Below are 68,944 nucleotides of genomic sequence, written 5' to 3'. Positions count from 1 at the left end.
TGCGACCGCTCCGGTGGCATTGCTACCCCCAGGGCCCCCGTCCCGCCTAACCCTGTAGCGTTTGACCACGGGATCTAGCCCTTTGACTTTGCACGGACGGGATTTGACCAGTGGACCTCTCCACCCGGTTGTGTTAGGTCAGCCCATAGGAACACTTTGGAGCAACATCCGGGCCAGGCCCACAGCAAGATCCCCTCCGTGTAGACCCGACGCGTCCGTTTTCCCCCTCCAGGTGCCGGCGGCGGCGCCGTCCGTGAGAGGGGGGGGCACACCCCGGAGACGCGTGCTGGGCGTTTGCAACCGCCTCAACACTTCGAGACTTGTGAGAGGCCGCCTACGCAAGATTTGACGGTATGCTAGCCCCTGGAGGCCGCCGGCCATAGTCGTAGACGTGCGAAGAGCAATCCGCGTAGAGGGAAGTGTTCAGATACTTCTCCATCACAAAAAATTATGAAAAATTACCATCAGTCCTATAGCACATGTGCCCACGTTGTGTAAAAAACTCATGATTTTATCGCGCTCCAAGTATTTAATAATATTCACGCTGCATCGTTACCGCAGAACGTCTACTACCGTGTCATTGCCGTCCGTGAGGGGGGCCACACCCCGGAGACGCGTGCCGCCTCTTCGGACATGCCACCACACCACCCCGCATGTATGAGGGCCCGATGCGACGCTCCGGTGGCATTGCTACCCCCCAGGGCCCCCGTCCCGCCTAACCCTGTAGCGTTTGACCACGGGATCTAGCCCTTTGACTTTGCACGGACGGGATTTGACCAGTGGACCTCTCCACCCGGTTGTGTTAGGTCAGCCCATAGGAACACTTTGGAGCAACATCCGGGCCAGGCCCACAGCAAGATCCCCTCCGTGTAGACCCGACGCGTCCGTTTTCCCCCTCCAGGTGCCGGCGGCGGCGCCGTCCGTGAGAGGGGGGGGGCACACCCCGGAGACGCGTGCTGGGCGTTTGCAACCGCCTCAACACTTCGAGACTTGTGAGAGGCCGCCTACGCAAGATTTGACGGTATGCTAGCCCCCGGAGGCCGCCGGCCACAGTCGTAGACGTGCGAAGAGCAATCCGCGTAGAGGGAAGTGTTCAGATACTTCTCCATCACAAAAAATTATGAAAAATTACCATCAGTCCTATAGCATATGTGCCCACGTTGTGTAAAAAACTCATGATTTTATCGCGCTCCAAGTATTTAATAATATTCACGCTGCATCGTTATCGCAGAACGTCTACTACCGTGTCATTGCCGTCCGTGAGGGGGGCCACACCCCGGAGACGCGTGCCGCCTCTTCGGACATGCCACCACACCACCCCGCATGTATGAGGGCCCGGTGCGACGCTCCGGTGGCATTGCTACCCCACAGGGCCCCCGTCCCGCCTAACCCTGTAGCGTTTGACCACGGGATCTAGCCCTTTGACTTTGCACGGACGGGATTTGACCAGTGGACCTCTCCACCCGGTTGTGTTAGGTCAGCCCATAGGAACACTTTGGAGCAACATCCGGGCCAGGCCCACAGCAAGATCCCCTCCGTGTAGACCCGACGCGTCCGTTTTCCCCCTCCAGGTGCCGGCGATGGCGCCGTCCGTGAGGGGGCCGAACCTCGGAGACGCGTGCCGCCTCTTCAGACATGCCACCACACCATCCTGCATGTATGAGGGCCCGGTGCGACGCTCGGGTGGCATTGCTACCCCCCATCCCCCCAGGGCCCGCGTCCCGCCTGACCCTGGAGCGGTTGACCACGAGATCTAACCCTTTGACTTTCCACAGACGAGCTTTGAACAGTGGACCTCTCCACCCAGTTGGGAGCAACATCCGGGCCAAACCGACAGCTACATCCCCTCCGTGTAGACCCGATGCGTCCGTTTTCCCCCTCCAGGTGCCGCCTCTTTGGACATGCCACAACACCACCCCGCATGTATGAGGGCCCGGTACGACGCTCCGGTGGCATTGCTACCCCCCCCCCCCAGGGCCCCCGTCCCGCCTAACCCTGGAGCGGTTGACCACGAGATCTAGCCTTTTGACTTCCCACGGACGGGCTTTGACCAGTGGACCTCTCCACCCGGTTGTGTTAGGTCGGCCCAGAGAGACACCCGGGAGCAACATCCGGGCCAAAACCACAGCTACATCCACTCCGTGTAGACCCGACGCGTTCGTTTCCCCCTTCCAGGTGCCGGCGGCGGCGCCGTCCATGAGGGGGGCACACCGCGGATGTGAGGGGGGTCACTCTCTGGAGACGGGTGTCGGGCGTTTGCAACTGCCACAAAACTTCTTTCGGCATAGCTGTTTTTGATTTTAATAAAATATAAGGATCTATATTTAAAAGAACATGACCGCACATTATTAACGTGCTCGAAAAAATACAAACTATATATATATATATTCATAATATATGAAAAAAATACAAACTACATATATATTCATATGTATGTTTATATTTAACATGTTACATGTTAGTTGATATAATAATACATAAAAAAGCATTAAAAAATATGTACCGAAAAAAATCTAACTATGCCGACGGCCTAGCCGTCGGCATAGATCCGACCAGCGTGCCGCGGATCACTGACGTGGCAGATATGCCGACGGCAGCCGTCGGCATAGGCTCTGCATGGTGCGGCCTGGATCAATGACGTGGCCTGCGGACCTATGCCGACGGCCCCCCGTCTAGGCCGTCGGCATAGCTCTGACGCCGTTAGCCAGGGGGTGGCCGGGCCACACATGTATGCAGACGGCCTATGTAAGCCGACGGGAGCTGTCGGCGTATATGTAGCTAGGCCGACGGCCATTCTATGCCGACGGGTGCCGTCGGCTTATCTCTGCGTAACCCGACGGCCTTTGTACGCCGACGGCCAGAACCAGGCTGTCGGCATATCTCCCAGGAAGCCGACGACCGCCGTCGGCATTGTTTTGGCCGTCGGGGTATAGCCCTGTTCCGGTAGTGAGGGGCGCGACGGCGACCACCAGCCTGGAGGCGATGGGAGGCCGTAGCGGCTCGGAACAGGCGGGCGGCTCGAGGTGAGGGTGGATCCGGTGAGGCACGGCGGCCCAAAGCAGAGGTGAACGAGGGCAGCGGCCCGCGCAACAATGGAGGCGAGGCCGCGGGCGGCGGAGGCGGGACGGCCGGCTTCCTCGTGTGACAGTAGCAGCAACGGCGGAGCTATGTTGAGGCCGAGGGGGGCCGTGGCCCCCCAGCTTTGGAGAAAACCCTGAAGAAATTTTTTTTTGAAGGGCCAAGATGAGATGAAAAATAGCCTTTTGCCGCATAACAAGGTATAATGGATAAAACATTACAAGGTATGTTTGTTGCTTAAACAGCCAGGCCTAACAACCCCATAACAGGTTGCTACCAAAGAGAAAGACATATCACAATCCACAGAGCACTCTAGTTATAAACTTAAAATCCAGAGATGAAGAACAAATAAGAACTACTCCCTCCGTTCCTAAATACTTGTCTTTTTAGAGATTTCAACAAGTGACTACATACGGAGCAAAATGAGTGAATCTACGCTCTAAAATATATCTATATACATCCGTATGTGGAGTCAGTTTGAAATCTCTAGAAAGACAAATATTTAGGAACGGAGGGAGTAGCATTCATTACTTCATTTCTTTAGAATCTTGTGTCCTGACAGACACGCCTTCCCCCGGGGTCTCCTGCTTCTGCTTCACCTGAGAAAATCGCCACCTACGCACAATGAAATCATGAATTAGTCTGACGATATAAATCCATGGGTTCAAGCAAGATTCAGAATAAGAAATGCACCTCATGGGGAACCTTGAACTTGGTTCCCGATCACCATGTTGCCTCCGGGGCAGCAAGCAATCTGAACATTTATGTTCGCGGTCGGCGACCCCGCCGCCGTTGCCGCCGTAGCCCAGAATGGAGCGCAACTGATTAAAAGCCCACATGAAGCAACAGGCCACGTCGTCTGCTAGGTGGTCACGGCGCGCAGCTAAATCTTTCTTGCCGCATTTTCTAGCGAGATAAGCCAAAGATCTCAATGGCACTAGACCAGCGAAAGCCAAGGCCATGACACCGACTAACGCCGCCATGATTACAACGGCGGAGCTATATACAAGGTTGAGGGGGTCGTGCCCCCCGCCCCCAACCAAAGTGCAAATTTTTTACTAGGTAGTAATCGCCCTGCCTTGCAGCTTTTAGATGGGCCATGCACATACACGTAGAAGGCCACAAGCCTCTATTATCACGCATGCGCACGAACCTGCTCAGGGCTCGGTTGCTTCGACTCTTTTTCCCTCAACCGCACTTGTCACTCGGGTACGGTTGCTCGCCTCCATCGCCTGCTGGCCTGATCCATCCATGAACCAAGCTGCCACATTGCCTCGATGTGGGCGCCGAGGAGAAGATCGCCTCTGATCTGCGTGCACTAAGGTCGTGAGCAGTGGCGGAGCTTGCAGCCCAAAGGTGGGCGGGCCGAATAGAAAAAATAGCCTATGGGCTACTGTTTTCAGGCCCGAACTAGATATATAGTGTATAAAATTCAATGGGCTGGGCGGGCCATGGCCCATTCAGCCTTGCTGAAGCTCCGCCAGTGACTCGTGAGGGAGGAACAAGGGCGCGCTTGAGACAGTCATTTTTGGCTCTTTGCCACTGGACAGTGGTCGCCGATGTCGACCGGCCGGCAAGCCACCCCTCGTCTCCGGCTACCCCCATACGAATTTGTGTATTTGATTTTGTAAGTGCCATCCACCCAGCTCAAATGATGTGCTTCACTCAACCAGCCGAAGGCGCCGCGACGGACAGCCTGGAGCCCTCGACTTCATCCGACCTTTGCTGAGGAGAAGGCGAGAAGGTTAGGAGGAGCTCTGCGTTCGGGCCGGTGGCGACGACTCCAGCGCCCGGGGGATCAAGGGCGCACCCAGTATCAGCCACTGGCCGGTGGTCGCGGGTCTCCGATGGCCGATGTTGTCGACTACTTGAACTCTGGCCGGACTGCCGCTTCGTTGTCGCCGGCTGCCACAACCTGCAGAATTTCTCTGAATTCTCTAACACCGAAAGCGTTGCCTGTACATCAACACTGTTGTACAGTATGAGTCAAAGTGTTTTTTTCTTTTGTTGTTCCGTCGTGTGATTTGATATAGTTGGGATTTTTTTGTGTTAGCACTACAATTTTCTCTCATAGTTAGTTAGTGGTTGATTGAATTGGACTATACAAATTATTAATTTGTTCTCTCAATAGCAGTTGCTCACTACAGATATTTTTCGTACTTTGGCCCCCCCAAACATTTTTGTCTAGCTCCGCCACTAACTAGCAGGCGGCTCGTTGGCAAAGCCACCACCGCATCTGTTCCCGAATCGTGGCCTTATCCACGTCCGGGTCGTTGGCATTTTTTTTTTCAACTGCTGGTCCACGTGCCTGAGGTTTCGGCCTTGATCTGTTGAGAAATTAGCAGCAAGCCTAGGGAGCCACGCCATGCAATAGCTATGGAATCTGATGCTCCGGTTTAGATTTGGACACGAACGACGGAGTAGGTTTCGGCGACTTGTACCTCGTATCGAATGTTTTCGGATGCTAGACTTCGACTCAAACAGCCGGCTGCTCGTCGATGAACGAAACACACAATCGTGAAGACTTGCCAAAATAGGAAAGAGCGGCCGCCGACGATGTAGATCCGATCGCCCCGGTTCTTCTTTATCCGGTTAATCGCGAGCTTCTCGAAACCTTGGGAAGATCCCTCCAAGAACTCAACACCATCGTGCGCAGGCCTCACGGTGGGCGTCAACTGTTATGAAATTAACACGTCGGATGTTCTTAGTGCCAGGACTTAGTCGCGAGGCCAAGGCATCTATGCGGTAGCTTGAGAGGGGTGACGAGAGACGCAACACGCAAGACAAGGATTTAGACAGCTTCGGGCCCCGGAAAACATCATTCGAAATAGCCCTACATGCTGTTTGAGGCTAGGTCTCATTATGCTCATGAGGGAGTCGTCGTAAGCTGGCTCTCCTCTTTCTGTCTAGCCCTAGATATTGTTTCTTGTTCTCTTTTTCTTTGGGGAGCCCTGCCCCTCCTTATATAAGTTAGAGGGGCGGGTTACATGTGGAGTCCAAATAGAATTAGGACTAGCCTACCTTCTACTACAAGCCGGATATAAGTCCGGGTCTTGATTCCCTGTAAGGGAGATATTCCTCACGCCTTTCCTCTTTAAGTCGGCCCACCATCACATGAACCGGCCTACTGGGCCTTGTCGCCCATCTGACCCGCCCGCCGGGTCTCCAATGAATCATAAACCGCCCGGTCCAAGCGGGTCGCCAGTGAGTCGCCAAGCTCCAGCCGGGTCACACTTCCGGCCGGGTCATACTGCGGGGTATATCCCCGACAGTTTGGGTTCAGGTTGATTTTATCAGCAGTCGCATCTTTCAACAGGCTATAATGTTTTGTTTGACAAAATTACAGGGACGAGCGCATCCTTATATTACTAAAATGGAATGGTGTGTAAAAGATCAGTCTTCTGTTGTTTCTGATTATGTTTTCCTTGCACATGATATATTTGTATAGTTCAACCAGCGTCTAATTAACTTAGTCCATACAATGATGGTGCATACAGAACCTAACTCAAGAATCTGCTGCTCCTACTTCTTACCACCTGGCACATTCCTTTATCGAAAAAAAGCCACCTGGCACATTCAGGCAACCCGATCAAGGTTCTGGCAAAATCCATATACGCCCGGGCCTTTGCCCTTTGCAGTCCATATCACCGAAGAGCAACGAGTATCTTCCTGGTGCCACCACCAATACGTTTTGTGAGTTATGTGACTTATGTCACCTCCAATCTCAGTGGATCTCTCGGCGTCTGTAAAATTTTACTCTTTCAACTTTCTTATGCATTCAACCAAAGTGGAGAGTCAATATCTAGCTTAGTTGCTTGCTTATTAGTATTCGCAACAGAATTCAGTTTTACAGGGTATGGACAAATCCATGAATTATGCTGGACCCGTTGGATATTCTTTTTATTTATTTTTCCTAAGTTGTTGACTGGATTTTAAATTTTGCCTAATTCATCATGTAGAAAAGACTGAAGTAAATCTCTACCGGTTGTGGCCGTCAATATTTCTCAACTACCTTTAGCGGCATTCTTAAATTTCATATGTGCTCACTAATGAGGTCACAACAATATGGTTATATAATAATATTCTTCTACTCAAAAGTCACATGCCAGAATTAGTAGCTTATTTCCGTTTATGTTTGTGCCTGCTTGCAAGAATACTTTTTAAAGCAATATTAAGGAGCTATAACATTGCTGAAAACTAATTTTATTTGCATGCTTTTCCGCAAAAAAAAATTATTTGCATGCTGTATTGGCAAATTTGAACTATTTATTGAATGCAAACTCTACTCATGTGTTACGCCGATCTTGAGCTTCCGAAATTTAATCACATCTCCAACAACCGATCTGACAAATATTCATGTTTATCAAATCATCATTAGTATTAGTGTATATAAGTACCGATGCTTGGCAATATGACTCATCTTCAAATACTGTTTGCAAAGCATTTGTCTTTTTTGATGCGTACTTAACCACATGCTAATTTCATGCCGACAACCTCCTAATATGCCAACTTTCTAATGACTGTCGAAACCAATCCGTTTAGCATTAGAAGCCTATAGCTACTACATGTCCCGCAGCAACGCGCGGGGTATCCTTCTAGTAATATAAAGCTGGGAAACCCTTTTTGGGTATAAGTAAAATGTAGTAGAGTCAATTGTTTATTAAATATACACTTGTGTATACTGAAAACAGTTGAGGCCCTGTTTGATTGCAAAGTATTTTCTAAGTATTTTAAGAATACTACAGTTTTCTTAGATACCACGGTTTTATTTACTATGACCTGTTTGACTAACACCAAAAACTGTGTTATTAAAACTAGAGTATTTACAAAACTGTAGTAATTTCTCTGCATAATAAAAAGAGCCCTGAACCTCTTTTTTTTAACAGAGCAAGCGAAAGAAACGAGTCGGCTGCTAGATATTCTCAACAAACTCATCTGGCTATCAAGCCGCCGCTCGATCCCTGTCATGCGTGTTCCCTAATGCGTATGAGATAACTAGGCTGGATACGTTGATCATAGAAAGGATCCGAAGCAATCCATAGCTGTCCTTTAGAGATCAGCCAAGTTCCGGAGAGGCGATCTCATCTCTCGTACTACTACTAATGACCACTAAAAGCAATTGCTAGCTACTACTCCCTCCGTTCCGAATTACTTGTCTTGGATTTGTCTAGATACGGATGTATCTAGACTCATTTTAGTGCTAGATACCTCTGTATCTAGACAAATCCAAGACAAGTAATTCAGAACGGAGGGAGTAGCTACGAACGGATGCACGACCAACAGCTAGCTAGTAAATTTTACAGCATTAGTGGTGTAACCAAACAGGTCCTCTGCATTGTGAATACTTCAAAAAACGTTGTTATATTAAAACCATGGTATTTTGTACATGCATGCTAAATTACTGTAGTTTTTGATATTTTGGTTTTTTTAGTACTTTGCTATCAAACAGAGCCTGACTCTGTACATTTTATCATGTCAAACTACTTTAAATCAGTTGACTCTGTATATTTTATCATACATCTAATTTTTTTTAAACAGTTGATCAAGGGAGTCTACCACTTTAAGTCAGTTGACTACGTACATTTTATCGCACATTTAAAATATTTCAAATTATTTTTTATGTAATACACAAGTGTATATTTAATAAACAGTTGACTCTACATTTTACTTGCATTAGTTCGGGTCACGTGCACGGCACATATTTAGTTGATAAGGACATTTTATTTTAAGTATAAATTAATTGTATGTCATTTTAGACGGTGCATTTGATCCCCCAATATCGCTTTTTATTTCACATTTCTCAGCCCCAATATATCCAGTGCGTATGCCCCAATATATTGGGCCCAGACCACCATGCGAGGACCAGCTTAAGTTAAGCACACCTACGCAAACACCTAGTTCTAAAAAAAGACCTACGCAAACACCTGCATCCCCCTTTTATCAAAAAAAGAAATCTTACAGAAGCCTTTTTTTTACAAACGGGGGCTTTTGTGTGATTAAATATAAAACAAAGGAGTTTTCTGCAAAAGAAACTCGCCACGTTGGCCTTTCCCTATCAAATACGGTTTAAACACAAATTAGCTCGATTTGTTGCGGCCTGCTCCAGACTTGATACTGATTTGCAAAAAAAGAGAAGAACGTAAAACGACACCAATTCGTTGCGCTAACCCTAGTTGTGGTACTTATATGCAATTAACTCAGGAGCAAGCCAACGAAACGGAAACAACGACGGACTCCCTTTAACAGTACAAATACAGATAATCTTTTTTTTTTGCGGAAAAAATACAGATAATCTATCTACCTGTGTTTTTCATGTACATATAAATAGCATTGTCCAATCTGCATGCTGGAACCATCTGATTATTGATCTACGATATCGTTTATCGCCGTTGTTGTGGCTGCCGGCAATGTTTCACTGCTTCCTCCCCACTTCCTTATCCTCTCTTCGGCCAACATTGCCTGCACCGTAAAAAGTCTCGAAATTTCTTAAAATAAAGATATGCTCAACTACGACCGAGTCATTATCTATAGAAAAGAAAACATTGAGATGGAGTGATATTAGTGTAGTACTGCACACCTGATTCTCCCACTTGGCTCGGAAGCAAATTGTGATCAGTATAGCAGTCTGCAGCAGCGTGCCAATTGACATGCCCACCCAAATCCCCTGCAGTGCAGAGATACATCGTTGTATATTCAGAGCAGGTTAGCATCAGATTGTCCGTTCTAATAATTAAATATGTGTCCATAAATATTTGAAGTTGATTTGGTTTTGCTCTTACCAATGCACCAAGTTTTAGCTTGAAGCCAAAGAGGACTCCCAGTGGGATGCCAAACAAGTAGTAGCACACAATGTTTATGAACGCCACAAGCGTCTGCCACCCTGCTCCTATCGCCACACCTGCAAAGCGACATGTTCCAATTGTCATTGGGATCACTAGGTTAATTTGGTAACCAATTGGGGTAATGGTACGTGCCTGAGAGCACAGGCTGGATGCTGTTGAGGAAGATGCATGCTGCAAGAAGGTAGCCAAGCTTTGCAGCTCCCCCCCCCCCCCCCACCCTGTTGTTGTCGCTGAAGAACCGTGGCAGCTCGGTCCTCCAGATGAGGAACACGGCCAGGAAGACCGCCCCGATGGCGGCGGACGTGGACACCGCTATGATCATGGAGAACTTAGCTGCCTTAGGCCTGTTCGCGCCCAGCTCGTTGGACACCCTAACGCTGCATCTCGAGAACTTTCACATTAGCAAAAATACGGATGAATTTTGTACGTCTATTTTTATACAGTTGCAGTCTTGTGAGGAGTACTATTTGTGTTGTTGCGTGCGTTATCTATATACCTCACTGCTGCATTGAAGCCTATTGCCACCATAAGGGTCCAGAGCTGGTAATTGATGCTGTAAAAAAATTTAGACACGTTGATGTAAAAAAACAGTCAGACATGGACTACTGTTTAATCTTCGTCAGACGAACGCTATTGTCTGTGCGCGCATAGTTAGGTTGCAGGTTCGTCAGTTAAAAACTGCTTACCAAACGGACATGACGTCAACCTGGAGTTGAGCATTCTTTAGGAGACCCACAAGGATGAGCACTGCACTGTAGTACCACAGCTCCAAGCTAGATAAGAACACATCGTGCATACACACAATTTAAATTAATCTGCTTGGTGATTGAATTATAATCGTATAGCAAGCTAAGAATTGAAAGATGTACCAACCAGAGCATGACGGCGGAGGCGAGGGACAACTTGACGAAGGCGGCGAGGTTATTGAAGGCGAGCATGGAGAACCCCTTCCATGCCTCCGGGAAGCAGCCGGAGACGAGGTAGGCGAACTGCGCAACAATGATGATCCACCAGGTGACATTCCCGATCATGGCGGCGCCGAAGAGGCCATGACCAAGGCGCGTGACGAAGACGTAGTTGAGCACGATGTGGAGGGCGAGCCCCGCGCCGGAGATGAAGGTCATGGCCCAGACCTTGCTCTGCGCCTGGAAGAACTTCTGCAGCGGGAAATTGGCGGCGTAGGCGAACAACTGCAGGACGACCAATTGTGTATACCGCCCGGCAACGACGGAGATGGCGGTGGGCTGGTGGAGCGCCAGCAGGATGGGCGGCGTGAAGACATAGGTCGGCGCGAGTGCCAGCGCGGTGGCGCCGCAGATGATCCAGGAGCGCTGGATGTAGACGCCAAGCATGTCCACCTGCCCCGCGCCCACCGCTTGCCCGCATAGCGTCTCCAGCGCGCTGCCCATGCCAACCTGCAAATGCAACCCCTAGCATCATCAGCTAGCGCATGGTTTGTAGTTGAAACATATGCATGCGCGGGAAAGAGTGAAACTCAAACGTGTCCATGACTCGTGGTGGGCTTTAGCCAGAAGCCCAGAACACACTGACATATCGTCACACCACACGGTGCACTATCGTCACATCCAGTGGCGGAGCTTGAGACACATCTTAGGAGGGGCAAATGGGCTGGGAGGGGGGGGGGCAACCAACATCAAGTTTAGGCTAGATTTCTATGAATCTATGGGCAGTTTACTCATGATAATATGAACAAATCTCCTGGGCAGGGGGGGGGGGGGCGATGGCCCAGGTTGATCTCCACTAAGCTCCGCCACTGGTCACATCACAAGTTTTCGTGTCAAAAATCCACTCTAGTCACTCCTCTTTTACTGTTGGAGGCGTGCGGTAAAGATTAATGTATTTCATTTCCACTTTATCTCTGTCGATAGTATTGATTCTCCCTTTCTCCCTCTCAGCCACCCCAACGGTCCACCATCATCGACAATTCGACATCTTCATCTTCGGTGGCTACCGCCATTGGATCAGCCTCCAATTGAGCGTCTTCTCAATTAACTACTCATTTACACGTCTTTTCATGATGTTGTTGCCACCCCATAGGGCCCCAACCCCTCATATTGAGGCTAGTCATAGTGGGGAGTAACTTAGAATAGTAACATGCACATGTTACTAGTCTATGTTATTATCTTCATAGTGGATAGTGACATAAGTGTGATAATATATACATCTTCATTTATTATTTTGTAGACTCATTTTGCATTGAGAAGCGCTATGTGATGGTAACATATTATGTTAGACTAGTCACAATGAGTAGTAACTTAGACTAGTAACATGCATATGTTACTAGTCTATATTACTACCTCTATAGTGGGGAGTAACATATGTGTGGTTTCATGCAACACTTCATTTATTAGGCTGTAGACTCATCTTGTCTTGGTATGTGTGATGTTACAGTAACTAGCTATATTACCACATGCCTCTCTTTTCTCATTAATTACTCGCCACATCATCTGTTTTGCCTAGAGATGTGTGATGTTACCACCTATGTTACTCCAACTGTGGGTAGTCTTACTCTATTTGCCTCTCTCCTTATTAATTACTTGACATATCATCTTCTTTGTTTATGTGGCATGTATGTTACTATCTATGTTACTCCCACTATGACTAGCCTAACATACAACCCTCACGCACTCCCTGCTCATGGGTAACCAACAAACATGTAGGCTATTTAAAACAAGTATTTGATAATAGTATATGTACTTATTTAAAATGATAAAATAGTATATATACTACCACATGATAGTAGGTAAGACGTGAGTGTAACAACACCAAATGGTAGGATGCAGCAAGTTTAAAATTGAAGTTATAGGTTTGTCCAAAGTCAATCTTTTTTAAGTTTGACCGACTCTACAAAAAAAAATGATACACCACTGTTCAAAAAATCAGTCGATTAAGTGATTTCTCGTCCGATTTTTCGTTAATCGGTGAGTGACCGATAAGATTATGCCATATAATTGAGAACCACATTTTGGAGCTTGGCCTCCATGGATGCCCTTTCTATTTTTATTTTACATTCATACTTTTTGGTTTCATAAATTTCTGATAAAAAATGTACAAGTATATAAGGATGTGATGTGTATGTGTGTAAAATCATTTCATGTGTTGAGAAGTCATAGATTTGTCTTTTTGCACAGCCCTCATTTCAATCTATTTCGTCCTAAAAATTTACAGACATATGTGTTATTCCTACATCTATGTCTGTATTATTTTTAGAATTTTTTGAAATGTAAAAATATGAAATTTATGGAATTTTGAACTTTTCAAAAACTGGCCTCCATGGAGGCCGAGCTCCAAAAGCAATTTTCACATATCGTCATCATTTATCATTTGGACTGATTATTGCTCTGACAAGCAATTTATCAGGAATATACCGATAAATCGGGACTATTTCTAGCACTATGTGTGCAAGAACTATGTTTATTTATATTTTGTGGAGCTTGTTATGTAATATGTATGGTTGTCCTGTTTTATTTGTCATGTACAACGATTCAAAGGCAAGGAATCAAGATAACACTTCTGTCCAATATTTATTTCTGTTGAACGTATCATATTGTAGTGTGGGAAACCTGAGATTTGTAACAAAAAAATTGGCCATTAATAGTCAACCGATAAAATCGATAAAGCGTCCGATTTTCGATTAATCTCTAATCCCCAGCCAACCGAGACGCAGCGATAACTGATATCCTCAACATTTAACGATCTACAATACCAAATACGCATACTACAAAAACTATTTCATAAATAATTTCTTGATATTAATTTATATTCTAGATGTGAATAAAAAAATTCTATAGACTTGGCATGACATAAACAAGTTTGACTTGTTGCGACAAAATTATTTTAAAACAGAGTTAGTAGGTACTACCTTCGTCCTGATTTATTATTTGTCCCCTTCGTATTTTGTGCTAAATTTTGACCCTAGATTTAACTAACAAAATGTTAATGCATGTGATAAAAAATAATATCATTGAAAACAATGTCCAAATATGAATTCAGCAATATAATTTTTTGTGACATGCATTAATTTTTTTAGTTAAATCTATTATCAAAGTTTAGCAGAAAAGTAAAGGGACCAATAAACCAGAACCGGGCTAGTAGCAAGTAGGAATGCGCGCTAAATGACGTTCAACAATATATAAGCATGTTAATTGGCGTGCCTGCCTACGTTCTTCGTGCGTACCATGACACCGTAGGCAAAGCCATGGCATCGTACCAAATATGAATTCAACAATATATAAACATGTTATATAATTGGCGTGCCTGCCTGCGTGTGCGTCGGTGCGTACCATGACACCATAGGCGAAGCCCTCGATGACGTTTATAGCGACGGTGACGGCGCCAAGCTCGACCTCCCCGATGTGGCCAACGAAGCCGATGGTGACGAAACCGATGGAGAACTGGAACACGGTGGTGAGGATTGCTGGGAGCGCGATGTGCCACAGCACCTTTGACTCCTGCCAGCTCGTGCTCCCCATCTGAACCATCTCCGCGCGGCCGGCGCCGACGGTATATATGAAGTAGCTAATCCAAATCTACCTGTCCAACTCTCTTGCAACTTACTCTACGTATGAACTCCCGGCCGATACATGCCAAGTGTGTTTGTGGCATGCGCGCTTGAATAGTGGAGGAGCATGTGAGAGAGTTCTACTCAGTTAGACAGCTAAAGCTAATGAAGCTAGCTAGCTCTAGCTTGCTGTTCCTCTATAGGCTTCTGATGCTACAAAGCGTGGTTGTAGCTAGCGAGCACACCTATATATGTAGTAGCACTCGTTGGCTGTTGATGCATCGTTGTCGAGTCTAGCTTGTTGGGTGAAGTTGGGCCTCGTACACAGCTCTCCTAGGCCAGGTCGTGCCCAGCGAAGGGTTACACAAGTTAGGTCACTGGATGCGGCAGGTCGATCGGGTAGGTAGGTGGGATTGAAACCCCTCAAAAGAAAATTTAGGTAGTAGGCGGGATTGAAAGCAAGACGGAAGTCGTCTCGCTTGGCGCCAACCAGTGTTGTGGATTTCCTCTGATTTCAGAGGTTTCAACATGTCCAGAGAATTTATCATTGATCGGCCGAAGCGAGCAGTTTTCATATTAGTTTACTTTTTCAATCGGTGGTGTGGTGATAGCTGGCAGCATATGCTTTTTTGCTTTCATGATATTCTTGTACATATTTCTATCTTTTATAACAACTAGTTGAATGCTCGTGTGATGCTACGGAGTAACAAAAAAACATAATGATTAAATATATGCTCTTATTCAGAACTAGAACGACAGTATCTTATTTCTATTCACCCCCTCCTTCCACCCACCTTTATTCTCACAACCATGTCTTAGCCCTCTTTCCAAATTCTTGTACTTGTACCGGTTATATAATTTTTTCTTGAGCCATGGGTGGCGACAGTCTGTTAGGTAACTCGAGCCATCTTACCTACGACTTATTAGTATGTGACTATGTGTCCACATACAATGCATGTCTCTGACAACACATATTAATTAAGGATTTAGACAAACTACCAGCCACAACAGTTATTTTTCTAATTCAACGTGTAACTTTCTTGGAAATTTGATGTGAACTGCACAATTCATTTTTCCTACTTGATACAAATAATTTGAATGCTCGCATCTCATGAATCAACATGCCTCACATAATGTGGTCACCAACCATATGTGGTCACCAACCCTATAATCTCTTATCTAAGTGCATGTGTTTCTCAATGTATGTGGTACCAAATATATAATCATTTGAAATTCATACCCATTACAATATATTACAATCAAAATTAGAAATATCCTTCTTGGAATACGATATATACTAAAAAGGTCCTTGCCGTTCTCTGAAACAAAACAAATAAACTTTGGTTCAGTCCTAAAACAGACAGCACTTATAAGAAATAAGCTTAGCATGCTTTGGAACTCGCTGTACTCTGCAGAACAATAGATCTCCATCAAGAAATGCTCGGCTGAGCTGGATGAGTTACTGCTTCGGGAAGAACTCATGTGGAGACAGAGATCTAGAGCCACTTACTTGAGGGAAGGAGACCGGAATACCAAGTGGTTCCAGAGGAAAGCCACCTAGAGGAACAAGAAAAACGACATAACCAAACTGAAAGACAGCTCTGGGGTGTGGAAGGAAGGCGAGAAAGAGATCAAGGAGATGGCAAGAGGTTTTTTCCGAGCATTGTATGAAAAAGAAGATGAGGTTTTCCCACATGAAATCTTGGACCATATTGAGAAGAAAATCACGGATGATGTTAACACGGAACTTACTAAACCGTTTTCTGCGAAGGAGGTTAGTGATGCTTTGTTCCAAATTGGCCCGCTCAAAGCCCCGGGTGCTGATGGATTCCCAGCTCGCTTCTTTCAGAGAAATTGGGAGGTGTTGAGGGACGACATTGTGAAAGGGGTTCTGGGTTTCTTTGACACTGGAGTTCTCCCGGATGGCCTGAATGATACGGTAATAGTTTTAATCCCGAAAAGCAAGGACCCTCAGACCCTCAAAGACTACCGGCCAATCAGCATGTGCAACGTCCTCTACAAAGTAATCTCCAAGTGCCTGGTTAATCGATTGCGGCCTCATTTAGATGGAATCATCTCTGAGACACAAAGTGCTTTCGTCCCGGGAAGATTGATCACGGACAATGCTGCCATTGCCTTTGAGTGTTTTCACAAGATCCAACACAGCAAGCATCCGCAGAACACTCATTGCGCGTACAAGCTTGACCTAGCTAAGGCCTATGATAGGGTGGATTGGGAGTTCCTAGAAGGCGTGATACCGAAAACGGGATTCAGTCAAAAGTGGGCAGGTTGGCTAATGCAATGCGTTAGGTCGGTCAGATACTCGGTGCGTTGCAATGGAGAGTTGCTTGAACCGTTTGTCACATCTCGAGGTTTGCATCAGGGAGATCCACTTAGCCCTTATCTCTTCCTGTTTATCGCGGATGGGTTGGTTAAGCTCATCAATCTGGAAATCTCACAAGGTAATTTGTCACCGCTTAAAATAGCAAGAAGCAGCCCCGGGATCTCTAACCTGCTCTTTGCAGACGACAGCTTACTCTTTTTTAAAGCGACGCCCGAGCAAGCCCTTACCGTGAAAAGAATCCTCTCATCCTTCCAGAGGGCCACCGGACAGTTGCTCAGCGAGAGTAAGTGTTCGATTCTTTTCAGCGAGGTGTGCCCCTTGAGTACAAGAGAGGACATAAAAGCAATTCTGGGGGTGGTATCCACGGCTTTTGAAGGGAAGTACCTAGGTCTTCCGACACCGGAGGGTAGAATGAAGGACGAGTGCTTCCAGCCCATCATGGACAGGCTCAAGAAGAGGTGTACAGATTGGTCGGAGAAAACCATGTCATATGCGGCCAAAGATGTCCAAGTGAAGTCAATTGTACAAGCACTGCCATGCTACACTACGGGAGTGTTTCTCCTCTCGATGGGTTTCTGTGAGAAGTACGAGAAGATGATCCGGGATTTCTGGTGGGGGGATGAAACGGGCCGCCGCAAAGTTCACTGGATGTCATGGGAGCGTATGACGAGGCCAAAGAGAGCGGGTGGTATTGGTTTTATAGACATGCACCTGTTCAATTTAGCCCTTCTTGCCAAACAAGGGTGGAGGCTGATTCAGAACCCGGAGAGTCTATGTGCCCGGGTGCTCAAGTCTAAATATTACCCAAACGGCAACCTGTTGAACACCGTCTTTGCGTCGGATGCGTCGCCTGTGTGGAGAGGTATTGAAGCAGGGCTGGAGTTGCTGAAAAAGGGCGTCATCTGGAGAGTGGGCAATGGAAGAGATATTCAGATCCAACGGGACCAGTGGTTACCAAGGAAAGAGGGTCTGATGACCGCGGCATTCATAAGAAGATCACGTCTTCGGTGGGTGAACCAACTCATGCTCCCAGATATGAAGGAATGGAATGTTCCACTTATCAAACAAATTTTCTACCCTTTCGATGCTGATGATATATGTAGAATCCCAATCCCTAGATCGGATGTGAGGGACTGCATTGCCTGGCACCCTGAGAAGAATGGGATATTCACAGTGAGGAGCGCTTATAAGTTGGCGGCGGCGGCAAAGAATAACGCGGCTTTGGAGGCCTCGAGCTCGACAAACAATTCGGAGGACCGTAGCATATGAGATTTGATTTGGAAAGTTGAGGTTCCCCCGAAGGTGAGAATCTTCGGTTGGAGGGTTGCAACCAACACTTTGGCCACGAAAAGGAACAAGTTCAGGCGTACGATCACGTTCGATGTGACGTGCGATATATGCGGCTGTGGGGATGAGGATGAACACCACGCAGTGGTGGGATGCACCAAGAGTAGGGCACTCAGGCACAAAATGAGGGAGGAGTGGGATATCCCATCGGAAAAGCATTTCCAGAATACTGGCGAAGATTGGCTACAGATCCTACTGAGCTCCGTTCCAAAAGATGTTCGCGTAAAAATCTTGTTGCTGCTATGGAGATGCTGGCACCTCCGTGAAAATTGCATACATGGGGATGGAAAGGAGCCGGTTTTAGTATCCGCCGCCTATCTGTCGAAGATGCATGACGAATGGAAGAACGTGGGTGTAGCCGGACAGGTGCTGGCCGGAAAGGACTCTGGGTTTCAGACAAAATCATGCCCAAGTACCCATACAACTCAAAGATATCAGTGGACTACACCACCGAGAGGCATAGCAAAACTGAACACCGATGCCTCTTTTCTCCCAAACACCAATCAGTGTTGGGGAGGCGCCGTCGCTCGAGATCACAAAGGACATGTCTACCTGTCGGTTGGAAGAGAGTTGGGCGAAGCTAATGACGCTCTGTAGGTGGAGGGGAAGGCGATCTTGATGGGTTTGCAAGCATTGGCACCTCGCTATAATGGGAACATTCTGATAGAGACTGACTGCAAATCTCTAGCGGATGATCTCCAAGGAAACGGCCAAGTCAGGTCAGCAAGTTATGGATTGATTATGGACATCAGATCGCTGCTTGGAGGTTTTCAGAGCAAGCAGATCACTCATGTTGATCGTCAGCGGAACTCCCTTGCACATGAGCTGGCAGCAGAAGCTAGAAGATCTGGGGACTTTTTTCTGATTGCTGATGTCCCTAATGGGTTGCGTAACTTGATGTTCTCTGAATGTAACCCCCTACTGGAGTAAGCTTGTTTACTCTAGTCCTCAAAAAAAAAACTACATAGCATCCTAGCTAGTGAGAACGTTCACTAAAACAAATTGACCTGTCCAAAAATGGTTTATGCAAAGTTAGTAAACAATATTAACCTAGCTAGTTCACTTAGTTAACCTAATGAACTAAATTCACCTAAGTTAATTAACCTAGAGGGAGGAGGAGGGAGGAGGGAGGAGGAGTACCTCTCGGTGGAGGACGGCAGGCCTGAGGGGCGGCCGACGGGGGAGGAGGGCCGGCGCGAGGGAGGGTGGCCGGCGGAGGAGGAGAGTCGGCGCGGGCAAGGGCGGTCGGCGGGAGAAGACCGGCGCGGGGGACAGAGCGCAGCAGAGGCGCGCGAGTGAGAGGTTGTGAGGGGGAGAGTGGGGTTTGTATGCATTTGTATGCCGAAAGAGCTACTGCTACGTTCAATAGCAGTAGCGCTTCCTACAAACAAGCGCTACTACTATGTCTGGCCTGCCGGCAATAGTCTGGCAATTGTAGTAGTACTGTGTTCTACGAACACAACGCTACTGGTAAGTGCATAGTAGGAGCGCTTACCTTGTGCGAGCGCTACTGAAAATTAGTAGCAACGGTGTTTCTCAAAAAGCGCTACTACTAAGCTTCTGTGTATAAGCATTTTCCTAGTAGTGTCATTTTAAATCATCTAACTTCCCGGCTGGTCACCCACCCTCTCACTACTCCAGCGTGGTCACGCTTAACTTCCATGTTCTATTCCTCTTAGTTTCCAAATCCGCACTTGTTGTTTACCTGACAATAGTAAGCTGTCAATCCTATTAACCCTCAGGAGTTTAGCTTGAGCATGAAGTCAACCGCTTCACCGTTTGAGTTTGAAACTATTATTCTAATAATAATAATTATTTAGTAACACTAATATTTCTTGAATAAGTAGTTTGACCATAGTTCGACCATAGTTTGACGATAGTTTTACTAGATTTGACCATAGTTTGACCAAAGTTTGACTAAAATTCAAAAATATTAAAATAATTATTTAGTAACACTAATATTGTTGAATAAGTAGTTTGAGCACAGTTTGATCAGATTTGACCAAAATTCAGAAAAACTGAAATTTGAGCATAACTTTTTTTCCTTTAAGAATCTAAGGATTCTAAAATTTTGCAAAACGGACTACGGCCGTCGAATTCGGATGCGGATTTTCATGCTGAACATTTTGATATATTATGCGTTTTTTTGACATCGTATGCAAAAGATATGGTCTTTTTACTTTGTCATAACACTTTTTTGCAAAACATGTCGAAATTTATGTTTTTAAATATCCGTAACTACTAGATGTAGTAACATAACTACACCTCGAAGGATTTTAATTTTTGAAGTTTTTTATCATTTTCTTTCATTTTTGAAAATTGCCCTTTAGTTCCGGTTTGTGTCTCCAACCGGGAATAAAGGTTAGACCCCTTTAGTCCCGGTTTGTGATACATACCGGGACTATAGGTTGGCCCTTTAGTGCCGCCTGCCATCACCCCTTTAGTCCCGGTTTGTGACACAGACCGGGACTATAGGTCACAAATGAACCGGGACTAATGCATAGCCGTCTGAACCGGGACTAATGGTCACATTAGTGCCGGTTCATTTACAAACCGGGATTAATGAGCTGCACATTAGGTCGTTTTTCTACTAGTGATTCTGCACGCGGGCTCAGTTGAGCCTGGTGTGAACAGTAAATTAGTTTTAAATAGCATAACAATTCAAAAAAATCAATTTTTTTTGTGGCGCAAGATGCTCATGTGCATGATGCCCTGTGCAAAATTTGGTGAAGTTTGGACTTTCAAGGAGCTTGTGGTAAAAAAGAAAAAAAATTGGGTGTATGAAAAACTTTTCGAAAGAACACTGTTCACACTTGCTTTTATCTTTTTTGCTACGAGCTCCTCGAATGTCCAAACACCCAAAAACATGCATGAACATCAAACATTTGATCATCTTGCACCACAAAAAATCTTTTTTGTGCTATTTGTTTTTATTTTACTGTTCACCAGGTGTAGATGAGCCCCGATACCAAATAGTAATATCGATGAGAGCATGCACTACTATAGCTTTGAATGTGATTTTTTTTTACCTTGTAAATTTTGCCAAAACTTGTCCTTCCAATTCGTTTCCAGTCAAAGAAGTTACCCGTTGTGGTGACAATATCTTCAAAGCTAACAGATGGGAAATTCTGATTCTCACCTCCAAATTAATTGGTGGAGCCAAGACAACCAACCATTAGTGTCTTCTGGATTTTCTTCTTTCGTCGGTTGCTTGCTATAGGTAAATACTTTGTTATTAACACTCAAACAACGAAGATGAATTTAAAACTAGTGACATTATTTATTCAACCTCAACATTTGCATATCTTCACAAGGAGTATGCATGTGAGCATTAATATGGATGCTATGGTCGGAAGCACAATCCTTGCCAATCTGCTATTATTTTGAACTACAAAATGAATCCAATAAAAGTTTAGTACATCTAATTTCTTAAACAAACACAATTTCCTGCATCAAGCCTTACTTGTAATAGTTTTTAGTTACTCGCACAAAGTAGCAAGACTAATCCATGGGCCGAATACCATGGTACCAGTAACCCCTTCAAACTAACTGCTAGGCTTATGGTAAATTGAGATTTATGCAACATTATGCTCATAGAGAAAAATTACAGTATATAATTTAGAGTTTTGTAAGCACCAAAATAATTGGTTGCAGATTGAAGAGTATTGGTGATTACTATCGCACTTTTAAGTCTATATATTTAGTAGATACACCATGTTTAAATGTTGGTCTTGATTTGATACCTAAACTATTTAAGTGAAAAACTCTACTAAATACAACCGCATGACACATCTAGTGTGGTGATAAAATAAGCTAGAAGGTGGTTGTGCATACTAGGAGAGTCGGCAAGTCGGAGGTATAGATTCTCACCATCGTTGGTTATACTTCCCACTGTCCAGAAGCCCCCCCCCCCCCCCCCAAATCAAGCACCTTGATTGGTCTGGCATAACGCTATTAATACCGGAGTTGCTGTAAGCATAGGCCATAATAGAGCAATTGTTGCTGCACTCAGCCATGCACTCTTCAAAGCTTCTATTTAGTATATGTCAAAAATTGTTTGGAACCTTCATTCTAGGTAAGGTCACAAAATGACTTTGCTTGCCACTTTCAACCAAGCGCGAACATTTCAGCACCGTTGTTCCTCTACATTCGCTAGAAAACATAAGTCTAGCTAGATCAAACCCATCGATGCAATGGCATGAAAGTTCAGCACCCTTGCAGTCGACATAGCAGAATGTGCTACACAAGGCGTAGCTTTCATAGCTACTAGCTAGGCGTGCAAAGATAATTGTCCATGAATAGCAATTATTCCAGCTAAGAGTCCTCAACACGCCCACATACAACGACTTGTCAGAGAAGGTGTATGTATAATAAAACCCATTACATGTGCTCCCAACCGTTTCATAGGAGCCGGATTCTCTATAGGATTAATCGATCCGATCGAGGTAGCATCAGGCCATGTAAGGGAAACTCTAACCGATCCCTTATAATCGATCAGAGGAGGAAAATTCTGTTTTACTCCTCTAACCAGGACCTAGCCAATCCCTTATCCGCCGTAAGGGAGTAAAATTTTACTCCACTCCCCAATTCTCTCCCTAAATTTACGCTGCCGATTGGCAGCTGAATAAAAGCCGAGCCGCTCCCTCGCATCGCCCCCCGAGCCTGCACTTTCGCCGGCGCGACCCTCGGTGACCCCTCGTCGGCCTCGCCACTGCCTCGTTGCCTCCCCTTACCTCCCCCACCTTTCCGCCCGACGTCCAGCCCTTGAGGCCCCCGTCCCCGTCGCCGGAACTAGGTGAACCGCCACCGCCATTGCCATTGTTGTTGATTCGTCAGATTGCTTCTTTTCTTCTTCTTTTTCTACCAGCCGCCGCATCTCACATTGATTGCACACCGCTGTAGGTCGTTCCCTCCGTCGTCGCCAGCCTGTTTGGTCAGAACAACACCGGTTGGCCGGTGCACCACCACTGCACCGCAAGTGTTCGACGAATTGTCTAGGTGAGTTTTTCTATCGTTTCTTTGTGAACCGAGGCATTTTGATTGAACCAAGCCGCTTGAATTCTAGATGAAAAGGTTGAGGGAGATGGCCTTGGAGGACTTGTCGTCATCCGAAGAGGGAGAAGACGACGATGACTTTGACACTATTTTAGGCATGGTGATGTTGTTCGGCACCGGAGGAGAGGATTATAGTTTGGCCGCATTCATGTCAACAGTGATAGAGCGAAGGGTCATGCGAAGATCATGAGAGACTACTTTGCCACAAAGCCAACCTATCTGGATAAGTACTTTCGTCGGTGCTTTCGGATGCACACAAGACTTTTTTCTCACCATTGCAAAAGCCCTTGAGAAATACGATGATTGGTTCAAGCTTTCGAGGAATGCATGTGGAGAGATAAGAGCAAGCCCTTTGATGAAATGCATTGCGTATGTTCGAGTCTTAGCATATGGGTGTTCGGCCAATGCAATCGATGACTATGTCCGCATTGGTGAAGACACAATCTTGGAGTCTGTTCGAAGATTCACTAAAGTAGTGATCGCTGTATTTGGCCCAGAGTACTTGAGAGCACCAACCGAGGAAGACACTCAGAGGATGATGACTGGGAGTGAAGCAAGAGGATGGCTAGAGATGCTTGGATCACTTGACTGTATGCACTGGACATGGAAGAGTTGTCCTGCAGGGCAGAAGGGTCAGTACACAAAGGCCACTGCATCGATCCAACGATCATTCTTGTGGCAGTTGCATCAAAGGATATTTGGATATGACATTCATTCTTTGGTTGTTTGGCTCTCACAATGACTTGAATGTGTTGTCGGTATCACCTCTGTTTTTTAGGCTTATTAAAGGTGAAGCTCCTACTTCTGACTACTCGGTCAACGAGCACAACTAGTCGATGGGTTACTACTTTGCGGATGGCATCTATCCACCATGGGTCACCTTGGTCAAAACAATTCCGCGTCCAAAAGGTAACAAAAACATTCACTTTTCCCAATGTCAAGAAGCTGCTAGGAAAGATGTAGCCTTCGTGTGCTTCAGAAGCGCTTTGCAATTGTTCGTGACCCTGGCGAGTACTGGAACTCCAAGGTTCTAGGGCAGATCATGACTTGTTGAATCATATTGGATAACATCATCATTGGGGATGGGAGAGTTATGCCTAAGAAGTTTCAGTACATCACCAACGGGACTCCGGCTAAGCCAGATTATGCTAAGAACAGAATCTTGGCATTCTTTGAGGAGCATCCCAAGATTGAGAACCGTCAAGTTCATTCTCAGCTCCAACAAGATCTAGTTAAGCATCATTGGTAGCTTCTTAGTGAGTCCTAGTTGTTCTATCACATGCTACTTTGTTACATTTGAATCATTCGGCGTGTTTAAATTTGAATAATTTGGACTGTAAACTTTGAATTTGGTTTGTAAACTATATTGATGATTTGCTTGAACATTCACATTTATGTTTAGTTTATATATGTGTGCTAATCTGTAGTTGCAACTTATACTAGAATTGCAAAATTTAGAAAAAAAACTCCATTAAATATACGGATCGGCTAGGTCCGGCCGAAACTTATGTTAGTGGAATATATATACTTTACTAAGATTTTACTTCACCGGATACTCCACTATTTTTAGGGGATCTGTTAGAGTTATCCTAAGAGCATCTTCAACAGACGCGCTATATAAGCCGCCCGCTAAAAAAGATGCCTATATAGCGCGCGCGACCAAAAACAGGGCTCCAACAGTAGCTAAATAGAGCATGCACAAAACGAAGATGTAAATTTTGCGCGGGGCTGTAATTTTGGGGCGCCGACTTGTGCGCGCGGGCTGCTGCATGTGGAGCCGACGGGTTGGGCACCGTGTTTTTGTGCGTCTGGCAAACCTCCCGCGCGCAAAAACACTATCTAAGCGGTGTAGAACTTTTTTAGGGCACCGCCAGCGCGTATCTGTTGGAGATGCTCTAAGATGTTTATATATGCCTGTAAGATTAAACCTACCTTTTTCGAAAGAAAAAACACCACAACCCCTTGCGGTTGCGGAGACCGAGTCTACAAGGAGAAATTTCCCGTGCTCACTTGGCAGCCTAGCCAACGTACGCGGTGGCGGTGCGTTTGATGGTTGCACGGTGAGACACCACGTTGGCTAGCCTCCTAGCCAACGTACGGGAGCCAAGCTGAGCCGCGTTTTCCACCTGCTCCGTCCTTAGGACGGGACTCGGAGGAAGGGAGGAATGGAAGGAACGCGTCCAACGACCCTTGGCACACACTCAATTCGCGGTCGCCACTACACGGCCATAGCACCGGCGGCCAAATTTCGTGTTTTGACCTTCTCCATAAACTTTAGCCGGATCTAACTCTCGTCTCAAAAAAATTCGGGATCTGACCCTTTTTCTATCGACGAGGTTGACGACGGTAAGGTATATATAACTGCCTACCGCCGGGATCCCTGATGGTAGGACTTGACTATGCCGTCACCTCCGTTTGACATGAAAAATACCCTACCACCGAAGGCCCTTGCCGTAGGTTGTGCAACCCTACCGTCAATGAATATGGCGGTAGGCTGCTTCTATGTGTGTGAATCGTCCTCATGGCGCCCATGCATGCAGCACATCCAACCATCTCATGCATGCAGCACATTCATCAATTCATCTCATGCATGCCCATTTGCTCCCCCATCAATCCACACGAGACTTGCCTGCTCCCTGCTCGTGTGCCCATTCATGCTCTCGCGTACGTGGCTTGATTTGATTGGAACAAAATAAGGTCCGGTCCGACCCTTTTAAAATCAGGAAGGAGAAGATTAGATTAGAAAAAAAAAAATAATCGTAGGATAAAGTGGAAGCACGGATGAAAGCATTGGAAGGGAGCAGGGCAAGCCGAATCCCATCAATCCATCCCATGCATGCACACGGTGCTGATGCATTCAGATCGCTCCATGCATGCATCATATCCATCCATCCATCCCTCTCGTGCATGCACACAACAGCCCACATGCACCGCTATTTTTAGTATTTTTTAAGCAACCCACTATCTGCTTAGATGAGCAGCACGGGATAACGCAGGCTTTTGCAGTGCAACACAGTTGTTTGAGACCCTGCCGCCAGGGCGGTAGAGTATTTTTCACGTTAGGCGGACTTCACGGTGCAGTCAAACCCTACCGCAAGAGATTCTGGTGTTAGGTAGTTAAACCTTACCGCTAGAATCACTGGCGGTAGAAAAAAGGGTCAGATCTTAAATTTTTTGAGACAAGGGTCAAATCCATCTAAAGTTTACGAAAAGGGTCAAAACACGAGATTTGGCCACCACCGGCCGACCCTCCCTTCCCTTCGGTTGACCGTACCGTCCGTTTCCACATTTAGCTTTCTGGCAATTTCTCGTATTCCACCGGCAGGCGGCAGTCATGTTGTTTGCTTGTTTCTACTCACATGTGGACCCACACTCGAAGCGTCTACGGTCTACCGCTGCCTACTATGGTCCATGTGTAGGAGTACAATTAATTAGGTAAACGTTTGAATCCGGCGCGCCGGCCAAACTTTGCGTCGGTCCCGCGGGACGTGGGATCAAATCTGATCCAACTGATCACTTCTCCCCTCGCGCAGGCCCACTCCTCCTTATCTCTTCCGATTCGTCGTCAACCACACCCATCTTCCCATCGTAGTTGGCATGGCTACTACCTTCGACGCCAGGCCATGCTGCAATCGAAAACAGCAAAAGCTGGAACTGATGGCACACAGTGCTGGAAGCAGCAGCGAGGCATGCTGCGACTGGCAGCAGGGATGTGGTGAAAGCTTCAACCGACATGGAAAAAAGCTTCAACCTGCATGAAAAAAGCTTCAACCGTGGAAAAATCATCAACTAGCTTAGCATGAAAATAGCTTCAACCGCGGAAAAAGCTTCAACAGGTGAAGGAGAAAGCTTCAACCATGGAGAAAAGCTTCAATGGGCAACTGCGAAATAAAATCTTTGAGTAGCACGGAAAAAAGCTTGAACCAGTGTGTGAAAAAGCTTCAATGGCCATGGAAAAAATCTTCAAACCCTGGAAATAGCTTCAACCATCGGGAAAAAAGCTTCAACTGACATGGAAAAAAGCTTCAACCGATACGGCATGCCGACGATGGTGCAAGCGGTGACGCTGGGAGTGTGGCTGACAGCATGGCGGTGTTGTATTGGCGTGCTAGGACGGCAGTGGCTGATTGTCGCAAACGACGAAAGCGTCGGGCGACGACAGCGAGGGCCGAGCCGGTGGTAGGGGTGGAGGTGAGGAGGTGCGGGGGTGTGTGGGACATGCACGTAGGGAGTGGGTCGGGTGGGGAGGAGATGCGGGGAGTGGAGCAAGGGAGGGGACGACCGAGTTCAACGCGAACCGTTTTTGACGTGATCGTGTGGGGAGGAGATCCAACAGTCGTGGTGGTACTGTGCAGGTCGGATTCAACGGCCTGGAGGCGACCGGCGGAGTGTTTGGGCTGGCGCGCCCGCACCTAGTACTGGCCTATTAATTAGACTCGAGTCTAAACTAGATTGATCTCCTCCTGAACGCCTAGGCCTAGTTTTTTACTTTTCATGTGGTAAGCAATTCAAACTATTCAAAAATAACGCCTAGGCCTAGTTAGTTACTCTTATGCGGACGGAGGCAGTATGCACGAGACAAACGAGTTTGGTATGACTTAACCAAAGCTCATCTAACAAATGGATCGGATGAGTTGCTTTCATTAAAAAAAAATAGAAATTTCTCAAAAACAAATTACAAAAATAGAACAGCTGCTTGTACAAGATTATATGGATCCCACTGTGGAACAAGAACAACCCATCTTTTCCATGTTGGCGCCTCTCTTCTCTAACCATGTTTTTTTTTAGGGGAAATCTCTAACCAAGTCAACACAAAAGGAGTGATGAGAACATTCGTAGCCACTCCTTCCCTTCCACCTCACTCAGCCTCCCCGTTTGACCCCTTCCACCCAACACTCACCGCAAACTCCCATCACAGATGGACACAAAAAGACCATCTCCTTTTCTTCTCCAAGAAAGATCTCTCATCGCTCAGGTCTCAGCTCACAGCCAGTCCCTGCACCGGCCCTCTCCTCCTCGTCGCTCGCGAAACAATGGCTTCTTCTTCTTCTTCCAGCCCCCGAAGCAGCAGCGTAGCCACGTGCCTCGTGCTGGCTCTCCTGGTCGTCAGCCTCAGAGAAGCCTCCGCCTGGCGCCCGCTCCGGCCGGCCGGCGACGTGTCCAGCGGTAGCGAGCTGAGGGACCAGGCGATCGTTGACAGGTACCCGCCACTTTTGCCCACCATGCTGCCGAGGGGCCCGGCACCTCCGTCCGCCCCAAGCGGCGGCACCAACGAGGCCGGGAACTGATTAAGCAAGCACAAGGTTTTGCCGTAGGATGGACCTGTCGATCTACAGAATTCGTTAGGCACTAATAGTTGAACAGGATTCTTTGAGTGGGAAACGGACATAGGTCCCCCAAAATTATACCTTCATTCTTTCGTTTGTCCCTTCAAGTATTTGATTGAAAGAGTTCTGTCTTGACTCATTCAGAATCGATTGTTCATAATCACCGACTAAAGATGATACTGGCAGCAAAAATATCCCAGCTCCTGACCTCTGCAACAACTTTAGAAGATCAGTTTTACAATCCACAAAGATAATTAGGAAAGGAAAAATCAGTAATACCATTCTTGCCTGAAGAATTTACCCAAGAAAAAGAAATTACATGAATGCTGACTTGGAGCGAAGGTAGCTCCTCTGGATTCCATCTCCACTCCTCCTGGGATGCTATTTTTCCAAAAACTCCAAAATCGTGCCAAGTAATTTTTCTTTTAGACTAGAGTACTGAATGTGGTTAGCCAGAAAATGCTATAATGTATAATTTATATGACACTCTTTAGAGATTACTAGAAGACTGCCCCGCGCGCTGCTGCGGGAGTTTGTATGAAATAAAAATGTGGTATGAACTAATAAACCAAGCTAATGGCTTTACAATTTCTCCTAGAAAGATAATTTTTTATCAATACTTTTAAAATAAATAAATAAATTTACATCTCTATGTATAAGTGCAGAATTGGATGAAAACAAAACAAAATATGCATAGTGCTAGTACTGGAGTATGAGCCGCATGCATGCATCAGTTTTTATTCGATTAAAACACTCTTTAGGCATCATCTACTATATGCACTGCATGCGTTGGTGGCTCTTAATGGGTAGATCCAATGGCTAATGTAGTCCAATCGAGTATATCCAACGGCTAAACTAATTTAGGTGATGTGGTTCAAGGATAAGCAAGAGAATTCTTAGTAGTGGGGGCGAGCTATTTAGATATAACAGATAATAGATTATCGTTTTCCATATTCGCAGTTATCTAGCACGTTCTGACAGCTCGAAAAACCAATCGAGTCAATTGGCGAATTAAAATAAGGGATCACTGTTGGAAGTTTCACGGGTATTTTCATACTCACAGCTCAAGCAGCCAATATTTGTACGTACATGACTTGGCATGTTAAATGATAGGCTTGTTTAGGTTGTAACGTGACACGTATGTGGTCAGTGTATAATGCGTGCGTATTGTGTTATATCTAGGCAAGTTGTTAAAGTAGATAGATCCTCTCTTGTATAGCCTTGGAGTATGGATCAAGTCTACAACAACCTAGCAGCATCATGTAACTTGTTTGCCTATTTAACACGCACGTGTCCCTGCGGTATGCATACGCTTCCACATCTTAGCTTTTACATGGTAACCAGAGCCATCCTCGAGCGCATCCATGGAAGCGTCTTCAAGCTCCTTCCCATCCTCGCCATTCGTGCACGCCGCCACCGAGAAGGTCACGAAGGGCAACCAAGCTCTATGGCGGGCGACGGTGCTCTCGGCCATCCGGGGAGCACAGATGGCCAAGTACCTCGACGTCGAGCAGCCACCACCTCCCATGCAGATCGATGTGACCTCGTCTGATGGCAAGATGACGGCAAAGGCGCCGAACCCTGAGTTCCAAATCTGGTATGCTCAAGATCAACAAGTCTTCTCCTATCTCCTGACGACCCTTCCTCGTGAGATAGCCATCCAGGTCGCCTCGTGTCACACCTTTGCCGAGCTCTAGAACACGGTGGAAGGGATGCTTGCATCTCACACCCGTTCCCAGACCACCAACATCCGGATCGCCCTCGCCAACTTGCAGAAGGGCAACTCCTCCATCACCGACTACGTGGGGAAGATCAAGTCCCTCTGCGACGAACTGATCGCCTCAGGGAAGAAGGTGGATGATGATGACATCGTCTCTCACATCCTGGCCGGGCTAGATGAAGACTTCGACCCGGTGGTGTCCGCCATGTGTTCCCGGGTGGAGTCGGTGACCGTGGCCTAGCTGTTTTCATAGCCTAAGCTTCGAAACGAGGCTCAATCTTCGCGGCGGAGGTTCCCAGTCCTCTGCCAACGCCGCTACTCGAGGCCGTAGAAACGGCGGCGGCGGTGGTGATCGCGATCGCAGACAAGGCGACAATGGTGGTGACCGCGGCGGGCGCGGCGGCTACTCCAAACCTGGAGGTCGCGGCGGCGGACATGGCGGCAACAACGCCGGTGGTGGAGGCAATTACAACAACAATCATGCTTCTGCCCCTAAGGTCCAGTGCCAGATCTGTGGCAAGATGGGCCATCCAGCCTGGAAGTGCTGGAAGCGCTACGATGAATCCTACAAAGGCGTGGAGGAGAAGTCGGCCAACATTGTTGCAGCATAGTATGGGGTTGACACGAACTGGTACCTGGACAGTGGTGCCACCGATCACATCACAGGAGATCTTGAAAAGCTGACTGTGCGAGATCGTTACTGGAAACGAGTAGATTCATACTGCCAGTGGATCAGGTATGGTTATCAAACACATTGGTCATTCAGCTATTCATACTCCTGACCGAGATCTTTTTCTAAATAATATCCTTCATGTACCTCAAGCCAACAAAAGCCTAATTTCCACTAGCCACCTTGCTGTTGACAACGATTCCAAATTCACCCCTATTCTTTTCTTGTCAAGGAACGGGAAACGAAGAAGGTGCTCCTTTGAGGCAAGGGTAGCAGAGGACTCTACCCGGTTAGGCACACGGGATCCGACGCCAAGAAGCATATGCTCAGTGCCACCAAGCTATCTCCGGATAGGTGGCATTGGCGTTTAGGCCACCCAGCTCCTCTTATTTTTAGCAAAATCATTAGCAAGAATAATCTCCCGTGTGCAGATTCTTTCAATAAAGATTCTGTATGTGACGTCTGTCAAAATGGCAAAAGTCACCGGTTGCCTTATCCCAAGTCAATAAGTGAATCAAAATTTCCTTTTGAACTTGTGTTTTCTGATGTTTGGGGTCCTGCTATTGAAATAGTAGGAAGGAAGAAATATTATGTGAGTTTCATTGACGATTTCAGTAAATTCACATGGATATATTTGATTAAACACAAGTTTCAAGTCTTTCAAAAGTTTCATGACTTTCAATACCTAGTAGAGCGCCAATTTAATCGCAAGATCCTTGCTCTACAAACAGACTGGGGAGGGGAGTATGAAAAGTTGAACTCCTTCTTCACCAAGATAGGTATATCTCATCACGTTTCGTGCCCTCACGCTCACCAACAAAATGGGGCAGCTGAGAGAAAACATCGACATATTGTCGAAGTGGGTTTATCTCTTCTTACTCAAGCCTATATGCCCTTAAAATTTTGGGATGAGGCCTTCATTGTCGCAACCCATTTGATAACCCGGATTCCTAGCAAAGTCATCAAGTTTGAGACACTCTTTGAAAAAAAATTCCATGAAAAACCCAACTATTCCATCCTTAGAATCTTTGGGTGTGCCTGCTGGCCAAATCTCCGACCCTACAATAAGCACAAGCTTCAATGCCGTTCTAAGCAATGTGCTTTCCTTGGGTATAGAAATCTCCATAAAGGGTTTAAATGTCTTGACATATCCACTGGACGTGTTTATATCTCCAGAGATGTTATTTTTGATGAAAATATTTTTCCCTTTTCTAGTCTTCATCCAAACGCCAGCGCTCGTCTTCGTGCCAAAATTCTACTACTCTCTCCAGAGTTATTAAATCCTTCTGATCATGGAGGTGAATGTTATGATGATCATGTGTTTAATAATCTTAATCCTGCCACTAATGGAGGTTGTGCGGATGAAAACAGTGAAAAAATAGCACTCCAAATCGTGATTTTATGCAGCATATGCGTCCAAACTGGACCGACACGAGACCCGAGGCGGATCCTGCTGCTACGCCTGCTCCCGAGAGATTCGACGGCGGCGCAAAACCTGGCGCGGAAACTGACTCGGGCGCGCTCCCGACACGGCCAGGCGCGTGACACGCAGCGCCAATCGCCCATTCGGGGCGGTAGTTTCGATACAGCCGCACCCTCCTCCGACAGCTGGCGGTGATCGACTGGGTCCGGGTCGCCATCCCCTATAGGCAATGATGGCGCGCTCCCGACACGAAGCTCTGCACGTCTGTCGCCTGTGCCAGATTCGGTGGAACCAGCTCCTGGCACACGGGCGCGTGATCCTACGCCCGACCGAGTGACAGCCGAGGAGGATTCTCTGGTGGTACAAGGTGGTGGATTTTCTACGCCAACCACTGGATCTCCTGCAGCTACAAACTCTGAACGCCCAATACACGGGCTAAACAAGGTATATTGAAGCCCAAAGTTCCTAATGATGGAACTGCCAGGTTTGACAAGAATATTAAAGTTGTAAACTTTGCTGTCACTCAAGAACCTCGTGATCCAGTAGAAGCATTGCAAGATAAAAATTGGAAAAATGCTATGGAAGTAGAATATGATGCACTCATGAAAAATAAAACCTGGCATCTAGTTCCACCTAGACTAGGTAGAGACATTATAGATTGTAAATGGGTGTATAAAGTCAAAAGAAAATCTGATGGCACTATAGATAGGTACAAGGCTAGATTAGTGGCTAAAGGCTTTAAGCAGCGTTATGGTATTGACTATGAAGATACATTTAGTCCAGTTGTTAAAGTAGCCACTATCAGGATGGTTCTATCTATTGCTATGTCCATGGGATGGAGCCTTCGCCAATTGGATGTACAGAATGCGTTTTTACATGGCGTTCTCGAGGAAGAGGTTTATATGCGACAACCACCTGGTTTTGTGGATAATACTAAACCACAACATGTGTGTAGGTTGGACAAAGCTTTATATGGGTTAAAACAGGCATCCAGGGCGTGGTATTCAAGATTGAATTAAAAGCTACAACAAATCGGCTTTCGGCCCTCCAAGCGAGACACCTCCTTGTTCTATTTCAGGAAAGGGAAGGTGATCATCTTTATGCTCATTTATGTAGATGACATAATTGTTGCTAGTTCCTCTCAAGAGGCTACCTCAGCTTTGCTTAAGAATCCAAAAAGTGAATTTGCCTTAAAGGACTTAGGTGAGTTGCACTATTTCCTAGGCATTGAAGTAAAAAAGATAGATGATGGTATTCTGCTAACCCAAGAAAAATATGCAACAGAGGTACTTAAACGTGTAGGGATGAAGGATTGTAAACCCTCTAGTACACCTCTGTCTACTACTAAACAATTGTCATTGCATGAAGGGGAATTGCTAAGTCCAGAGGAATGGACAAAATACAGAAATGTAGTAGGGGCACTACAGTACTTAACTTTGACAAGACCTGATATAGCTTTCTCTGTTAATAAGGTCTGTCAATTTTTGCATTCTCCTACATCTCTGCATTGGACAACTGTTAAGAGGATACTAAGATATATTCAAGGAAGTGCTGGAACTGGCCTGAAAATATGTAAGTCACCATCAACAATAGTAAGTACCTTCTCTGATGTAGATTGGGCAGGATGTCCTAATGACAGAAGGTCTACTGGTGGGTTTGCTGTTTTCTTTGGTTCTAACCTTGTATCTTGGAATGCAAAGAAGCAAGCTACAGTTTCACGTTCTAGCACTGAAGCAGAATACAAGTCATTGGCAAATGCAACAGCTGAGGTAATGTGGGTGGAAACCTTACTCGATGAATTGGGAATTGCAAGACCACGTGTCTCTTGCTTGTGGTGTAATAATTTGGGAGCAACTTATCTCTCTGCAAATCCTGTGTTTCATGCAAGAACAAAGCATATAGAAATTGATTTTCATTTTGTTCGTGAATGAGTTGCAAATAAGCTCTTGGACATTAGGTTTATTCCAATATGAGATCAAATAGATGATGGCTTCACGAAGCCTCTACAAGCTCGACAACTTCAAGCCTTTAAGAACAATCTCAACCATGAAATGTTTAGATTGAGGGAGGATGTTAAATGATAGGCTTGTTTAGGTTGTAACGTGACACGTATGTGGCACTACTAGGAAAAGGGCTATAGATAGGATTGATACTAATGGCGCACCTGGTAAGCAGTGCGCCGCTACTATATACTAATGGCGCACCGGTCGAAGGTGCGCCATTAGTGTGGAAGACACTAATGGCGCACCAGGCACACGGTGCGCCACTAGTATTGATTTTTTTTTCATTTTTCCATACACTCTAATGGCGCATGGTGCCAAAGTGCGCCATTACTAGTTCTACCAAGTAATGGCGCACCTTGTAAGCAGTGCGCCATTAGTATATATTTTTTTTTTACTTTTTTGCAAAACTGCTAATGGCGCACCGTGTATATTTTCATGGACACTTTTTGATCTCGATCTCGATCCCACCCGCACCCTCCCCCGCTAGCTCCACCGCCGCGGACGAACCACCGCAACCCTCCTCCGCTCCACCGCCGCCGACGAGCACCCGGCCCCCCCGCACCCTCCCCCGCTCCACCGCCGCCAACGGGCACCCCCCGCACGCTCCCCCGCTAGCTCCACCGCCGCCGACGACCCACCGCAACCCTCCCCCGCTCCACCGCCGCCGACGAGCACCCCCCCCCCCCCCCCGCACCCTCCCCCGCTCCACCGCCGCCAACGGGCACCCCCCGCTCCACTGCCGCCGCCGATGATATTTCCAAGTAACAAATTTGAACATATTTTTTAAAAAATTATTACTGTTTTTATAAAAAAATATTACTGTTATGATTTAAACAAGTTTGAACATATTTAAACACAAATAAATATAAAAAACAGCATTTTAAATGCATAAAAAAAATATTGGGGAGCCTGGGAATCAAACCCAGGACCTCCTGGTGTGTGTGCTGCGTGCTGACCAGTCGGGCTAGTGGGTGGGTTTTGTTGTAGATAGGGTTAGGTTGTAGAAGGGCTAGTGGGCTAGATTAAAACAAAATTCTAATGGCACACTGGGCGCTGGTGCGCCATTAGAGTAGTCGTACTTATGGCGCACGAGATGGTGGTGCGCCATTAGAATAGTCGTACACTAATTAAATCCCCAATCTCTCTAATCTCTCCCCTGCCTCATCGATCTCACCCGCTGCCCCCCGTGTTCGCCGTCCCCCTCGCCACCCCCCTCGCCTCCTTCGCCATCCCCGAGCCGAGCCCCGAAGCTGCGCCTCCGCCCGCCTCCTCCTCTCTTCTCCCGCGACCTCCCGCCTACCCCCTCTCAACCGCCCCGTCCCCTCAGCGCCGCCCGCCGTCTCCCCGAACCCTAGCTCCGCCTGCGTCGGGGACGACCACCTCGTCGGCCTCACCAGGCCGCAGGCCCTCAAGCCCCACGCCGTCCTCGGCCTCGCCCTCTCCACCAGCGGCGCCCCTTCCTCCGCCCCTGCAGCGCAGCAGCAGCAGTAAACAGCCTGCAGGTAAGATGATGATGGTTTTCCATGAGGTTATCGAGGAGCTGCCGGCCTGTGTTCATTCTGGTGGGGAGAATGCAGTAGATGATCTTTTTTTCGGCCTGCATTGCGCTCCGCTGCTATGAACTTTTGAAAGTACCGCGCGACGGAAGCCACTGCAAGCTATTATGTGTTTCTCTGAATGTTGTGTTTCTTCAGTTCTTTATCCATTCTTCGTTCTTGCTGAATGTCATGCTAATTTAGTTTGTTTTTGTTTTGCACATCGGTAGGCAAAGCCTAGTGTTTGTTTCAGACATTTACTGAAACTGAACCAAGGAAATTTGGATTTCATAGTTACAGTTGTAGGAAAAGGTCATATTATGAGTGAAATATATTTAAAATGTCTATTTAGTTCTATTTTCAGATATAACCTTGTAAGTAGAAACATGTATAACTCAAGTAAACCATACATCTAGTTAATATTGCACAGGCAACAATGTTAAGTCTTACTATGAACCTAGCAATGAAAATGATGAAGCTCCTGTCAAATTTTGACATATCTTAAGTTCTTAACAAGACATGTTTGTCGTCTTTTAGCTACTGTGATGAGATTTTGGTACCTGTACATTCCTTGTACCAACTTAGGCAAATAATAATTTATTTGTTTTTGTGACAGTTGGTTGAGCACATCTTCTAGCCTCTTGTGAATATATCTGGGACAACGCTTCACATCAGGCAGGTATATACTGCTTCAGTTTTGAGTGAAATCCTCTGCCATAGCCCCTGCCCCAGATGAAGTGAGCTATATATGTGTATGATGATCCTTCTTTCCTAAAAGTGAGATTGCCATATGTAGTTCAGAACTGACCTACCTAAGGTTATTTTCCTACTGAATGATGATATTATTATGATGATATTTTCCTACTGATTATAATTTGTACCTGTGTACTAGCACTGTGTCATATTCTTCCATTACAAGTAGTACAAGGCTAGTACTAGTAGTGCTACTCTCTTACTGCCAGTGACAGTCTATCGAGGTCATTAACTCCAACTCAAGTGGGCATAATTCTCTGCAGTAGTATAGCACTTGCAGTAGTATGGCACTTGCAGTAGTGCGGGACAATAGTAGTTTACTGCAAGTTTCAGTTAATTAGCTGGATTAAAAAAGATGCTTGGTGATCTGCAGGAGTAGGACAAGCAAATCTGCTTGAAAATTTGTTTATTCAAAGTAAATGAACATTTTACTGCTAGTGTACTGATAGTGTAATCTAGCTATTGTACTGATATTTCTGTTTCTTTGAACATTTTACTATCAATAAAAATGATGTACTGCTGCTTTCAGTTAATTCAAATTAGCTAAAACCTTTTACTGTCAAATAGTGCTAATGTTTACTCTATGAAATAAACTACTCCATGTCAAATAAACCTTGCTAGGTGAATCTTGTTTGCATTAGGAGTAGTTGCTGGAAATTTACTGAATTTTGTTATGTGCTTTGTGGTGCTAGTTTGCTGGGTTTTGTCTCCGACCATTGTGTCGTGATGAATTTGCAGGTACCCCGAGAGGCCCTTGAGTTTGCCGGAATGTCGATTAACTTCCGTTTCGGCAAATTCGGGTACTCCATATGTCCTATTTTCAGCAAAGGTAATGCTGAAATTTTCCGTGAATTTTAGCATTACTTTGCTAAAAATAGGACATATGGGGTACTTGCGACCAATGCCTGTTATCATGCATGGGTACTAATTGGTCTCTTCTGCTGCTTATCAGAGATGGCAGGAAGCAGCCACCGTCGATCTGCGACACCGCAGTACGAGTTGGATGCTTCCGAGTTCTTCACTATCATACTTGAGGCTTCAGTATCATCCATGACACAGGTATATAAAATGAGAGATCTCCCCTTCACCCATCTCATTATGATATCTGTTGTTTGCTACATCACTCATTGTCCCAAACTGCAGAGGCTGCCTGACAGTTTTATGAACATGCTGATGGGTGAAGATCCGCCAAATAATGTGAAGCTGCGAAAGGCCGGCAGCGGGTTTCGCAGGCAGTGGGATGTGCAGTTGGTGATCAAGAAGGGCCACATGTACTTGTCTCGTGGGTGGGAGAAGTTCTACCGTGCCTATGACCTGCAGCTGGGGTACTTCCTTCTCTTCAGGTACGACGGCGACGCCAACATGCTCATCGTGAAGGTGTTCAACAAGACTATGTGTCGCATGCGCTATGCTGCCGATGATGATGCCGGTACGTTCTGCCTCTTCTTATTCCTCTACATTTGGCTTTGTCTCACATCGATTGTTAACGGTCATTGTTGCATTTTGGACAGGTAATGGGAGCAGCAGCAGCGACACTGGCTACAGCCAAAGCAGCAGCGACTATGGCTGTAGCGAAAGCAGCAGCGATTCTGGCTGTAGCGAAAGCAGCAGCGATTCTGGCTGTAGCGAAAGCAGCAGCGATTCTGGCAGCAGCATAGACAACAAGAAGGATGATCCGTACTGGAGTGCGGGAGAAGAGGAGCAGAGTGAGGATGAGGAGCTGCAGGATGACGATGGGCATCAGGCGGAGGATGACCTAGCGCTGGTGGTGGCTGACCAAGGGCAAGAGATGGTGGTGGCTGACCATGGGCAAGAGATGGAGGTGGCTGAGGATGACCTAGCGATGGTCGTGCCTGAAGGTGGCCTCGCGATGGTGGTGGTGCCTGACAATGACCACGCACCGGTGGTGGCGCCGGCGATCCCACAGCTGGGCGACATGACCACGCCAATTGTGGTAGAAGACTACATCCCACTGCCTCCATTGCCTCCACCGCCTCGCCGCTCTAGGCGCATCAGGGAGAGGAAGGAGAAGAAGGAGAAGAACAATGCATGAGAACTGAACTTTGTCAGGTATGTCAGATCTCCTATAGGTTAGCTATCCAAAATGATATATATATATATACTTAGTTATCTATGTTATCTCTAATATGCTTAGTTTCCTATAGGTTAGCTTCATTTTTTCCTAAGTTGGCTCTAATATACTAACTAAGAGCTTATATGCTTAGTTTCCTATAGGTTAGCTCCAAAATAACTTATGTTAGCACAAAATGATCAAGTTTACATAATAAGCTTATAGTCTTTTTCTTATTCTTCTTCTTTTCCAAAATGACATAGGTTAGCTTCATTTTACCTAAGTTGGCTCTAATATACTAACTTAGAGCTTATATGCTTAGTTTCTTATAGGTTAGCTCCAAAATAACTTATGTTAGCACAAAATGATCAAGTTTACATAATAAGCTTATAGTCTTCTTCTTATTCTTCTTCTTTTTCAAAACTCTTCTTGTTCTTCTTCTAGTGTTCTTCTTCTTCTAGTATTCTTCTAGTCTTCTTCTTTTTCTTCTTCTAACTTCTTGTTTATCATTTTGCAGATTTGATTTAATTGACGGAAGCTTGCATGGATGGAGTGCTTCTTTTCCATTTGTGTTTTATTTTGTATCAATGTGAAACTTTTGTGAATTGATGGATAACGGTGTTGGATGAACAATATGAAACTTTTGTAATATGTAACGATGGAACTATGTGTTGGCTATGTATGTATATATGATGAAACTTGTGTGTTGGATATCATTGTTATATGGATGCTTGTTGTATATATATGTGTTGAATATCTCGTATGTGAAATAGTGACCTGAGATTAAGAAAAAAAATTAAAAAAATTGTTACTAATGACGCACTACCATGTGGTGCGCTATAAGTATAGCAGATAATAGTGGCGCACTGTGGGCAATACTAATGGCGCACTACGTGGTGCGCCATTAGAATACCAGATTCTACTGGCGCACCAGTGGTGCGCCATTAGTAAAAAATTCTAGTGGCGTGATACTAATGGCGCACTGGTAATGCGCCATTAGTAGGCAAAACCAGTGCGCCATTAGTAGGCCTTTTCCTAGTAGTGTGGTTAGTGTATAACGCGTGCGTATTGTGTTGTATCTAGGCAGGTTGTTAGAGTAGATAGGTCCTCTCTTGTATAGCCTTGGAGTATGGATCAAGTCTACAACAACCTAGCCGCATCATGTAACTTGTTTGCCTATTTAACACGCACGTGTCCCCGCGGTATGCATACGCTTCCACATCTTAGTTTTTACATGGCAAGCTGTTGTAATTCAAAGATCACCGTTGACAGGTGATTGAAAATAGACCTGGTTCGATCCTGGTATCCAGCCATGGAGAAGGAATACAAAGCAATGTTCCATGTTGGACATCCCACATTTTTATTCAGCATTTCAGCTGGTGTTTATGGTCCTCTAAGAAAACACGACAGCCGCCTCCTTTCTTTCACACATGTCAGCCTCCTTGACATAGATACCAATCCCGAAAGCGGGTTTCAGTAAGACTGCCATACTGAAGTTGGTCTGCATCTGGTTTTGTGTTAAACTAGATCAAGATTTGGAACATATCCCTCCAGTCTCGTGACTCTCGTCTCATCAACAAGCATGTTGAGAAGTTGATACATATCCTCCGCACCATGCTGTGGTCCATCCCCTGCATAGAATTAAAGAACTCTGCCACTAACCTCAGTCCAGCTGCAACCTGGAATTTTGCTGACACCTCGCTCTCTCATCAGCCCTCTCATTCGCGCAGAGTCATCCAATCTAACTGAGCTTGCATATATCTTCGATGATACCACGTAGTTCCACAAGTTTGAGGGCTTCTGGCTCCAGCAGCATGATCTTGTTGATGACACTAACACTGAGCTCAACGTTTTTGCATTTCCAACAAGAGGCAAGCAAAGCCCCCAACATCACCATGTCTGCCTTTAATGGGGATCTTCTCGATGAAATCCCCTGATTCTTCTAAATGTCCGACACGTGCCAGTAAATCAACCATGCAGTAGTGCTCGACCTTCGAATGATTTGGAACTCGAATATCAAGGAATTGAACCAACACCAACTCGATGCAGATTACATATGGAGATTAGAAGGTACCCCTTCAGTCAAAAATATTAAAATTTTATGATATCCTGTTTGACACATTGGGAGATAGGAATTAGAATTAGTTGACCATAATAGTATGATGGAGTTCAACCCAAGGAGTGGAGTGAACGTAATAAAAACGAAAAAGTACCAACGAAGAAAAAAGTATACATATATAACCCCCTAAAGTATCACATTTCGGCCACGTCACCCCCTCAACTCTAAAACCGGACTCTTAATCCCCTGAAATTTCTAGAACCGGAAAAAAACACCCCCAGACCATCTTAAGCTGTTTTCACACGTGGTTTTGCTGACGTGGACACCTGGCTCCGCCTATATACCGTACGTGTGCGTGTGCTCAGTGCCTTCTATGTCCCGAGGGAGGACCTGTCCAGCGTCTCCTTGAATCCTTGTCCACCGTCGGGCCGGCGCTGGGGCGCCTGTAGCAGCAGCTCACTGTAGATGACGCGTGGTGCCCTTGGAAGCTTGATGCACGCGTAGTGGTGTGCTTTGCCACAAGCGCCGTGCAGGCGGAGCAGCGTCTCAGCGCACTGCAGTCAGGCCTCGTCGATCTTGTCTGATAAGATGAAGAGTAGAATGTTCTTGCGGTGTAAATGGGTGCGGCATTGTGTGACCCCGATCTCGTGGATGACGCCGACGACATGGCACTGGTTCAGCCCGACGTAGGTCGTGAACTGGTGATCACCAGCTTGGGCTCACACCCCGACTCCACGGGGACGAGGTTCACGAGGTTGCCCGCGTCCACGGACAATGCCGCGCCGGTGGCCGCTGTTGGCATAGGCCCAACTCATCGCATACGTTTCGCAATAGCGTTTCCCAATGCCTAACAGGCAGGTGCTGTTATCCGTATACATGCGTACCCAAAGTTGGCTTTGGTTGCCTGGAGAATTCACTTGCATGAACTAGCTAACTGATCAATTCAACCAGCTAGACGCACACGTACACGGAAGCTGATCGATTCGATCACTTCGGCTGGAAATACACACGAGAACCCGCGTGTCGCATCGGCGCTGGAGTTTGTCGCCGTGGCCAGCACCACTACTGCCGGACATGGTCCTATCGGCTTTGCCCCGCAGCCAGACGGCCCAGACCTGGGATCGGAGTGGCTGAAGGTCGCCGCGGTGCACCTCGCCCCCGACCGCGCGCCAGTTTATACCGCCATCAACGAATTGTCCAAGCGCAAGCCCCCGCCCTCGCCGCTCTCGTAGATGGCAATCCCCCTCGCGCCCGCGAAGATGCGGCCAGCATCACCAGGAGCCACTCGTCGAGGATTACTAACCGCCACCTGCTTTTGCAACCAGTTCCTGCACCGGGGCTCCGCGAGGGTGCGTACTCTCGAGGCCGGCCCTTGGCTGGTGAGCCGAACGACTCCACGGCGCCCTGTGCCGCGTCCACGGCTGCCCATAGCCATTGACTGGCCTTTGACTACCGGATAGACAATACCGCCCACAGAAACCGCTTAAAACTGGATTAGGGGTTGTTTTGTCCGGTTTTAAAAACTTCAGGGGATTAAGAAGAGGTAATTACACCAGTGGTGCTTGAACTTGTCACCAATGTTCACTTTAGTGTCTGAACTTGAAAAATACACCGAACTGGTTCTAAAACTTGACACAAACATACAAATACGGTGCTAATCTCATCCATAGACGTAAAATGCATTGACGTGGCACCATTTGTGGTTGATGTGGCATCGACATGGCATGGGGCACACTTGTAACGAGGAAATGAGATTAATTTAGAATATGTATGGCTCAATGACTAGTGGGTCCCACCTGCCAGTATCGGAAATTAAAATGTAAATTAGTGCCAAAGGACCTCGAACCGGCCACCTGACACTAGCGTGCAAGTCAACGGACCAACACGCCAACTAAATTCTATAGACTATTGGTGTGTCTCGTGATATTTTATGTAGTGTAAATACAAATGCTTACCTAAATATGCCCCAGTCACTGCGCCCATTTAGCACATCTCCTGACATAATCCTTGTGTGTATACTTGTTTTTGTAATCATTAATTTTTTAAGTATAATCAATGAGTGTATAATTTAATTTTTTGATATTTACCAAACATTTTTAAACACTCATGTATTATATTAAAATAGTAGTTTCTAAATAATAAGTGAATATTTCTCAAAATTACATGAACATTCAAGTAAGTTTTGATTGCATATCTCTACATAGTTATTTTGTCCATACACGGATATTTGTGTATTGCAATTATTTATAATCCATAGCGTGGCATTGGTCCTTGTTTATGGGTTACTTTTAAAATACTACGTGCACACGTATATTTGTATACCAGGATGTAATTATCAATTAAATATGAATACTAGGATCTAACTTTTATTTATGATTAGAATTTACAGAATTTTTACAATTTTTAAGAAAAAGTAACATCTGCAAATTGGGCCGAAGTTACTGCAACCCATTTAAGTACCACAAACATTTTCACTAGCTCGGTTCGGACGATTGCGGGAGGTTTTGCAGGTCCGCCTTGGAGAAGCCCTTAGAAGGCAGTTGGCCTGATGGTTTGCGAACACAGCCAACTAGTGTGAGGTGTCTGGTTCGAGTCCCCCCGAGACAGGTTTTAAATTATAATTTCCTATACTGACATGCAGGACCCACTAATCATTGAGCCATATGATATACTAAGTAATCATGTCTCATCGCTACAAGTGGGCCTAACGCCAGATGAGATAAGCACTTTCTTTGCACATCCGTAAGTTTTAGAACCAATTCGGTGTATTTTCCAAATTCAGGCACCAAAGTAAACATGCATGGCAAGTTCAAGCACCATTGTTGATGCCTAGTACGTCTATGGATGAGATTAACACCGTATTTGCACATTTATGTCAAGTTTTAGAACCAGTTTGATGTATTTTTCAAGTTCAGGCACTAAAGTGAACATCCATGGCAAGTTCAAGCACCACCGGTGTATTTACCTCGATTAAGAATCTGGTTTTAGAGGTGAGGGGTGATGTGGCCGAAACGTGATACTTTAGGGGGTTATGTATGCTTTTTGCTTGCAGGTTTATTATCTGAATATTTATGAGGGAACTGATATGGACTCTAAAAGGTAAGATATGTTTGCAACATTAAGATCAAGTAGTCATACGTGGATCAAACTTCTAATGCAATCTGGAATGCTTTGAATAGATGAACCAGTCAGATCTAAAACACGAATGCATGGAAGTCTCTTGAAAATTGTATTCTCAACACTTGATCCCTTATAATAGGAAAAAGACGCTGTAATCATCTCTTTGTTCATATTGGGAGCGCTATATAATCTTTGTTAGTGACAATTGAAACACATCTTAGTTTGGACAAAGTTTTATCCCCCGATGGTCTCCACAAAAAACTTTCTTCTCCAGATATATGTTGACTAACCTAACTTAAATGATCATGCATTTTGCACCAACTATGGTCAGCAAGTAAACTCTCTGGTTGTAGGAGATTCCTATATATCAACTCATAGTAATATTCTTCAGTTGTATCTTCTTGAGGTTGTTCATCATTATCAAATGTACTCGGCTTCGCAACAACATTGTCAATCCTCTAGTGCCTACTGATGGAACGGTCCTCTACGACCCACGTCGTCGGGCATTCCTTGCAGCGCCCACTTCCTACCGCTCCGCGATGATGGATTCCTCGTGGCGCAAGGCCATGGAGCTTGATTTTGCCGCTCTACAGGAGAACCGCACCTGGACGCTCGTCCCTCGACCACCGGGACAGAACGTCATTGGGTGCAAATGGGTTTCAAAGTCAAAGAACACGCTGACGGCAGCATCGACAAGTACAAGGCCCGTCTCGTGGCCAAGGGCTCCACTCAGCATTACAGTGTCGACTACCTCGACACCTTTGTAAGTGCATCTAGTGCCCCTTAGTGATTTTGGTGTATTGAAGACTTATAGGTTAAGGGACTAATGCGTTTGTGAGTGTACACAGGTCTATAAGTCTATGAGGAGTTTGATATCTACAGAGAAAGTCGACCCGTAAAAATGAAGTTCTTCAACTGAAGACTTTGATATTCTGAAGACTTTGAAAGTGAAGAAATTGGTGTGACCTTGAAAGACTTGGTATTCATTTGTGGAACATGAAGCGTGAAGACTTTTGTTTTCGTAGTTTTATTTTCTCCTTCTTGAGTCATAGGAAACACCGTACTGTTAAAGGGGGTCGAGGAAATACTAAGGAAAAATTTCCATGTGATGCTCAACTCAAAGTCCTACACCCACCAATCCCTTCGAGTGAAGCCTTTGGAAATCTCATACAGTTCAGTCACTTTCTTCAGTGACAGAGACGAAGTTCTTCTGGTCGCTGATGAATTTGTTCTTACTGAGGAGTTAGGAATTCGCCAGTGCGAATTACCTACACAGTGAGGAACATGATAGCCCTGAGGAATTTGAGAGTCAAATTTCCGACCGTTGCTGTGCTGCGCGCCAGCTATCCCAAAATATCTTATCCACCTAACTGTCATATCATTGAGGGGCATTTATGTCTTATCATGTCGGGCTGCTCCCTAGGCTATAAATAGCCGCCCCCTACAACCACTAGCTGGTTGGCTGCTCCAAGAGAACTTGACACTTGTCATTTGAGAGCAACCCATCCTCCGAGGACTTTGAGCAAAAATCATCAAGTGAGGAAAAACCCCAAACCCAAACACCTACAAACCCAAAGTGATTGAGCATCACTGAAGAGATTGATCCTGCGTGGATCCGACGCTTGTTACCTTTGAAGACTGTGCTTCTTCTAGACGGTTAGGCGTCAAGGTCTAGAGCATCCAAGAGGAATTGTGGATCGCCGAGTGACCAAGTCTGTGAAGGTTTGGAAGTCGCCTAAAAGACTTACCACGAGTGATTGGACGAGGTCTGCGTGACCTTAGTTCAAGGAGAATATGGTGAGGACTGGGTGTCCTGAGCTGCGTGCTCAGCGACTGGGTGTCCGGGACTGTGTGTCCTCGAGTTTAAATACTCAGCCGCTCCAACCAGACATACAACTGAGACAGCAGTTGGAACTGGTCTACCAAATCATTGTCTTCACCAACCTACTGGTTCTATTTCCTCAACCCTTTCATTTCCTCATTACTGTGTTGAGTGTTTGTTCATATCTGTGTTTGAAGACTTTGACTGAAGACTTCCTCAATTTCCTCAGTTCAATTTCTTCAGTCTGTTTGTCCTCATCTTGTGTTATCATGTGATTACGCTTTCTGTACTCTGTGCTAGTCTTCATTTCATCATGATGACCATGCTTGTATTCTGTTATGCTTACTTCTGAGTACTTATTCCGCTGCTAATAGTTCTTCGCTAAGGAATTTCCTCACCGGCAAATTCCTCAGTGAAGAATTCATAAAAATCGCCTATTCATCCCCCCTCTAGTCGACATAACGCACTTTCAATTGGTATCAGAGCAAGGTACTCCCTTGTTCTGTGTGATTTTGGTTTAACCGCCTGGAGTTTTAGTTATGTCGACCGCAGGTATGATCAAGGTCTCGGTTGGGTGTCCTACCTTTGATGGGACGGACTACCCCTACTGGAAAAACAAGATGCGAATGCATCTCGAGGCAATTGACAACGATCTCTGGTATGTTGTGGAAAATGGTGTTCCCTCTGTTTCACCCTCACTGAACGCTACCGATGTGAAGAGATTCAAGCAACTCGATTCTGAAGCGAAGAATATCATATGTGGCCATCTGAGTAATGGACAGTATGGAAGAGTGAGTGCTTTGGAAACTGCTAAGCTTATCTGGGATAGGCTGTCCAAAGTGAATGAAGGAGTCTCAACTCAGTGTGACTCTCGAGTTGATGTTCTTCAGAATCTCTTCAACCGCTTCAAAAGACTCGACAATGAAAATGTCCAACAAACCTTTGATCGCCTCACTGACATCTCAAATGAGCTTCAAGCCCTCGGTGCCACTGACATCACTGACCATGAGGTGGTGAAGAAACTGTTGAGATCACTTGATTCCTCATTTGATACTCTTGGTCTGATGATACAAGAACGGGCTGACTACAAGTCTCTTGATCCTGCCGATATCCTCGAAAGGCTAAATACTCACGAGTTCCAGCTTGCTGAAAAGAGAGATCTCTATGGTTCGAGCTATGGCAAACCACGTGCCCTGAAGGCCAAGGTTGTGTCTGAGTCTGAATGTGAGGACTCTGGTAGTAGCCTTGGTGATCCTGAAGAATTGAGCCAGGAGCTAGCACTGCTCGTGAAGAAATTCCAGAAGTTCTCAAGACGTGGTCGCTTTGGAAAATCCTCAAGAAGCAGTGATTCCTCATCAAGTGACTATAAGAGAAGGCTGTGCCACAAATGCAAGAAACCTGGTCATTATATTCAAGATTGTCCTCAATGGGAAAAGGAACTGAAGAAGAAGAAATACAAGGATTACAGTTCTGATGATGCGAAGAAGAAGAAGAAATCGTCAAAATCTTCGTCATCAAAATCCTCGAAGTCTTCATCTCACAATAAGAGTAGCTCCAAGAAGGCTCGGGCATTCATTGGCAAGGAAATGGACTCTGAAGCTGAATCTGAAGAAAATGAGGAAGAGGAGGCATCTGAAGAATCCGAATCTGGTGTGGTGAGTCTGGCCTTCGCTACTGCTTTCGTTAGCAAGTCCATCTTCAACACTGAAGAAACTGACCCCACCGACAAGCCTGATGAAGATAATGATGACTACGCTCCCACCTATTGCTTCATGGCAAAATGTGCAAAGGATGATCAACCCAAAACCACTGAATGGGTCCTCGATAGTGGATGTACAAATCACATGACTGATGACAAGAATCTTTTGATGGATGATCCCTTATCATCGTCACATCTGAAGCATATCATCTTTGCTGACAAAGGCAAAAGTCAGGTATTGGGTCTTGGTAAGGTTGCGATCTCTAAGGATAAACACATGGACAAAGTCATGCTTGTTGAGTCCTTAGGATACAACCTCATGTCAGTCTCAATGCTTTGTGATCTTGATATGGTTGTTGATTTTGGCAAGTATCGCTGTGTTGTGATTATGGAAGCTGACCATTCCAAAGTCTTCGAAGGCTTTAGGAGAGGAGATTTGTATATTGTTGATTTCTCTACAGGACCACAACCAACCGTGTGTCTACTTGCAAAAGCTTCAGAAGGCTGGCTATGGCATCGACGACTTGGTCACGCAGGCATGAGGAATTTGCACACGCTTGCAAAGAAGAAGCATGTCATTGGCATTGAGAATGTCAAATTCCTCAAGGATCACTTATGCGGAGCCTGTGAAGCTGAAAAAATGACCAAGGCCAAGCATCCAGCGAAGACTATCATGACCACTACTCGTCCATTCGAATTGCTTCACATGGACCTCTTCGGACCTAATCATTACTCAGCAGTCTCTAATGCTGCATCTCTATATGGTTTTGTCATTGTTGATGATTACTCTCGATATACATGGGTACACATTGTTACTTACAAACATGAAGTGCAGGAAGTCTTCAAACGATTTTCCTCGAGGGCTTCAACCAACTTTGGTGTGAAGATCAAGCACATCAAAAGTGACAATGGAACTGAGTTCAAGAATTCCGGTCTTGATGACTATCTTGATGAACTTGGTATTACTCATGAGTTATCTGCTCCTTATACTTCTCAGCAAAATGGCGTCGTGGAGCGCAAGAACAGAACTCTTGTTGAATGGCTCACACTATGCTTGATAAATACAAAACGCCTCATTGGTTTTGGATTGATGCAATTGATACTGCGTGCCACATCATCAATAGAGTATATCTTCACAAATTCTTCAAGAAGACGGCCTATGAACTCCTCACTGACAAGAAACCCAATGTGAGTTATTTCAAAGTCTTCGGTGCTAAATGTTGGATTAGAGATCCTCACCACAATTCTAAATTTGCACCGAAAGCACATGAAGGTTTTATGCTTGGTTACGGAAAGGACTCGCACACCTACAGAGTCTTCAACATCGCTCTTCACAAGATTGTTGAAACTATAGATGTGCGGTTCGATGAAACTAATGGCTCGCAAAGAGAGCACCTACCTTCTGTGTTAGATGAACCAGCACCTGAGGATTCTATCAAGTTCAAGGCAACTGAGGATGTCATTCCTACTGAAGAATTTGCTGACGAATTCATTCCAGTACGCGAAGAACGTCGAGCTGACGCACCTGAAGATAATGCTGAAGACAATGGTGCTGAGGAAAATGATCAAATACCTCGACGACAACCAGCTCATCCTCGCGTTGCAAAAGAAGTACAAGTTAACAAGATCATCGATGACATTGAAATGCCAGGTCCTCTCACACGCTCAAAAGCTTCACATTCATCTAACTTTTGTGGGCACTATGCTTTTGTCTCTATCACAGAGCCCACTAAGGTAGATGAAGCATTTTTGGAGCCGGAGTGGATTCAGGCTATGCAAGAAGAATTACATCAGTTCGAGCTCAACAATGTCTGGGAACTGGTCAAACGTCCAGATCCTCGCAAGCATAATATCATTGGCACAAAGTGGATCTACCGCAACAAGCAAGATAAAAATGGCCTTGTGGTAAGGAATAAGGCACGACTGGTAGCTCAAGGCTACACACAGGTTGAAGGAATTGATTTCGATGAAACTTTTGCACCTGTTGCTAGACTAGAGGCTATTCGCATATTACTTGCTTATGCTAATCATCATGATATCATCTTATATAAAATGGATGTGAAAAGTGCATTCCTCAATGGTAAGCTTGAGGAAGAAGTATATGTTGCTCAACCCCCAGGTTTTGAAGATTCAAAGAATCCTGACAAAGTCTTCAGACTTAATAAGGCCCTCTATGGCCTCAAGCAAGCCCCTCGGGCGTGGTATGATACATTGAAGGAATTCTTCGTGAAGAATGGCTTCACACCCGGTTCACTCGACCCTACTCTCTTTACTAAATCTTATGATGGTGAACTGTTTGTGTGCCAAATATATGTTGATGATATTATCTTTGGCTGTACTGACCAACGTTATAGTGATGAATTTGCATATATGATGAGTGAAGAATATCAAATGTCTATGATGGGAGAGTTGAAATTCTTCTTAGGCCTTCAAATTCGTCAACAGCGCAATGGCATATTCATATCTCAGGAGAAATACCTCAAAGATGTACTGAGGAAATTCGGCATAAAAGATTGCAAAGGCATCAAAATTCCTATGCCCACAAAAGGCCATCTATGCACTGATGAAAATGGTATTGACTTCGATCACAAGGTATACCGCTCCATGATTGGTTCTTTATTGTACTTATGTGCATCTAGGCCAGATATAATGCTCAGTGTTTGCATGTGTGCCCGATTTCAAGCCGCACCGAAGGAATCACACCATAAGGCTGTGAAGCATATTCTTCGATATCTAGCTCACACACCAACACTAGGATTATGGTATCCCAAGGGCTCTGCTTTTGATCTCATTGGATATTCTGACTCTGACTATGCTGGTGATCGTGTGGACCGCAAGTCAACTTCTGGCACTTGTCATTTCCTCGGACGATCTTTGGTCTATTGGTCCTCGAAGAAACAGAACTACGTATCACTGTCCACTGCGGAAGCTGAATACATTGCTGCTGGCTCTTGCTGTGCTCAACTACTTTGGATGAAGCAAACACTCAAGGACTATGGCGTCAATGTGAAGAATGTGCCTCTCCTCTGTGACAATGAGAGTGCCATCAAGATTGCTCACAACCCAGTTCAACACTCGAAGACAAAGCACATTCAGATTCGTCATCATTTTCTTCGTGATCATGTGTTGAAGGGCGACATCTCCATCGAGCACGTGAAGACTGAAGAACAGCTAGCTGATATCTTCACTAAGCCCTTGGATGAGAAGAGATTTAGCAAGTTGCGGTGTGAGCTAAATATCTTGGAATCTTCGAATGTTCTTTGAAAAGGACCCACATCCTAACACTTATGCAAAATTGATGACTTAGATGTGCAACACATGAAGAAACGTTTTTCTTCAATCAATGAAGAATAACACTCTAAGTGTGAAGAAATTAATGAAGAATTTGATTCTCAGAGCCCTACGACAATTGTACGCGGTGTCTGAAATCATCATTCTTATACGGTGGGTCACGCCACCACAAAAAGTTGAAAATCTTCAATTTGAGTTTTTCCTCAATTTTGAAATTCTTCAGTTTCTCAAATTCTTCAACTTTGCAAAATCTTCACCGTTTCCTTCATTTTTCTTCATTGGCTATATATATATATATATATATATATATATATATATATATATATATATATATATATATATATATATATATATGAGTTTATGTCCTCTACAGCATTCACTTATAGCTATTTCTTCAAGTTGCTTTTTCTGCTAAGTGAATGTGATCGGACCCTTCTCCCTCTATGCTATACTCAACCCAATCTATTCACAAATTCTTCATGTGCGTTCTATTTGAAACTCGTTCAAAATCTTCACTGTGTCCTGGTCAGCTGAAGAAATTGCGAACGAAACTTTAAAACAAATCTTATCCAAATTTTCGGTTTTGCCGCTCAAACTGTTCCGCATCCCATGATGCATTATTCTATTCACCCACGATCGCACACGATCTCCACTACACAGTACGTGGGTGACACATGTCGCGTGAAGGAGAAAGGGCAGGGGCACGTTCGTCCCAAATCTTCGGGTGAACAGTTTTTCACCGTGTCTATAAATACCCCTCTCCCCTTCCTCACTTCATTTACTCCGCTCGACCTCTCTCTCCCGCTCGAGCTCCTCAAACCCTAGCGCCGCCGCTACACCATCGTCGCCGGTGAGGAAGAGCTTCGCTGCCTCGACCTCGTCGCCGTCGTACTCACGCCGACCATGGAAATCTTCACTCCGCCGCCGCCGTAGCTGTCTTCCTCCGCCGAGTTAGGGCAAGGAAGATCTAACCTGACGAACTTCCCATCTGTTCTTCTCAGTTCTCGTGTTCTTCACTTTGGGTAATTAAAAGTTACTTTTATTACTCGCCTTGATTCTCAAGCTTTCCTGAAAATCTTCAAATGTGTTTATTCTTTAAATCTTCACACATATGAACACCACACACATCATATGATCTTGAACTGTTTCTCTAAGCAATCATTTTCTTCAAGATTCCCTAATTGTGTGGATCTTCGATCTATACAACTCTGGAACGTAAGACAAGAACGCTTAGTGAAATTCCTCAAGGTTCATCTAGTCAAATTCCTCATAACTTGTTCTTTTCGAAAAACCTTCTCAGAACGCATATGACCTCTCCGAATTCCTCGCACCTGTACTCTGTTCACAGGTACTCATGTCTGCTGCTGAATCACTAGGTTCTCATCAACTTAACTCATTTGCAGCGTTCCTCGAAGAAAAACTGCATACTTCTTCAGAGAACTCAATTGTTCAGATTCCTCAACTGAAGAATATGGCAGACGGTAAGAAGCCGCAGAAAGGAGGAAAGAAACCTGAGGTTATGACTGCGTTTGAAATCCCTGAGGAAATTTATGCTGACTATTGCACACCTGATGAAGCAAAATTTGGCAAAGAAAACAAAAATCAGCGCCAGGTGCGCATTCAGAAGATTGAACGGAGATGGGCAAGGGAATGGAGGGAATACAGATATGTGACTCCAAAGTACATGAAGAAATTCGCCCTCAATCCTCCATGCCCAAGAGCTCCATTGGCACCTGGCCAAGTAGCTGACCCCATAAGCATCAAACGTGGTGAGGACTTTCCTGAAGAATGGGCTAAGCGCCAAGCTAAATTGGCAAGACAAGCCAAGGAGGCAGTGAAGAAATTCAATGAGGATTCTGCCACTGCTACTGCTACTGAGGCCTCGGTTAAACCGAGGAAATCCATGCCAAAGAAGCATGCTCGTAAGCCAAGTGCTTCACCAACAGCGCCCTCACGGCCAAGTTCCTCAGCAGCGCCCTCACGGCAAATTCCTCACACTGCTACAGCTCCACCAAAGTCCTCAACAGCTCCTTTAAAGTCCTCATCTCCTGTGCATCTGGCTACATGTCAAAGGACTGCTGGTTTCTCGATTGCCTCTGTTGTTTCAGCAAGTTCCTCAGCTGCACCAATTTCATCATCTGGCCTGACTCTGCTGAAGACCAAAGAAACAGCTGGACGAGGTCCTCGGCCAAGTCCAAAGAAGAAACAGGTCGCATTCCATGTGCCTTCTGATGATGAAGCTTCTGATGATGAACTTGCGGAAATCATCAGAGATCGCCAAGAAAGGGCCGCTAGAGCCAAAGGCACATCTGTGCCACTGTTGTTGGATCCGAGGAAAATCCTCGATTATATTGATCTCTGGCACAAGGATCCAAACACCCCAATGCCTGATTTTCATATGACCCCTGGACAAAGTCATATGTTGACCCATTTCATCACTGAAGAGAAATGGAAGTTTGAAAAGGCAAGAGAGATTAAGAAAGCTCAATACAGAAAGGAGAAGCTCCTGAAGAAAAATGTTGTCAGAATGACACCCGAGGAACTTCTCCAGGCTCAGTCTGAAATTCAAGCCCTCAGCAAGGACTTTGATGCCTACTATGTTGATTGGCAAGGAGCCAAAGTCAGATTCGTCAACCTGACAAAGAAATTCACCAATGTTGCTGCCCCAACGCAACATGAAATTCCTCAGGCTGGAACCTCAGCTCAGCCGACTGAAGAACATGCCAGCACTGCTGATGAAGTTCAGGCTGCTGATGAAAATGCCAGTTCCAGGGCTGATGATCCCATTCCAGCCGCTGAAGAAATTGCCAGGGCATCCACTAGTGGTGCGCCTGAAGAAACTGAACAAGTCAGGGCAACTGCATCAGTTGCGCCTGAAGAAATTCAACCAGATTCCTCAGCTCCTCCTGCGCCAACACCAACTCCAATTCTTCCATCTGCCTTTGATGTGAAGAAGACCAAGGCTGCAGAGCGAGCTGCAGTGAAGAAAAGGAAGGCATCAGCTATGTCAAATTCTTCGGCTGCGAAGAAAATGAAGCCAATGACCAGCTCAATCGAAAATCCAATTGATGCTGTTCCGATTTCCTCCATGCCATCAAAGGACCTTGTTCCTTTTGGAGAAGACTATGAGATCCCAATCGGATCTGATGAAGAACATCATTCTGCTGCTTCGTCAGAGCAGATTGATGGAGAAATTGAAGTGGATGCAATCCCTTCAACGCCAGTCATTTCCTCACCTATGCCTCAGTTCACAGCTGAAGAGGCTGGTGTTGAGGAAATTGAAGATGAAGATGTGTATATAGGGTGCACCACACCTGTGATGAATGATGACTTTTGGGAAAGTCAGCATCCCAATACTCCTCTCTTCACCCCGATCCAACAGATTCCTCAGTCCCCTGCACCAACAGTTCAAATAGGCTCCAAAGAAACTCAACCCACTCTCTCTGTGCATGAGAAATTCCAGCCACTAGTGCTGATGAACCTGCTGCTGCTGATCCTCAGACTGCACCTGTTGAGGAACAAGAAATTCCTCAGCCTGAAGAACCTAAGCTCGCGATTCCTGAGGTGGTGATGCAACTCACAGACACCCCTCTGCCAAAGCAAAAGAATCCGTTCTCAAGCAAACAGAAGTTCAAGGCTGAAGATTTCTTTGCCGAGCACGTATTCTTCACTGACTATAATCCATATGATTCTGCTTGCATAAGGAAGAGGCGTTTCTGGACTGCCAGCCAAGCCAATTTCTATTCCTCAGTGCTCTTCAACAAAGACAAAGTCTTCGATCATGCACATATTCCTCATGTGGACATGGAGTCTCTGCCCGGCTTTGAGCCAGTCCTCAGTGTTCTTCACGACGCAGGACTTCTGAATTTCTGCATTGATATCTGTGACTGGAATGAAGAACTCATTCTTCAATTCTATGCAACTCTGCACATCACCGGAGACGCTGAAGACGTGAACTCATGGGTATTAGACTGGATGTCTGAAAATACTCACTACAAGGCACCAGCAACTGAATTGCTTCGTGCTCTACCACTCAGTCCTCCAGTTGATGGTGCTCGTTGTATCTACAACGAACCAGAACATTCAAATCACTATATGCAAGTGCTGATGAAGCCTTTGAAGCCAAGGCAGGCCCCACGAACCAAATTCCTCGTCAAGGAATTACTGTATGTGCCTCGGACTGTCTATCAAATTCTGACGAAGACAATGAGTCCCATCAAAGGCCACGACTCAAATGATGAAGAAGTCGTTGGCATCATGAAGAATATGCTTTTCAACATCATTCATGGCGTTCCCGTCAACTTCCATGATTTCTTCATGAGGACTCTGGCCAATATTGCTATGTTACCATTCGAGCTGAAGCCCTATGCTCCTTGGATTATGAGATTCATCAGGGCAAGATCCTCACTGAATTACAAAGCTGACACTCTGAACCACGGTAGCTACTTGCCTCCCATTGAAGTTCTCAAACGGACAGTTTCATCAGCTGATGATAAAGGCAAGGCTGCTGCTGTGATCGATGAAGGCATTCGTCCATTGGATGGTCAATTTCGCAAGGCTGCATCTTACTCTACCAATGACGATTCCGCCACACATGACTCTGCCGCAAATACCTCAGCCAAGCAAAATCCTCAAGCCACAGCACCCAGGGTGATGACTGACCGTGAGTTACTCCTCAGTCTTCATCAGAAGGTTGATCGCAATCATAAATGGGTCAAGCGTTAGTTTGGTTCAATTCTTCACAACATGACCTCAACACACAATGCAGTGAAGAAAAACCAATACTACCTCCATGAAACCTTCAACCGTACCTGGGCTGTTCTCTCTCATGTCTACAGCGCTGCAGATCTGAAGAATATGGGTCTCAAGGACGAATTTGACTGGTCTGCACCTCCACCGAAGAAATTCAAGAAGGTCAAAGTTCCTTCCTTGGTGGCCAGCTCTTATTCTTCATCGCGTGACACTGATGAGTATGAAGATTTGGACGACACTGCGGCAGGCCCTGCTACAACAAACAACCCCGACAACGCTGGCGCTCCTCCATCGACTTGAAATTCTTCAGGGGCGTTAGTCCTCAGTTTCAATCCTTTTGGTCATTTGATGACAAAGGGGGAGAAATCTGAGTTAGTCTTCAAGCGGGTCTATATTAAGGGCATTTTTTAAAGTTACAACTCTTGTTCTTCTGAAACTTTTGTTTGGATCGAGTTGTAATCTTAAACCCGATGGTGCGCTGATACTTTTGTTGCATTATGCTCTGCATGCTTATTCCTCGTTAATGACATTGCACGCATGCTGAATATCATCAGGCACCATATTTCATCATGCATTTCAAATTCTTCATATTATATATCAAATGCGTGTATGAATTACAAGATATAGGGGGAGATCTCCATGATTCAACTCTTCAAATGTGCATTGCCTCAAAAGCAAATTCCTCACTATGCACATCTTCAGGGGGAGTTCTTCTATATCTTGCAATCAAATTCCTCAATATCAGTGTATACACTTCATATGTTTATCCCCGTTGAAAACTTAACCTATGTTGTCATCAATCACCAAAAAGGGGGAGATTGTAAGTGCATCTAGTGCCCCTTAGTGATTTTGGTGTATTGAAGACTTATAGGTTAAGGGACTAATGCGTTTGTGAGTGTACACAGGTCTATAAGTCTATGAGGAGTTTGATATCTACAGAGAAAGTCGACCCCTAAAAATGAAGTTCTTCAACTGAAGACTTTGATATTCTGAAGACTTTGAAAGTGAAGAAATTGGTGTGACCTTGAAGACTTGGTATTCATTTGTGGAACATGAAGCGTGAAGACTTTTTTTTCGTAGTTTCATTTTCTTCTTCTTGAGTCATAGGAAACACCGTACTGTTAAAGGGGGTCGAGGAAATACTAAGGAAAAATTTCCATGTGATGCTCAACTCAAAGTCCTACACCTACCAATCCCTTCGAGTGAAGCCTTTGGGAATCTCATACAGTTCAGTCACTTTCTTCAGTGACAGAGACGAAGTTCTTCTGGTCGCTGATGAATTTGTTCTGACTGAGGAGTTAGGAATTCGCCAGTGCGAATTACCTCCACAGTGAGGAACATGATAGCCCTGAGGAATTTGAGAGTCAAATTTCCGACCGTTGCTGTGCTGCGCGCCAGCTGTCCCAAAATATCTTATCCACCTAACGGTCATATCATTGAGGGGCATTTATGTCTTATCATGTCGGGCTGCTCCCTAGGCTATAAATAGCCGCCCCCTACAACCACTAGCTGGTTGGCTACTCCAAGAGAACTTGACACTTGTCATTTGAGAGCAACCCATCCTCCGAGGACTTTGAGCAAAAATCATCAAGTGAGGAAAAACCCCAAACCCAAACACCTACAAACCCAAAGTGATTGAGCATCACTGAAGAGATTGATCCTGCGTGGATCCGACGCTTGTTACCTTTGAAGACTGTGCTTCTTCTAGACGGTTAGGCGTCAAGGTCTAGAGCATCCAAGAGGAATTGTGGATCACCGAGTGACCAAGTCTGTGAAGGTTTGGAAGTCGCCTGAAGACTTACCACGAGTGATTGGACAAGGTCTGCGTGACCTTAGTTCAAGGAGAATACGGTGAGGACTGGGTGTCCTGAGCTGCGTGCTCAGCGACTGGGTGTCCGGGACTGTGTGTCCTCGAGTTTAAATACTCAGCCGCTCCAACCAGACGTACAACTGAGACAGCAGTTGGAACTGGTCTACCAAATCATTGTCTTCACCAACCTACTGGTTCTATTTCCTCAACCCTTTCATTTCCTCATTACTGTGTTGAGTGTTTGTTCATATCTGTGTTTGAAGACTTTGACTGAAGACTTTCTCAATTTCCTCAGTTCAATTTCTTCAGTCTGTTTGTCCTCATCTTGTGTTATCCTGTGATTACGCTTTCTATACTCTATGCTAGTCTTCATTTCATCATGATGACCATGCTTGTATTTTGTTATGCTTACTTCTGAGTACTTATTCCGCTGCTAATAGTTCTACGCTAAGGAATTTCCTCACCGGAAAATTCCTCAGTGAAGAATTCATAAAAATCGCCTATTCACCCCCCTCTAGTCGACATAACACACTTTCAACCTTCAGTCCGGTTGTAAAACCGGCAACCGTCCGACTTGTCCTTGCTCTTGCCGTCTGGCGCGGCTGGAGCCTTCGGCAGCTTGATGTTAGCAATGCTTTCCTCCATGGTGAACTCTCTCTGAGACTGCCTATATGCAGCAACCTCCCGGGTTTGAGGATCCTCGGTACCCGGGTTATGTCTGTAAACTTCGGCGGGCTCTCTATGGCCTCAAACAGTCGCCGCGCACATGGTACTCTGGACTCAGTGATCGTCTCCAACAACTTGGTTTTGCTCCATCAACAACATATACATCCCTATTTATTTTCTCTCATGCCGGCATCACAATGTATATGCTCATCTACGTCGATGACATCATCGTCGCCAGTTCCAGCCCGACTGCTATTCGGCGTCTATTGGATCAGCTAGCTCAGTCCTTCCAAGTGAAGGACCTTGGGCCATTGCAGTACTTCTTGGTCATTCAAGTGGCTTCCAGTTCTAGGATGTTTAGTCTTACTCGGAAGAAGTATGCTACTGACCTACTTCGACGTACACACATGGAGAATTGCAAGGCAGTGTCAACCCCCATGTATGTGCAACAGAAGTTGCCGCAGGACGTCGGCCAAGCTCTCAATGATGAAGAAACTTTTGTCTATCGCAACACTGTAGGTGGTTTGTAATACTTGATGCTCACCAGACCCGACATTTCATTTGCCATCAACAAGGTTTGTGAGTACTTGGCTCAACCAACGGAGGTTCATTCGGAAGCTGTAAAAAGAATTCTCCGATATGTCAAGGGGACAATATCTTCTGGACTCAGTATACAGAGATTAACATCTACACTCTTGAGTGTTTTCACAGATGCTGATTGGGCTGGATGCGCAGATGATCGGTGCTCAACCGGTGGCTTTGCGGTCTTCTTTGGACCAACCTTAATTTCCTGGAGCGCACGGAAACTGTTGGGAAATGTAGCATGCAATTTCAAAAAAATTCCTATGCTCACGCAAGATCTATCTAGGAGATGCATAGGAACGAGAGGGGAGAGTGTATCCACGTACCCTCGTAGACCGAAAGCGGAAGCATTAACTTAACGCGGTTGATGTAGTCGAACGTCTTCTCGAATCAACCGATCAAGTACGACATCTCCGAGTTCTACACACGTTCAGCTCGATGACATCCCTCGAACTCTTGATCTAGTAGAGGCATGAAGGAGTCGGTGAGTTCCATCAACACAACGACATGATGACGGAGTAGGTGAAGTGATCCGTGCAGGGCTTCGCCGAAGCACTACGACAGTATGACCACAGGAGTAAACGGTGGAGGGGGCACCGCACACGGCTAAACAATTGATGTTCTTTGGGGTGCCCCCTGCCCCCGTATATAAAGGAGGAGGGGAGGAGGCCGACCACAAGGGGTGCGCCAAGGAGGGGGGAGTCCTACTAGGACTCCACTTCTAGTAGGATTCGCCCCCCCCCCTCTTTTTTCCTTCTCATGGAGGGGGAAAAGGGGAAGGGAGAGGGAAGAGGAGAAGGAAAGGGGGCGCGCCCCCTCCCCTAGTCCAATTCGGACTCCCAATGGGAGAGGGTGCGGACACCCCTTTTGGGCTGCCTCCACTCTCCCCTATGGCCCATTTAGGCCCAACAATTCCCCAGCGGGGTTCCGGTAACCTCCCGATACTCCGAAAAAATACCTGAACCTTTCCGAAACCATTCCGTGTCTGAATACTATCGTCCAATGTATCAATCTTTACCTCTTGACCATTTCGAGACTCCTCGGCATGTCTATGATCTCATTCGAGACTTTGAACAACCTTCGGCCACCAAAACTCATAACTCATATAATACATATCGTCATGGAACGTTAAGCGTGCGGACCCTACGGGTTCGAGAACTATGTAGACATGACCAAAACATCTCTTCGGTTAATAACCAATAGCAGAACCAGCATGCTCATATTGGTTCCCACATATTCTACGAAGATCTTTACCAGTCGAACCACAATGTCAACATACGTTATTCCCTTTGTCATCGGTATGTTACTGGCCCGAGATTCGACCGTCGGTATCTTCTTACCTAGTTCAATCTTGTTAACTGCAAATCTTTTTACTCGTTCCGTAGTGCATCATCCAGCAACTAACTCATTAGTCACATTACTGGCAAGGCTTCATATGATGTGCATTACCGAGAGGGCCCAGAGATACCTCTCCGATACTCGGAGTGACAAATCCTAATCTCGATCTATGCCAACCCAACAAACACCTTTGGAGATACCTATAGAGCATCTTTATAATAACCCAGTTACATTGTGGCGTTTGATAGCACACAAGGCATTACTCTGATGTCTGGGAGTTGCATAATCTCATAGTCGGAGGAATATATATTTGACACGAAGAAAGCAGTAGCAATAAAACTGAACGATCATTATGCTAATCTAACGGATGGGTCTTGTCCATCACATCATTCCACTAATGATGTGATCCCGTTCATCAAATGACAACTCATGTCCATGGCTAGGAAACTTAACCATCTTTGATCAATGAGCTAGTCTAGTAGAGGCATACTAGGGACACGTAGTTTTATCTATGTATTCACACATGTGTCAAGTTTCCACTTAATACAATTCTAGCATGAATAATTGAAGGAAATATGCCCTAGAGGCAATAATAAAGTTATTATTTATTTCCTCATTTCATGATAAATGTTTATTATTCATGCTAGAATTGTATTATCCAGAAACATAATACATGTGTGAATACATAGACAAACATAGTGTCACTAGTATGCATCTACTTGACTAGCTCGTCAATCAAAGATGGTTAAGTTTCCTAACCATAGACATGAGTTGTCATTTGATTAATGGGATAACATCATTAGGAGAATGATGTGATTGACTTGACCCATTCCGTTAGCTTAGCACTGGATCATTTAGTATGTTGCTATTGCTTTCTTCATGACTTATACATGTTCCTATAACTATGAGATTATGCAACTCCCGTTTACCGGAGGAACACTTTGTGTCCTACCAAACGTCACAACATAACTGGGTGATTATAAAGGTGCTCTAGAGGTGTCTCCGAAGGTACTTGTTGGGTTGGCGTATTTCGAGATTAGGATTTGTCACTCCGATTGTCGGAGACGTATCTCTGGGCCCACTCGGTAATGCACATCGCTATAAGCCTTGCAAGCATTGTAACTAATGAGTTAGTTACAGGATGATGTATTACAGAATGAGTAAAGAGACTTGCCGGTAACGAGATTGAACTAGGTATTGAGATACCGACGACCGAATCTTGTGCAAGTAACATACTGATGACAAAGGGAACAACGTATGTTGTTATGCGGTTTGACCGATAAAGATCTTCATAGAATATGTGGGAGCCAATATGAGCATCCAGGTTCCTCTATTGGTTATTGACCGGAGACGTGTCTCGGTCATGTCTACATAGTTCTCGAACCCATAGGGTCCGCACGCTTAAAGTTCGATGACAGTTATATTATGAGTTTATGTATTTTGATGTACTGAAGGTAGTTCGGAGTCCCGGATGAGACCGGGGACATGACGAGGAGTCTCAAAATGGTCGAGACGTAAAGATCGATATATTGGACGACTATATTCGGACATCCAAAAGGTTCCTAGTGATACAGGTATTTATCTGAGTGTCGGGGGGTTATCGGAAACCCCGGGGGGGGGGACTATTGGGCCTACGTGGGCCATAGGAAAGAGGGAAGGCAGCTGCGCCCCCTCCCTATAGGGGGTCCAAATTGGACTAGGGAGCCCCCCTTTCCTTCTCCTTTCCCTCTCCTTCCTTCCCCCTTCCTTTCCCTAGTTGGACTAGGAAAGAGGGGAGTCCTACTCGTACTAGGAGGAGGACTCCTCCCCTCCTTGGTGCGCCCCAAGGCTGGCCGGCCTCCCCCCTTGCTCCTTTATATACGGCGGCAGGGGGCACCTCTAGACACAACAATTGATCCCTTGGATCTCTTACCCGTGTGCGGCATAATCCACCTCAATAATATCGTAGCGGTGCTTAGGCGAAACCCTGCGTCGGTAGAACATCATCATCGTCACCACGCCGTCGTGCTGGCGGTACTCTCCCTCAAAGCTCGGCTAGATCGGAGTTCGAGGGACGTCATCGAGTTGAACGTGTGCAGAACTCGGAGGTGCCGTGCGTTTGGTACTTGATCGGTTGGATCATGAAGACGTAAGACTACATCAACCGCGTTGTGCTAATGATTCCGCTTTTGGTCTACGAGGGTACGTGGACACACTCTCCCCTCTCGTTGCTATGCATCACCAAGATCTTGCGTGTGCGTAGGAAAATTTTGAAATTACTACGTTCTCCAACAGTGGCATCCAAGCCTGGTTTTATGCATAGATGTTATATGCATGGGTAGAACACAAGTGAGTTGTGGGTGATACAAGTCATACTGCTTACCAGCATGTAATACTTTGGTTCGGCAGTATTGTTGGATGAAGCGGTCCGGACCGACATTACGCGTACGCTTACGCGAGACTGGTTCTACCGACCTGCTTTGCACACAGGTGGCTGGCGGGTGTCAGTTTCTCCAACTTTAGTTGAACCGAGTGTGGCTACGCCCGGTCCTTGAGAAGGTTAAAACAGCACTAACTTGACAAACTATCGTTGTGGTTTTGATGCGTAGGTAAGAACGGTTCTTGCTCAGCCCATAGCAGCCACGTAAAACTTGCAACAACAAAGTAGAGGACGTCTAACTTGTTTTTGCATGGCATGTTGTGATGTGATATGGTCAAGGCATGATGCTATATTTTATTGTATGAGATGATCATGTTTTGTAACCGAGTTGTCGGCAACTGGCAGAAGCCATATGGTTGTCGCTTTATTGTATGCAATGCAATCGCCCTGTAATTGCTTTACTTTATTACTAAACGGTAGTGATAGTCGTAGAAGCAATAGTTGGTGAGACGACAACGATGCTACGATGGAGATCAAGGTGTCGTGCCGGTGATGATGGCGATCATGACGGTGCTTCGGAGATGAAGATCACAAGCACAAGACGATGATGGCCATATCATATCACTTATATTGATTGCATGTGATGTTTATCTTTTATGCATCTTATCTTGCTTTGATTGACGGTAGCATTATAAGATGATCTCTCACTAAATTTCAAGATAAAAGTGTTCTCCCTGAGTATGCACCGTTGCCAAAGTTCTTCGTGCCCAGACACCACGTGATGATCGGGTGTGATAAGCTCTACGTCCATCTACAATGGATGCAAGCCAGTTTTGCACACGCAGAATACTCAGGTTAAACTTGATGAGCCTAGCATATGCAGATATGGCCTCGGAACATTGAGACCAAAACGTCGAGCGTGAATCATATAGTAGATATGATCAACATAGTGATGTTCACCATTGAAAACTACTCCATTTCACGTGATGATCGGTTATGGTTTAGTTGATTTGGATCACGTGATCACTTAGATGATTAGAGAGATGTCTATCTAAGTGGGAGTTCTTAAGTAATATGATTAATTGAACTTAAATTCATCATGAACTTAGTCCTGGTAGTATTTTGCAAATTATATTGTAGATCAATAGCTCGCGTTGTTTCTTTCATGTGTTTATTTTGATATGTTCCTAGAGAAAACTGTGTTGAAAGATGTTAGTAGCAATGATGTGGATTGGATCAGTGATTTGAGGATTGTTCTCATTGCTGCACAGAAGAATTATGTCCTTGATGCACCGCTAGGTGACGGACCTAATGCAGGAGCAGAAGCAGCTGTTATGAACGTTTGGCTAGCTTAATATGATGACTACTTGATAGTTTAGTGCACCATGCTTAACAGCTTCGAATCGGGACTTCAAAGATGTTTTGAACGTCATGGGCCATATGAGATGTTCCAGGAGTTAAAGTTAATATTTCAAGCAAATACCCGAGTTGAGAGATATGAAGTCTCCAACAAGTTCTATAGCTAAAAGATGGAGGAGAATTGCTCAACAAGTGAGCATGTGCTCAGATTGTCTGGGTACTACAATCGCTTGAATCAAGTGGGAGTTAATCTTGCAGATAAGATAGTGATTGATAGAGTTCTCTAGTCACCATCACCAAGTTAGTAGAACTTCATGATGAACTATAGTATGCAAAGGATGACGAAAACGATTCCCGAGCTCTTCGCGATGTTGAAATCAACGAAGGTAGAAATCAAGAAAGAGCATCAAGTGTTGATGATTGACAAGACCACTAGTTTCAAGAAAAGGGCAAAGCGAAAGAAAGGGAACTTCAAGTAGAATGACAAGCAAGTTGTCACTCCCGCGAAGAAGCCCAAAGCTGGACCAAAGCCTAAAACTGAGTGCTTACACTGCAAAGGAAATGGTCACTGGAAACGAAAATGCCCTAAATATTTGGTGGATAAGAAGGATGGAAAAGTGAACAAGGGTATATTTGATATACAGGTTATTCATGTGTACCTTACTAGTGTTTATAGTAGCCCCTGGGTATTTGATACTTGTTCGGTTGCTAAAAATTAGTAACTCGAAACAGGAGTTACAGAATAAATAGAGACTAGTTGAGGATAGAGTGATGATGTGTGTTGGAAGTAGTTCCAAGATTGATATGATCATCATCGCACACTCCCTATACTTTTGGGATTAGTGTTAAACCTAAATAAATGTTATTTGGCATTTGCGTTGAGCATGAATATGATTTGATCATGTTTATTGCAATACGGTTATTCATTTAAAATCAGAGAATAATATTTGTTCTGTTTACATGAATAAAACCTTCGATGGTCATACACCCAATGAAAATAGTTTGTTGGATCTCGATCGTAGTGATACACATATTCATAACATTGATGCCAAAAGATGCAAAGTTAATAATGATAGTGCAACTTATTTGTGGCACTGCCGTTTGGATCATATCGGTGTAAAGCGCGGGAAGAAACTCCATAAAGATGGACTTTTGGAATCACTTCGTTATGAATCATTTGATGCTTGCGAACCTTGCCTTTTGGGCAAGATGAATAAAACTCCATTCTTCGGAACAATGGAACGAGCTACTGACTTGTTGGAAATAACACATACCAATGTATGCGGTCCAATGAGTGTTGATGCTTGTGGCGGGTAACGTTATTTTATGACCTTCACAGATGATTTGAGCAGATATGAGTATATCTACTTGATGAAACATAAGTCTGAAATATTTGAAAAGTTCAAAGAATTTCAGAGTGAAGTGGAAAATCATCGTAACAAGAAAATAAAGTTTCTGCGATCTGATCGTGGAGACAAATGTTTGAGTTACGAGTTTGGTCTTCAATTAAAATAATGTGGAATAGTTTCACAAACTCATGCCAATTGGAACACCACAGCGTAATGGTGTGTCCGAACATCGTAACCACACTTTATTAGATATGGTACGATCTATGATGTCTCTTACCGATTTACCATTATCATTTTGGGGTTATGCATTAGAGACAGCTGCATTCACTTTAAATAGGGCACCATCAAAATCCGTTGAGATGGCGCATTATGAACTGTGGTTTGGCAAGAAACCAAAGTTGTCGTTTTTGAAAGTTTGGGGCTGCGATGCTTATGTGAAAAAGTTTCAACCTGATAAGCTCAAACCCAAATCGGAGAAGTGCGTCTTCATAGAATACCCAAAGGAAACTGTTGGGTACACCTTCTATCACATATCCGAAGGCAAGATATTTGTTGCTAAGATGGATCCTTTCTAGAGAAGGAGTTTCTCTCAAAAGAAGTGAGTGGGAGGAAAGTAGAGCTTGATAAGGTAATTGGAAAGTAGTTCATCACATAAATTAGTTCCAGTGATTCCTACACCAATTAGTGAGGAAGCTAATGATGATGATCATGAAACTTCAGATCAAGTTACTACAGAACCTCGTAGGTCTTCCACAGTACGGTCCGCACCAGAGTGGTACGGTAATCCTGTTCTGGAAGTCATGTTACTAGACCATGATAAACCAACGAACTATGAGGAAGCGATGATGAGCCTAGAATCCGCGAAATGGCTGGATGCCATGAAATCTGAGATAGGATCCATGTATGAGAACAAAGTGTGGACTTTCATGGACTTGCCCGATGATCAGCAAGCCATAGAAAATAAATGGATCTTCAAGAGGAAGACAGACATTGATAGTAGTGTTACTATCTACAAAGCTCGACTTGTCGCAAAAAGGTTTTCGACAAGTTCAAGGTGTTGACTACAATGAGATTTCTCAACTGTAGCGATGCTTAAGTCTGTCCGAATCATGTTAGCAATTGCCACATTTTATGAAATCGGGCAAATGGATGTCAAAACTGCATTCCTTAATGGTTTTCTTCAAGAAGAGTTGTATATGATGCAACCAGAAGGTTTTCTCAATCCTAAAGGTGCTAACAAAATGTGCAAGCTCCAGCGATCCATCTATGGACTAGTGCAAGCATCTTGGAGTTGGAATATACGCTTTGATAAGTTGATCAAAGCATATAGTTTTATACGGACTTGCAGTGAAGTCTGTATTTACAATAAAGTGAGTGGGAGCACTACAGCCTTTCTGATAAGTATATGTGAGTGACATATTGTTGATCAGAAATGATTTAGAACTTTTCTGGAGAGCATAAAGAAGTGTTTGAAATGAGTTCTTTAAAAGAAAGACATTAGTAAAGCTACTTACATATTGAGCATCAAGATCTATTGAGATAGATCAAGACGCTTGATAAGATTTTCAATGAGTACATACCTTGACAAGATTTTGAAGTAGTTCAAAATGGAACGGTCAAAGAAAGAATTCTTGCCTGTGTTGCAAAGGTGTGAAATTGAGTAATACTCAAATCCCGACCACAGCAGAAAATAAAAAGAGAATGAAAGTCATTCCCTATGCCTCAGTCATAGGTTCTATAAAAGTATGACTGAGGCATACTTTATAGAACCTATGACTGAGGCATAGGGAATGACTTTCATTCTCTTTTCTATCTTCTGCCGTGGTCGGCCTTTCAGTCTTACTCAACATTACACCTTGTAATACAGGCCAGAACTCCTTGTTTGACTAATCCATGTTGAACTCTTTCAAAATCTTGTCAAGGTATATACTCATCGAAAAATCTTATCAAGCGTCCTGATCTATCTCTATAGATCTTGATGCCCAATATGTAAGCAGCTTCACCGAGGTCTTTCTTTGAAAAACTCATTTCAAACTTTCCTTTATGCTTTCCAAAAAATTCTACATCATTTTCGATCAACAATATGTCATTCACATATACTTACCAGAAAGGTTGTAGTGCTCCCACACACTTTCTTGTAAATACAGGCTTCTCCAAAAGTTTGTATAAAACCATATGCTTTGATCACCTCATCAAAGCGTATATTCCAATTCTAAGATGCTTGCATCAGTCCATAAATGGATCGCTGGAGCTTGCACACTTTGTTAGTACCTTTAGGATCGACAAAACCTTTTCGTTGCATCATATACAATTCTCCTTAGAGATATCCATTTATGGAATGCAGTTTTGACATCCATTTGCCAGTTTTCTTAAATATGGCAATTGCAAACATGATTCGGACAGACTTAAGCATCTCTATGGGTGAGAAAGTCTCATCGTTATCAACTCCTTGTAATTGTCGAAAACTTTTAGCAACAATTCGAGCTTTATAGAAAGTAACATTACCATCAGCGTCAATTTTCTTCTTGAAGATCCATTTATTTTCTATGGGTCGCCGTTCATTGCGCAGATCCACCAAAGTCCACACTTTGTTCTCATACATGGATTCTATCTCAAATTTCGTGGCCTCAAGCCATTTATCGGAATCTGGGCTCATCATCGCTTCTTCATAGATTGTAGGTTCGTCATGGTCAATTAACATTACTTCCAAAATAGGATTACCATACCACTCTGGTGAGGATCGTGCTCTGCTTGACATACGATGTTCTGTAGCAACTTGATCTGTAGTTTCATGATAGTTATCATTAGCTTCCTCTCCAGTTGGTGTAGGCATCATGGGAACAGATTTCTCAGATGAGCTTCTTTCCAAATTGAGAGCAGGTACAATTACCTCATCAAGTTCTACTTTCCTCCCACTCACTTCTTTCGAGAGAAACTCCTTCTCTAGAAAGGTTCCGTTCTTAGCAACAAAAATCTTGCCTTCGGACTTGTGGTAGAAGCTGTACACAATTGTTTCCTTAGGGTACCCTGTGAAGACGCACTTCTCCGATTTGGGTTCGAGCTTATCGGGCTGAAGCCTTCTGACATAAGAATTGCATCCCCAAACTCTAAGAAATGACAGCTTAGGTTTGTTGCCAAGCCACAGTTCATATAATTTTGTCTCAACAGATTTTGACGGTGCCCTGTTTAAAGTGAATGCAGTTGTCTAATGCATAACCCCAAAACGATAGTGGTAAATCGGTAAGAGACATCATGGATCGCACCATATCCAATAAAGTGCGGTTACGACATTCAGACACACCATTATGCTGTAATGTTCCAGGTGGCGTGAGTTGTGAAACTATTCCACATTGTTTTAAATGAAGGCCAAACTCATAACTCAAATATTCTCCTCCATGATGAAACTTTATTTTCTTGTTAAGATGATTCTCCACTTCACACTGAAATTCTTTGAACTTTTCAAATGTTTGAGACTTGTGTTTCATCAAGTAGATATACCCATTTCTTCTTAAATCATCTGTGAAGGTCAGAAAATAACGATACCCGCCACGAGCATCAACACTCATTGGACCACATACATCGGTATGTATTATTTCCAATAAGTCACTAGCTCGTTCCATTGTTCCAGAGAACGGAGTTTTAGTCATCTTGCCCATAAGACACAGTTTGCAAGTATCAAACGATTCATAATCAAGTGATTCCAAAAGTCCATCTTTATGGAGTTTCTTCATGCGCTTTACCAAAATGACCCAAACGCCAGTGCCACAAATAAGTTGCACTAGCATTATCAACTTTGCATATTTTGGCATTAATATTATGAATATGTGTATCACCACGATCGAGATTCAATAAACCATTAACATTAGGTGTATGACCATAGAAGGTTTTATTCATGTAAACAGAATAACAATTATTCTCTGTCTTAAATGAATAACTGTATTGTAATAAACATGATCTAATCATATTCAAGCTCAACACAAACACCAAGTAACATTTATTTAGGTTGAACACTAATCCCGAAAGTATAGGGAGTGTGCGATGATGATCA

At 45.0% G+C, this 68,944-nt stretch overlaps 2 protein-coding genes across 2 annotated transcripts; one reads left to right on the top strand and one right to left on the bottom strand.

Annotated features, from left to right (window-relative positions):
- Nucleotides 1-9,292: 9,292 nt before the first annotated feature.
- Nucleotides 9,293-14,449, bottom strand: LOC123042573 (protein DETOXIFICATION 31-like). The gene is made up of 8 exons (XM_044465004.1): nt 14,225-14,449; nt 10,794-11,335; nt 10,607-10,693; nt 10,417-10,473; nt 10,053-10,297; nt 9,858-9,976; nt 9,656-9,742; nt 9,293-9,537 (listed from the first exon to the last, which is right to left on the bottom strand). Exons 1-8 carry the CDS (start codon nt 14,420-14,422, stop codon nt 9,439-9,441), a joined length of 1,434 nt encoding a protein of 477 aa, XP_044320939.1. The 5' UTR covers nt 14,423-14,449; the 3' UTR covers nt 9,293-9,438.
- Nucleotides 14,450-28,221: 13,772 nt separating this feature from the next.
- LOC123042572 (uncharacterized) lies at nt 28,222-28,569 on the top strand. Its single transcript, XM_044465003.1, has one exon. The coding sequence runs from the start codon at nt 28,222-28,224 to the stop codon at nt 28,474-28,476; it is 255 nt and encodes an 84-aa protein (XP_044320938.1). The 3' UTR covers nt 28,477-28,569.
- The last annotated feature ends 40,375 nt before the right edge of the window (nt 28,570-68,944 follow it).

Source organism: Triticum aestivum, chromosome 2B (genome assembly GCF_018294505.1).
Source record: "Triticum aestivum cultivar Chinese Spring chromosome 2B, IWGSC CS RefSeq v2.1, whole genome shotgun sequence".
Taxonomy (NCBI): domain Eukaryota; kingdom Viridiplantae; phylum Streptophyta; class Magnoliopsida; order Poales; family Poaceae; genus Triticum; species Triticum aestivum.
Note: the sequence above shows the minus strand (reverse complement) of the source record. Positions and strands in the feature narration are given on the sequence as shown.

Bases quoted from the DNA above. Each gene is read 5' to 3' on its own strand.
- LOC123042573 (XM_044465004.1), bottom strand. From the start codon at position 14,422: ATGGTTCAGATGGGGAGCACGAGCTGGCAGGAGTCAAAGGTGCTGTGG. The intron at 9,977-10,052 runs GCACGTACCATT...GTCGCTTTGCAG, and splicing joins CATCCAGCCTGTGCTCTCAG to GTGTGGCGATAGGAGCAGGG. The intron at 9,743-9,857 runs GTAAGAGCAAAA...TCTGCACTGCAG, and splicing joins AGCTAAAACTTGGTGCATTG to GGGATTTGGGTGGGCATGTC.
- LOC123042572 (XM_044465003.1), top strand. From the start codon at position 28,222: ATGGCTTCTTCTTCTTCTTCCAGCCCCCGAAGCAGCAGCGTAGCCACG.